Source organism: Ambystoma mexicanum, chromosome 1q (genome assembly GCF_040938575.1).
Source record: "Ambystoma mexicanum isolate Mex_15411 chromosome 1q, UKY_AmexF1_1, whole genome shotgun sequence".
Lineage (NCBI taxonomy): Eukaryota > Metazoa > Chordata > Amphibia > Caudata > Ambystomatidae > Ambystoma > Ambystoma mexicanum.
This window is the reverse complement of record NC_090922.1, coordinates 5879991-5952079: the sequence shown is the minus strand read 5'-3', so window position 1 is coordinate 5952079 and position 72089 is coordinate 5879991.

Sequence of the window (72089 nt, the reverse complement as noted above, 5' to 3'; positions counted from 1 at the left end):
TTCCTATGGCCTGAGATGTCATATACAACTCCTTCCCATTCCAATCCTGAGACCCTTCCTTTAGCATGAGATGTGATATCTCAATGCTTATACCAAACCTGAGAGCCTACAATCCTGAGACCCTTCCTTTAGCATGAAATGTGATATCTCAATGCTTATACCAAATCTGAGACCCTTCCTATAGCATGAGATGTGATATCCAAGTCCATCCCATTCCAATCCTTAGACCCTTCCTACAGCATGCGATGTGATATCTCAATGATTCTAATACCAAACCAGAGACTCTTACTATAACATGAGATGGGATATCCAACTCCTTCCCATTCCAATCCTGAGCCGCTTCCGATAGCAGAGATGTGATATCTCAATGCTTATACCAAACCTGAGACCCTTCCTATAACATGAGATGTGATATCCAACTCCTTCCCGTTCCAAACCTGAGACACTAACTATAGCATATGTGATATCCAAATCCTTCCCATTCCAAACATGAGACCCTTCCTATAGCAAGAAAGTAATATCCAACTCCTACCCATTCCAATCCTGAGACCCTTCCTATAGCAAGAGATGTGATATCCAAATCCTTCCCATTCCAATCCTGAGACCCTTCCTATAACATGAGATGTGATATCCAACTCCTTCCCATTCCAACCTGAGACACTTCCTATAGCATGAGAAGGGATATCCAACTCCTTCCCAATCCAATCCTGAGACCCTTCCGATAGCAGAGATGTGATATCTCAATGCTTATACCAAACCTGAGACCCTTCCTATGGCATGAGATGTGATATCCAACTCCTTGCCATTCAAATCCTGAGACCCTTCCTATAGCATGAGAAGGGATATCCAACTCCTTCCCAATCCAATCCTGAGACCCTTCCGATAGCAGAGACGTGATATCTCAATGCTTCTACCAAACCTGAGACCCTTCCTTTAGCATGAGATGTAATATCCAAATCCTTCACATTCCAATCCTGAGACCCTTCCTATAGCATGAGATGTGATATCTCAATGCTTCTAATACCAAACCTGAGACCCTTCCTATAACATGAGATGGGATATCCAACTCCTTCCCATTCCAATCCTGAGACCCTTCCGATAGCAGAGATGTGATATCTCAATGCTTATACCAAACCTGAGAACCTTCCTATGGCCTGAGATGTCATATACAACTCCTTCCCATTCCAATCCTGAGACCCTTCCTTTAGCATGAGATGTGATATCTCAATGCTTATACCAAATCTGAGACCCTTCCTACAGCATGAGATGTGATATCCAAGTCCATCCCATTCCAAACCTGAGACACTAACTATAGAATATGTGATATCCAACTCCTTCCCATTCCAAACATGAGACCCTTCCTATAGCAAGAAAGTAATATCCAACTCCTACCCATTCCAATCCTGAGACCCTTCCTATAGCAAGAGATGTGATATCCAAATTCTTCCCATTCCAATCCTGAGACCCTTCCTATAACATGAGATGTGATATCCAACTCCTTCCCATTCCAACCTGAGACACTTCCTATAGCATGAGAAGGGATATCCAACTCCTTCCCAATCCAATCCTGAGACCCTTCCGATAGCAGAGATGTGATATCTCAATGCTTATACCAAACCTGAGACCCTTCCTATGGCATGAGATGTGATATCCAACTCCTTGCCATTCAAATCCTGAGACCCTTCCTATAGCATGAGATGTGATATCTCTATGCTTCTAATACCAAACCTGAGACCCTTCCTATAACATGAGATGGGATATCCAACTCCTTCCCATTCCAATCCTGAGACCCTTCCGATAGCAGAAATGTGATATCTCAATGCTTATACCAAACCTGAGAACCTTCCTATGGCCTGAGATGTGATATCCAAATTCTTCCCATTCCAATCCTGAGACCCTTCCTATAACATGAGATGTGATATCCAACTCCTTCCCATTCCAACCTGAGACACTTCCTATAGCATGAGAAGGGATATCCAACTCCTTCCCAATCCAATCCTGAGACCCTTCCGATAGCAGAGATGTGATATCTCAATGCTTATACCAAACCTGAGACCCTTCCTATGGCATGAGATGTGATATCCAACTCCTTGCCATTCAAATCCTGAGACCCTTCCTATAGCATGAGATGTGATATCTCTATGCTTCTAATACCAAACCTGAGACCCTTCCTATAACATGAGATGGGATATCCAACTCCTTCCCATTCCAATCCTGAGACCCTTCCGATAGCAGAGATGTGATATCTCAATGCTTATACCAAACCTGAGAACCTTCCTATGGCCTGAGATGTCATATACAACTCCTTCCCATTCCAATCCTGAGACCCTTCCTTTAGCATGAGATGTGATATCTCAATGCTTATACCAAATCTGAGACCCTTCCTATAGCATGAGATGTGATATCCAATTCCTTCCCATTCCAATCCTGAGACCCTTCCTATAGCATGAGATGTGATATCTCAATGCTTATACCAAACCTGAGAGTCTACCTATAGCATGAGATGTGATATCCAAGTCCATCCCATTCCAATCCTTAGACCCTTCCTACAGCATGCGATGTGATATCTCAATGATTCTAATACCAAACCAGAGACTCTTCCTATAACATGAGATGGGATATCCAACTCCTTCCCATTCCAATGCTGAGCCGCTTCTGATAGCAGAGATGTGATATCTCAATGCTTATACCAAACCTGAGACCCTTCCTTTAACATGAGATGGGATATCCAACTCCTTCCCATTCCAATCCTGAGACCCTTCCTATAGCATGAGATGTGATATCTCAATGCTTCTAATACCAAACCTGAGACCCTTCCTATAACATGAGATGGGAATATCCAACTCCTTCCCATTCCAATCCTGAGACCCTTCCGATAGCAGAGATGTGATATCTCAATGCTTATACCAAACCTGAGACCCTTCCTATGGCATGAGATGTGATATCCAACTCCTTGCCATTCAAATCCTGAGACCCTTCCTATAGCATGAGAAGGGATATCCAACTCCTTCCCAATCCAATCCTGAGACCCCTCCGATATCAGAGACGTGATATCTCAATGCTTCTACCAATCCTGAGACCCTTCCTTTAGCATGAGATGTGATATCCAAATCCTTCAAATTCCAATCCTGAGACCCTTCCTATAGCATGAGATGTGATATCTCAATGCTTCTAATACCAAACCTGAGATCCTTCCTATAACATGAGATGTGATATCCAATTCCTTCCCATTCCAAACCTGAGACCCTTCCTATTGGATGAGATGTGATATCCAACTCCTTCCCATTCCAACCCTGAGACCCTTCCTATAGCATGAGATGTGATGTCTCAATGCTTCTAATACCAAACCTGAGATCCTTCCTATAACATGAGATGTGATATCCAACTCCTTCCATTCCAATCCTGAGACCCGTCCTATAGCATGAGATGTGATATCTCAATGCTTATACCAAACCTGAGACCCTTCCTATAGCATGAGATGTGATATCCAACTACTTCCCATTCCAATCCTGAGACCCTTCCTATAGCATGAGATGTGATATCTCAATGCTTCTAATACCAAACCTGAGATCCTTCCTCTAACATGAAATGTGATATCCAACTCCTTCCCTTTCCAAACCTAAGAGCCTATCTATAGCATGAGATGTGATATCCAAGTCCTTCCCGTTCCAATCCTTAGACCCTTCCTACAGCATGCAATATGATATCTCAATGATTCTAATAACAAACCTGAGACCTGTCCTATAGCATGAGATATGATATCCAAGTCCTTCCCATTCCAATCCTGAGACCCTTCCTATAACATGAAATGTGATATCCAACTCCTTCCCATTCCAACCTGAGACCCTTCCTATAGCATGAGATGGGATATCCAACTTCTTCCAAATCCAATACTGATACCCTTCCGATAGCATGAGATGTGATATCCCAATGCTTCTACCAAACCTGAGACCCATACTATGGCATGAGATGTGATATCAAACTCCTTCCCATTCCAATCCTGAGACCCTTCCTATAGCTTGAGGTGTGATATCCAACTCCTTCCCATTCCAATTCTGAGACCCTTCTTATACCATGAGACTTGATATCTCAATGCTTCTAATACCAAACCTGAGACCCGTCCTATAAAATGAGATGTGATATCCAAATCCTTCCCCTTCCAAACCTTAGACCCTTCCTTTATCATGAGATGTGGTATCCAACTCCTTCCCATTCCAATCCTGAGACCCTTCCGATATCATGAGATTTGTTATCTCAATGCTTCTAATATCAAACTTGAGACCCTCCCTATAGCATGAGATGTGACATCCAAGTCCTTCCCATTCCAATCCTGAGACCCTTCCTATAGCATGAGATGTGATATCTCTATGCTTCTAATACCAAACCTGAGACCCTTCCTATAACATGAGATGGGATATCCAACTCCTTCTCATTCCAATCCTGAGACCCTTCCGATAGCAGAGATGTGATATCTCAATGCTTATACCAAACATGAGACCCTTCCTATGGCCTGAGATGTCATATACAACTCCTTCCCATTCCAATCCTGAGACCCTTCCTTTAGCATGAGATGTGATATCTCAATGCTTATACCAAATCTGAGACCCTTCCTATAGCATGAGATGTGATATCCAAATCCTTCCCATTCCAATCCTGAGACCCTTCCTATAGCATGAGATGTGATATCTCAATGCTTATATCAAACCTCTCAATGCTTATATCAAACCTGAGAGCCTACCTATAGCATGAGATGTGATATCCAAGTCCATCCCATTCCAATCCTTAGACCCTTCCTACAGCATGCGATGTGATATCTCAATGATTCTAATACCAAACCAGAGACTCTTACTATAACATGAGATGGGATATCCAACTCCTTCCCATTCCAATCCTGAGCCGCTTCCGATAGCAGAGATGTGATATCTCAATGCTTATACCAAACATGAGACCCTTCCTATAACATGAGATGTGATATCCAACTCCTTCCCGTTCCAAACCTGAGACACTAACTATAGCATATGTGATATCCAACTCCTTCCCATTCCAAACATGAGACCCTTCCTATAGCAAGAAAGTAATATCCAAATCCTTCCCATTCCAATCCTGAGACCCTTCCTATAACATGAGATGTGATATCCAACTCCTTCCCATTCAAATCCTGAGACCCTTCCTATAGCATGAGAAGGGATATCCAACTCCTTCCCAATCCAATCCTGAGACCCTTCCGATAGCAGAGATCTGATATCTCAATGCTTCTACCAAACCTGAGACCCTTCCTTTAGCATGAGATGTGATATCCAAATCCTTCACATTCCAATCCTGAGACCCTTCCTATAGCATGAGATGTGATATCTCAATGCTTCTAATACCAAACCTGAGATCCTTCCTATAACATGAGATGTGATATCCAATTCCTTCCCATTCCAAACCTGAGACCCTTCCTATTGGATGAGATGCGATATCCAACTCCTTCCCATTCCAACCCTGAGACCCTTCCTATAGCATGAGATGTGATGTCTCAATGCTTCTAATACCAAACCTGAGATCCTTCCTATAACATGAGATGTGATATCCAACTCCTTCCATTCCAATCCTGAGACCCGTCCTATAGCATGAGATGTGATATCTCAATGCTTATACCAAACCTGAGACCCTTCCTATAGCATGAGATGTGATATCCAACTACTTCCCATTCCAATCCTGAGACCCTTCCTATAGCATGAGATGTGATATCTCAATGCTTCTAATACCAAACCTGAGATCCTTCCTCTAACATGAAATGTGATATCCAACTCCTTCCCTTTCCAAACCTTAGACCCTTCCTACAGCATGCAATATGATATCTCAATGATTCTAATAACAAACCTGAGACCCGTCCTATAGCATGAGATATGATATCCAAGTCCTTCCCATTCCAATCCTGAGACCCTTCCTATAACATGAAATGTGTTATCCACCTCCTTCCCATTCCAACCTGAGACCCTTCCTATAGCATGAGATGGGATATCCAACTTCTTCCAAATCCAATACTGATACCCTTCCGATAGCATGAGATGTGATGTCCCAATGCTTCTACCAAACCTGAGACCCATACTATGGCATGAGATGTGATATCAAACTCCTTCCCATTCCAATCCTGAGACCCTTCCTATAGCTTGAGGTGTGATATCCAACTCCTTCCCATTCCAATTCTGAGACCCTTCTTATACCATGAGACTTGATATCTCAATGCTTCTAATACCAAACCTGAGACCCGTCCTATAACATGAGATGTGATATCCAAATCCTTCCCCTTCCAAACCTTAGACCCTTCCTTTATCATGAGATGTGGTATCCAACTCCTTCCCATTCCAATCCTGAGACCCTTCCGATATCATGAGATTTGTTATCTCAATGCTTCTAATATCAAACTTGAGACCCTCCCTATAGCATGAGATGTGACATCCAAGTCCTTCCCATTCCAATCCTGAGACCCTTCCTATAGCATGAGATGTGATATCTCTATACTTCTAATACCAAACCTGAGACCCTTCCTATAACATGAGATGGGATATCCAACTCCTTCCCATTCCAATCCTGAGACCCTTCCGATAGCAGAGATGTGATATCTCAATGCTTATACCAAACCTGAGACCCTTCCTATGGCCTGAGATGTCATATACAACTCCTTCCCATTCCAATCCTGAGACCCTTCCTTTAGCATGAGATGTGATATCTCAATGCTTATACCAAATCTGAGACCCTTCCTATAGCATGAGATGTGATATCCAAATCCTTCCCATTCCAATCCTGAGACCCTTCCTATAGCATGAGATGTGATATCTCAATGCTTATATCAAACCTCTCAATGCTTATATCAAACCTGAGAGCCTACCTATAGCATGAGATGTGATATCCAAGTCCATCCCATTCCAATCCTTAGACCCTTCCTACAGCATGCGATGTGATATCTCAATGATTCTAATACCAAACCAGAGACTCTTACTATAACATGAGATGGGATATCCAACTCCTTCCCATCCCAATCCTGAGCCGCTTCCGATAGCAGAGATGTGATATCTCAATGCTTATACCAAACATGAGACCCTCACTATAACATGAGATGTGATATCCAACTCCTTCCCGTTCCAAACCTGAGACACTAACTATAGCATATGTGATATCCAACTCCTTCCCATTCCAAACATGAGACCCTTCCTATAGCAAGAAAGTAATATCCAAATCCTTCCCATTCCAATCCTGAGACCCTTCCTATAACATGAGATGTGATATCCAACTCCTTCCCATTCAAATCCTGAGACCCTTCCTATAGCATGAGAAGGGATATCCAACTCCTTCCCAATCCAATCCTGAGACCCTTCCGATAGCAGAGATCTGATATCTCAATGCTTCTACCAAACCTGAGACCCTTCCTTTAGCATGAGATGTGATATCCAAATCCTTCACATTCCAATCCTGAGACCCTTCCTATAGCATGAGATGTGATATCTCAATGCTTCTAATACCAAACCTGAGATCCTTCCTATAACATGAGATGTGATATCCAATTCCTTCCCATTCCAAACCTGAGACCCTTCCTATTGGATGAGATGCGATATCCAACTCCTTCCTATTCCAACCCTGAGACCCTTCCTATAGCATGAGATGTGATGTCTCAATGCTTCTAATACCAAACCTGAGATCCTTCCTATAACATGAGATGTGATATCCAACTCCTTCCATTCCAATCCTGAGACCCGTCCTATAGCATGAGATGTGATATCTCAATGCTTATACCAAACCTGAGACCCTTCCTATAGCATGAGATGTGATATCCAACTACTTCCCATTCCAATCCTGAGACCCTTCCTATAGCATGAGATGTGATATCTCAATGCTTCTAATACCAAACCTGAGATCCTTCCTCTAACATGAAATGTGATATCCAACTCCTTCCCTTTCCAAACCTTAGACCCTTCCTACAGCATGCAATATGATATCTCAATGATTCTAATAACAAACCTGAGACCCGTCCTATAGCATGAGATATGATATCCAAGTCCTTCCCATTCCAATCCTGAGACCCTTCCTATAACATGAAATGTGATATCCAACTCCTTCCCATTCCAACCTGAGACCCTTCCTATAGCATGAGATGGGATATCCAACTTCTTCCAAATCCAATACTGATACCCTTCCGATAGCATGAGATGTGATGTCCCAATGCTTCTACCAAACCTGAGACCCATACTATGGCATGAGATGTGATATCAAACTCCTTCCCATTCCAATCCTGAGACCCTTCCTATAGCTTGAGGTGTGATATCCAACTCCTTCCCATTCCAATTCTGAGACCCTTCTTATACCATGAGACTTGATATCTCAATGCTTCTAATACCAAACCTGAGACCCGTCCTATAACATGAGATGTGATATCCAAATCCTTCCCCTTCCAAACCTTAGACCCTTCCTTTATCATGAGATGTGGTATCCAACTCCTTCCCATTCCAATCCTGAGACCCTTCCGATATCATGAGATTTGTTATCTCAATGCTTCTAATATCAAACTTGAGACCCTCCCTATAGCATGAGATGTGACATCCAAGTCCTTCCCATTCCAATCCTGAGACCCTTCCTATAGCATGAGATGTGATATCTCTATACTTCTAATACCAAACCTGAGACCCTTCCTATAACATGAGATGGGATATCCAACTCCTTCCCATTCCAATCCTGAGACCCTTCCGATAGCAGAGATGTGATATCTCAATGCTTATACCAAACCTGAGACCCTTCCTATGGCCTGAGATGTCATATACAACTCCTTCCCATTCCAATCCTGAGACCCTTCCTTTAGCATGAGATGTGATATCTCAATGCTTATACCAAATCTGAGACCCTTCCTATAGCATGAGATGTGATATCCAAATCCTTCCCATTCCAATCCTGAGACCCTTCCTATAGCATGAGATGTGATATCTCAATGCTTATACCAAACCTGAGAACCTTCCTATGGCCTGAGATGTCATATACAACTCCTTCCCATTCCAATCCTGAGACCCTTCCTTTAGCATGAGATGCGATATCTCAATGCTTATACCAAATCTGAGACCCTTCCTATAGCATGAGATGTGATATCCAAGTCCATCCCATTCCAAACCTGAGACACTAACTATAGCATATGTGATACCCAACTCCTTCCCATTCCAAACATGAGACCCTTCCTATAGCAAGAAAGTAATATCCAACTCCTACCCATTCCAATCCTGAGACCCTTCCTATAGCAAGAGATGTGATATCCAAATCCTTCCCATTCAAATCCTGAGACCCTTCCTATAACATGAGATGTGATATCCAACTCCTTCCCATTCCAACCTGAGACACTTCCTATAGCATGAGAAGGGATATCCAACTCCTTCCCAATCCAATCCTGAGACCCTTCCGATAGCAGAGATGTGATATCTCAATGCTTATACCAAACCTGAGACCCTTCCTATGGCATGAGATGTGATATCCAACTCCTTGCCATTCAAATCCTGAGACCCTTCCTATAGCATGAGATGTGATATCTCTATGCTTCTAATACCAAACCTGAGACCCTTCCTATAACATGAGATGGGATATCCAACTCCTTCCCATTCCAATCCTGAGACCCTTCCGATAGCAGAGATGTGATATCTCAATGCTTATACCAAACCTGAGAACCTTCCTATGGCCTGAGATGTCATATACAACTCCTTCCCATTCCAATCCTGAGACCCTTCCTATAGCATGAGATGTGATATCTCAATGCTTATACCAAACCTGAGAGTCTACCTATAGCATGAGATGTGATATCCAAGTCCATCCCATTCCAATCCTTAGACCCTTCCTACAGCATGCGATGTGACATCTCAATGATTCTAATACCAAACCAGAGACTCTTCCTATAACATGAGATGGGATATCCAACTCCTTCCCATTCCAATGCTGAGCCGCTTCTGATAGCAGAGATGTGATATCTCAATGCTTATACCAAACCTGAGACCCTTCCTTTAACATGAGATGGGATATCCAACTCCTTCCCATTCCAATCCTGAGACCCTTCCTATAGCATGAGATGTGATATCTCAATGCTTCTAATACCAAACCTGAGACCCTTCCTATAACATGAGATGGGAATATCCAACTCCTTCCCATTCCAATCCTGAGACCCTTCCGATAGCAGAGATGTGATATCTCAATGCTTATACCAAACCTGAGACCCTTCCTATGGCATGAGATGTGATATCCAACTCCTTGCCATTCAAATCCTGAGACCCTTCCTATAGCATGAGAAGGGATATCCAACTCCTTCCCAATCCAATCCTGAGACCCCTCCGATAGCAGAGACGTGATATCTCAATGCTTCTACCAATCCTGAGACCCTTCCTTTAGCATGAGATGTGATATCCAAATCCTTCACATTCCAATCCTGAGACCCTTCCTATAGCATGAGATGTGATATCTCAATGCTTCTAATACCAAACCTGAGATCCTTCCTATAACATGAGATGTGATATCCAATTCCTTCCCATTCCAAACCTGAGACCCTTCCTATTGGATGAGATGTGATATCCAACTCCTTCCCATTCCAACCCTGAGACCCTTCCTATAGCATGAGATGTGATGTCTCAATGCTTCTAATACCAAACCTGAGATCCTTCCTATAACATGAGATGTGATATCCAACTCCTTCCATTCCAATCCTGAGACCCGTCCTATAGCATGAGATGTGATATCTCAATGCTTATACCAAACCTGAGACCCTTCCTATAGCATGAGATGTGATATCCAACTACTTCCCATTCCAATCCTGAGACCCTTCCTATAGCATGAGATGTGATATCTCAATGCTTCTAATACCAAACCTGAGATCCTTCCTCTAACATGAAATGTGATATCCAACTCCTTCCCTTTCCAAACCTAAGAGCCTATCTATAGCATGAGATGTGATATCCAAGTCCTTCCCGTTCCAATCCTTAGACCCTTCCTACAGCATGCAATATGATATCTCAATGATTCTAATAACAAACCTGAGACCTGTCCTATAGCATGAGATATGATATCCAAGTCCTTCCCATTCCAATCCTGAGACCCTTCCTATAACATGAAATGTGATATCCAACTCCTTCCCATTCCAACCTGAGACCCTTCCTATAGCATGAGATGGGATATCCAACTTCTTCCAAATCCAATACTGATACCCTTCCGATAGCATGAGATGTGATATCCCAATGCTTCTACCAAACCTGAGACCCATACTATGGCATGAGATGTGATATCAAACTCCTTCCCATTCCAATCCTGAGACCCTTCCTATAGCTTGAGGTGTGATATCCAACTCCTTCCCATTCCAATTCTGAGACCCTTCTTATACCATGAGACTTGATATCTCAATGCTTCTAATACCAAACCTGAGACCCTTCCTATAAAATGAGATGTGATATCCAAATCCTTCCCCTTCCAAACCTTAGACCCTTCCTTTATCATGAGATGTGGTATCCAACTCCTTCCCTTTCCAATCCTGAGACCCTTCCGATATCATGAGATTTGTTATCTCAATGCTTCTAATATCAAACTTGAGACCCTCCCTATAGCATGAGATGTGACATCCAAGTCCTTCCCATTCCAATCCTGAGACCCTTCCTATAGCATGAGATGTGATATCTCTATGCTTCTAATACCAAACCTGAGACCCTTCCTATAACATGAGATGGGATATCCAACTCCTTCCCATTCCAATCCTGAGACCCTTCCGATAGCAGAGATGTGATATCTCAATGCTTATACCAAACATGAGACCCTTCCTATGGCCTGAGATGTCATATACAACTCCTTGCCATTCCAATCCTGAGACCCTTCCTTTAGCATGAGATGTGATATCTCAATGCTTATACCAAATCTGAGACCCTTCCTATAGCATGAGATGTGATATCCAAATCCTTCCCATTCCAATCCTGAGACCCTTCCTCTAGCATGAGATGTGATATCTCAATGCTTATATCAAACCTCTCAATGCTTATATCAAACCTGAGAGCCTACCTATAGCATGAGATGTGATATCCAAGTCCATCCCATTCCAATCCTTAGACCCTTCCTACAGCATGCGATGTGATATCTCAATGATTCTAATACCAAACCAGAGACTCTTACTATAACATGAGATGGGATATCCAACTCCTTCCCATTCCAATCCTGAGCCGCTTCCGATAGCAGAGATGTGATATCTCAATGCTTATACCAAACCTGAGACCCTTCCTTTAACATGAGATGTGACATCCAAGTCCTTCCCATTCCAATCCTGAGACCCTTCCTATAGCATGAGATGTGATATCTCTATACTTCTAATACCAAACCTGAGACCCTTCCTATAACATGAGATGGGATATCCAACTCCTTCCCATTCCAATCCTGAGACCCTTCCGATAGCAGAGATGTGATATCTCAATGCTTATACCAAACCTGAGACCCTTCCTATGGCCTGAGATGTCATATACAACTCCTTCCCATTCCAATCCTGAGACCCTTCCTTTAGCATGAGATGTGATATCTCAATGCTTATACCAAATCTGAGACCCTTCCTATAGCATGAGATGTGATATCCAAATCCTTCCCATTCCAATCCTGAGACCCTTCCTATAGCATGAGATGTGATATCTCAATGCTTATACCAAACCTGAGAACCTTCCTATGGCCTGAGATGTCATATACAACTCCTTCCCATTCCAATCCTGAGACCCTTCCTTTAGCATGAGATGCGATATCTCAATGCTTATACCAAATCTGAGACCCTTCCTATAGCATGAGATGTGATATCCAAGTCCATCCCATTCCAAACCTGAGACACTAACTATAGCATATGTGATACCCAACTCCTTCCCATTCCAAACATGAGACCCTTCCTATAGCAAGAAAGTAATATCCAACTCCTACCCATTCCAATCCTGAGACCCTTCCTATAGCAAGAGATGTGATATCCAAATCCTTCCCATTCAAATCCTGAGACCCTTCCTATAACATGAGATGTGATATCCAACTCCTTCCCATTCCAACCTGAGACACTTCCTATAGCATGAGAAGGGATATCCAACTCCTTCCCAATCCAATCCTGAGACCCTTCCGATAGCAGAGATGTGATATCTCAATGCTTATACCAAACCTGAGACCCTTCCTATGGCATGAGATGTGATATCCAACTCCTTGCCATTCAAATCCTGAGACCCTTCCTATAGCATGAGATGTGATATCTCTATGCTTCTAATACCAAACCTGAGACCCTTCCTATAACATGAGATGGGATATCCAACTCCTTCCCATTCCAATCCTGAGACCCTTCCGATAGCAGAGATGTGATATCTCAATGCTTATACCAAACCTGAGAACCTTCCTATGGCCTGAGATGTCATATACAACTCCTTCCCATTCCAATCCTGAGACCCTTCCTATAGCATGAGATGTGATATCTCAATGCTTATACCAAACCTGAGAGTCTACCTATAGCATGAGATGTGATATCCAAGTCCATCCCATTCCAATCCTTAGACCCTTCCTACAGCATGCGATGTGACATCTCAATGATTCTAATACCAAACCAGAGACTCTTCCTATAACATGAGATGGGATATCCAACTCCTTCCCATTCCAATGCTGAGCCGCTTCTGATAGCAGAGATGTGATATCTCAATGCTTATACCAAACCTGAGACCCTTCCTTTAACATGAGATGGGATATCCAACTCCTTCCCATTCCAATCCTGAGACCCTTCCTATAGCATGAGATGTGATATCTCAATGCTTCTAATACCAAACCTGAGACCCTTCCTATAACATGAGATGGGAATATCCAACTCCTTCCCATTCCAATCCTGAGACCCTTCCGATAGCAGAGATGTGATATCTCAATGCTTATACCAAACCTGAGACCCTTCCTATGGCATGAGATGTGATATCCAACTCCTTGCCATTCAAATCCTGAGACCCTTCCTATAGCATGAGAAGGGATATCCAACTCCTTCCCAATCCAATCCTGAGACCCCTCCGATAGCAGAGACGTGATATCTCAATGCTTCTACCAATCCTGAGACCCTTCCTTTAGCATGAGATGTGATATCCAAATCCTTCACATTCCAATCCTGAGACCCTTCCTATAGCATGAGATGTGATATCTCAATGCTTCTAATACCAAACCTGAGATCCTTCCTATAACATGAGATGTGATATCCAATTCCTTCCCATTCCAAACCTGAGACCCTTCCTATTGGATGAGATGTGATATCCAACTCCTTCCCATTCCAACCCTGAGACCCTTCCTATAGCATGAGATGTGATGTCTCAATGCTTCTAATACCAAACCTGAGATCCTTCCTATAACATGAGATGTGATATCCAACTCCTTCCATTCCAATCCTGAGACCCGTCCTATAGCATGAGATGTGATATCTCAATGCTTATACCAAACCTGAGACCCTTCCTATAGCATGAGATGTGATATCCAACTACTTCCCATTCCAATCCTGAGACCCTTCCTATAGCATGAGATGTGATATCTCAATGCTTCTAATACCAAACCTGAGATCCTTCCTCTAACATGAAATGTGATATCCAACTCCTTCCCTTTCCAAACCTAAGAGCCTATCTATAGCATGAGATGTGATATCCAAGTCCTTCCCGTTCCAATCCTTAGACCCTTCCTACAGCATGCAATATGATATCTCAATGATTCTAATAACAAACCTGAGACCTGTCCTATAGCATGAGATATGATATCCAAGTCCTTCCCATTCCAATCCTGAGACCCTTCCTATAACATGAAATGTGATATCCAACTCCTTCCCATTCCAACCTGAGACCCTTCCTATAGCATGAGATGGGATATCCAACTTCTTCCAAATCCAATACTGATACCCTTCCGATAGCATGAGATGTGATATCCCAATGCTTCTACCAAACCTGAGACCCATACTATGGCATGAGATGTGATATCAAACTCCTTCCCATTCCAATCCTGAGACCCTTCCTATAGCTTGAGGTGTGATATCCAACTCCTTCCCATTCCAATTCTGAGACCCTTCTTATACCATGAGACTTGATATCTCAATGCTTCTAATACCAAACCTGAGACCCTTCCTATAAAATGAGATGTGATATCCAAATCCTTCCCCTTCCAAACCTTAGACCCTTCCTTTATCATGAGATGTGGTATCCAACTCCTTCCCTTTCCAATCCTGAGACCCTTCCGATATCATGAGATTTGTTATCTCAATGCTTCTAATATCAAACTTGAGACCCTCCCTATAGCATGAGATGTGACATCCAAGTCCTTCCCATTCCAATCCTGAGACCCTTCCTATAGCATGAGATGTGATATCTCTATGCTTCTAATACCAAACCTGAGACCCTTCCTATAACATGAGATGGGATATCCAACTCCTTCCCATTCCAATCCTGAGACCCTTCCGATAGCAGAGATGTGATATCTCAATGCTTATACCAAACATGAGACCCTTCCTATGGCCTGAGATGTCATATACAACTCCTTGCCATTCCAATCCTGAGACCCTTCCTTTAGCATGAGATGTGATATCTCAATGCTTATACCAAATCTGAGACCCTTCCTATAGCATGAGATGTGATATCCAAATCCTTCCCATTCCAATCCTGAGACCCTTCCTCTAGCATGAGATGTGATATCTCAATGCTTATATCAAACCTCTCAATGCTTATATCAAACCTGAGAGCCTACCTATAGCATGAGATGTGATATCCAAGTCCATCCCATTCCAATCCTTAGACCCTTCCTACAGCATGCGATGTGATATCTCAATGATTCTAATACCAAACCAGAGACTCTTACTATAACATGAGATGGGATATCCAACTCCTTCCCATTCCAATCCTGAGCCGCTTCCGATAGCAGAGATGTGATATCTCAATGCTTATACCAAACATGAGACCCTTCCTATAACATGAGATGTGATATCCAACTCCTTCCCGTTCCAAACCTGAGACACTAACTATAGCATATGTGATATCCAACTCCTTCCCATTCCAAACATGAGACCCTTCCTATAGCAAGAAAGTAATATCCAAATCCTTCCCATTCCAATCCTGAGACCCTTCCTATAACATGAGATGTGATATCCAACTCCTTCCCATTCAAATCCTGAGACCCTTCCTATAGCATGAGAAGGGATATCCAACTCCTTCCCAATCCAATCCTGAGACCCTTCCGATAGCAGAGATCTGATATCTCAATGCTTCTACCAAACCTGAGACCCTTCCTTTAGCATGAGATGTGATATCCAAATCCTTCACATTCCAATCCTGAGACCCTTCCTATAGCATGAGATGTGATATCTCAATGCTTCTAATACCAAACCTGAGATCCTTCCTATAACATGAGATGTGATATCCAATTCCTTCCCATTCCAAACCTGAGACCCTTCCTATTGGATGAGATGCGATATCCAACTCCTTCCCATTCCAACCCTGAGACCCTTCCTATAGCATGAGATGTGATGTCTCAATGCTTCTAATACCAAACCTGAGATCCTTCCTATAACATGAGATGTGATATCCAACTCCTTCCATTCCAATCCTGAGACCCGTCCTATAGCATGAGATGTGATATCTCAATGCTTATACCAAACCTGAGACCCTTCCTATAGCATGAGATGTGATATCCAACTACTTCCCATTCCAATCCTGAGACCCTTCCTATAGCATGAGATGTGATATCTCAATGCTTCTAATACCAAACCTGAGATCCTTCCTCTAACATGAAATGTGATATCCAACTCCTTCCCTTTCCAAACCTTAGACCCTTCCTACAGCATGCAATATGATATCTCAATGATTCTAATAACAAACCTGAGACCCGTCCTATAGCATGAGATATGATATCCAAGTCCTTCCCATTCCAATCCTGAGACCCTTCCTATAACATGAAATGTGATATCCAACTCCTTCCCATTCCAACCTGAGACCCTTCTTATAGCATGAGATGGGATATCCAACTTCTTCCAAATCCAATACTGATACCCTTCCGATAGCATGAGATGTGATGTCCCAATGCTTCTACCAAACCTGAGACCCATACTATGGCATGAGATGTGATATCAAACTCCTTCCCATTCCAATCCTGAGACCCTTCCTATAGCTTGAGGTGTGATATCCAATTCCTTCCCATTCCAATTCTGAGACCCTTCTTATACCATGAGACTTGATATCTCAATGCTTCTAATACCAAACCTGAGACCCGTCCTATAACATGAGATGTGATATCCAAATCCTTCCCCTTCCAAACCTTAGACCCTTCCTTTATCATGAGATGTGGTATCCAACTCCTTCCCATTCCAATCCTGAGACCCTTCCGATATCATGAGATTTGTTATCTCAATGCTTCTAATATCAAACTTGAGACCCTCCCTATAGCATGAGATGTGACATCCAAGTCCTTCCCATTCCAATCCTGAGACCCTTCCTATAGCATGAGATGTGATATCTCTATACTTCTAATACCAAACCTGAGACCCTTCCTATAACATGAGATGGGATATCCAACTCCTTCCCATTCCAATCCTGAGACCCTTCCGATAGCAGAGATGTGATATCTCAATGCTTATACCAAACCTGAGACCCTTCCTATGGCCTGAGATGTCATATACAACTCCTTCCCATTCCAATCCTGAGACCCTTCCTTTAGCATGAGATGTGATATCTCAATGCTTATACCAAATCTGAGACCCTTCCTATAGCATGAGATGTGATATCCAAATCCTTCCCATTCCAATCCTGAGACCCTTCCTATAGCATGAGATGTGATATCTCAATGCTTATACCAAACCTGAGAGCCTACAATCCTGAGACCCTTCCTTTAGCATGAAATGTGATATCTCAATGCTTATACCAAATCTGAGACCCTTCCTATAGCATGAGATGTGATATCCAAGTCCATCCCATTCCAATCCTTAGACCCTTCCTACAGCATGCGATGTGATATCTCAATGATTCTAATACCAAACCAGAGACTCTTACTATAACATGAGATGGGATATCCAACTCCTTCCCATTCCAATCCTGAGCCGCTTCCGATAGCAGAGATGTGATATCTCAATGCTTATACCAAACCTGAGACCCTTCCTATAACATGAGATGTGATATCCAACTCCTTCCCGTTCCAAACCTGAGACACTAACTATAGCATATGTGATATCCAAATCCTTCCCATTCCAAACATGAGACCCTTCCTATAGCAAGAAAGTAATATCCAACTCCTACCCATTCCAATCCTGAGACCCTTCCTATAGCAAGAGATGTGATATCCAAATCCTTCCCATTCCAATCCTGAGACCCTTCCTATAACATGAGATGTGATATCCAACTCCTTCCCATTCCAACCTGAGACACTTCCTATAGCATGAGAAGGGATATCCAACTCCTTCCCAATCCAATCCTGAGACCCTTCCGATAGCAGAGATGTGATATCTCAATGCTTATACCAGACCTGAGACCCTTCCTATGGCATGAGATGTGATATCCAACTCCTTGCCATTCAAATCCTGAGACCCTTCCTATAGCATGAGAAGGGATATCCAACTCCTTCCCAATCCAATCCTGAGACCCTTCCGACAGCAGAGACGTGATATCTCAATGCTTCTACCAAACCTGAGACCCTTCCTTTAGCATGAGATGTAATATCCAAATCCTTCACATTCCAATCCTGAGACCCTTCCTATAGCATGAGATGTGATATCTCAATGCTTCTAATACCAAACCTGAGACCCTTCCTATAACATGAGATGGGATATCCAACTCCTTCCCATTCCAATCCTGAGACCCTTCCAATAGCAGAGATGTGATATCTCAATGCTTATACCAAACCTGAGAACCTTCCTATGGCCTGAGATGTCATATACAACTCCTTCCCATTCCAATCCTGAGACCCTTCCTTTAGCATGAGATGTGATATCTCAATGCTTATACCACATCTGAGACCCTTCCTATAGCATGAGATGTGATATCCAAGTCCATCCCATTCCAAACCTGAGACACTAACTATAGCATATGTGATATCCAACTCCTTCCCATTCCAAACATGAGACCCTTCCTATAGCAAGAAAGTAATATCCAACTCCTACCCATTCCAATCCTGAGACCCTTCCTATAGCAAGAGATGTGATATCCAAATCCTTCCCATTCCAATCCTGAGACCCTTCCTATAACATGAGATGTGATATCCAACTCCTTCCCATTCCAACCTGAGACACTTCCTATAGCATGAGAAGGGATATCCAACTCCTTCCCAATCCAATCCTGAGACCCTTCCGATAGCAGAGATGTGATATCTCAATGCTTATACCAAACCTGAGACCCTTCCTATGGCATGAGATGTGATATCCAACTCCTTGCCATTCAAATCCTGAGACCCTTCCTATAGCATGAGATGTGATATCTCTATGCTTCTAATACCAAACCTGAGACCCTTCCTATAACATGAGATGGGATATCCAACTCCTTCCCATTCCAATCCTGAGACCCTTCCGATAGCAGAGATGTGATATCTCAATGCTTATACCAAACCTGAGAACCTTCCTATGGCCTGAGATGTCATATACAACTCCTTCCCATTCCAATCCTGAGACCCTTCCTTTAGCATGAGATGTGATATCTCAATGCTTATACCAAATCTGAGACCCTTCCTATAGCATGAGATGTGATATCCAATTCCTTCCCATTCCAATCCTGAGACCCTTCCTATAGCATGAGATGTGATATCTCAATGCTTATACCAAACCTGAGAGTCTACCTATAGCATGAGATGTGATATCCAAGTCCATCCCATTCCAATCCTTAGACCCTTCCTACAGCATGCGATGTGATATCTCAATGATTCTAATACCAAACCAGAGACTCTTCCTATAACATGAGATGGGATATCCAACTCCTTCCCATTCCAATGCTGAGCCGCTTCTGATAGCAGAGATGTGATATCTCAATGCTTATACCAAACCTGAGACCCTTCCTATAACATGAGATGTGATATCCAACTCCTTCCCGTTCCAAACCTGAGACACTAACTATAGCATATGTGATATCCAACTCCTTCCCATTCCAAACATGAGACCCTTCCTATAGCAAGAAAGTAATATCCAACTCCTACCCATTCCAATCCTGAGACCCTTCCTATAGCAAGAGATGTGATATCCAAATCCTTCCCATTCCAATCCTGAGACCCTTCCTATAACATGAGATGTGATATCCAACTCCTTCCCATTCCAACCTGAGACACTTCCTATAGCATGAGAAGGGATATCCAACTCCTTCCCAATCCAATCCTGAGACCCTTCCGATAGCAGAGATGTGATATCTCAATGCTTATACCAAACCTGAGACCCTTCCTATGGCATGAGATGTGATATCCAACTCCTTGCCATTCAAATCTTGAGACCCTTCCTATAGCATGAGATGTGATATCTCTATGCTTCTAATACCAAACCTGAGACCCTTCCTATAACATGAGATGGGATATCCAACTCCTTCCCATTCCAATCCTGAGACCCTTCCGATAGCAGAGATGTGATATCTCAATGCTTATACCAAACCTGAGAACCTTCCTATGGCCTGAGATGTCATATACAACTCCTTCCCATTCCAATCCTGAGACCCTTCCTTTAGCATGAGATGTGATATCTCAATGCTTATACCAAATCTGAGACCCTTCCTATAGCATGAGATGTGATATCCAATTCCTTCCCATTCCAATCCTGAGACCCTTCCTATAGCATGAGATGTGATATCTCAATGCTTATACCAAACCACCTGAGAGCCTACCTATAGCATGAGATGTGATATCCAAGTCCATCCCATTCCAATCCTTAGACCCTTCCTACAGCATGCGATGTGATATCTCAATGATTCTAATACCAAACCAGAGACTCTTCCTATAACATGAGATGGGATATCCAACTCCTTCCCATTCCAATCCTGAGCCGCATCCGATAGCAGAGATGTGATATCTCAATGCTTATACCAAACCTGAGACCCTTCCTATAACATGAGATGTGATATCCAACTCCTTCCCGTTGCAAACCTGAGACACTAACTATAGCATATGTGATATCCAACTCCTTCCCATTCCAAACATGAGACCCCTCCTATAGCAAGATAGTAATATCCAACTCCTACCCATTCCAATCCTGAGACCCTTCCTATAGCAAGAGATGTGATATCCAAATCCTTCCCATTCCAATCCTGAGACCCTTCCTATAACATGAATGAGATGTGATATCCAACTCCTTCCCATTCCAACCTGAGACACTTCCTATAGCATGAGAAGGGATATCCAACTCCTTCCCAATCCAAACCTGAGACCCTTCCGATAGCAGAGATGTGATATCTCAATGCTTATACCAAACCTGAGACCCTTCCTATGGCATGAGATGTGATATCCAACTCCTTCCCAATCCAATCCTGAGACCCTTCCGATAGCAGAGGCGTGATATCTCAATGCTTCTACCAAAACTGAGACCCTTCCTTTAGCATGAGATGTGATATCCAAATCCTTCACATTCCAATCCTGAGACCCTTCCTATAGCATGAGATGTGATATATCAATGCTTCTAATACCAAACCTGAGATCCTTCCTATAACATGAGATGTGATATCCAATTCCTTCCCATTCCAAACCTGAGGCCCTTCCTATTGGATGAGATGTGATATCCAACTCCTTCCCATTCCAACCCTGAGACCCTTCCTATAGCATGAGATGTGATGTCTCAATGCTTCTAATACCAAACCTGAGATCCTTCCTATAACATGAGATGTGATATCCAACTCCTTCCATTCCAATCCTGAGACCCGTCCTATAGCATGAGATGTGATATCTCAATGCTTATACCAAACCTGAGACCCTTCCTATAGCATGAGATGTGATATCCAATTGCTTCCCATTCCAATCCTGAGACCCTTCCTATAGCATGAGATGTGATATCTCAATGCTTCTAATACCAAACCTGAGATCCTTCCTCTAACATGAAATGTGATATCCAACTCCTTCCCTTTCCAAACCTAAGAGCCTATCTATAGCATGAGATGTGATATCCAAGTCCTTCCCATTCCAACCCTTAGACCCTTCCAACAGCATGCAATATGATATCTCAATGATTCTAATAACAAACCTGAGACCCGTCCTATAACATGAGATGGGATATCCAACTCCTTCCCATTCCAATCCTGAGACACTTCCGATAGCAGAGATGTGATATCTCAATGCTTATACCAAACCTGAGAACCTTCCTATGGCCTGAGATGTCATATACAACTCCTTCCCATTCCAATCCTGAGACCCTTCCTTTAGCATGAGATGTGATATCTCAATGCTTATACCAAATCTGAGACCCTTCCTATAGCATAATGTGATATCCAATTCCTTCCCATTCCAATCCTGAGACCCTTCCTATAGCATGAGATGTGATATCTCAATGCTTATAACAAACCTGAGAGCCTACCTATAGCATGAGATGTGATATCCAAGTCCATCCCATTCCAATCCTTAGACCCTTCCTACAGCATGCGATGTGATATCTCAATGATTCTAATACCAAACCAGAGACTCTTCCTATAACATTAGATGGGATATCCAACTCCTTCCCATTCCAATCCTGAGCCGCTTCCGATAGCAGAGATGTGATATCTCAATGCTTATACCAAACCTGAGACCCTTCCTATAACATGAGATGTGATATCCAACTCCTTCCCGTTCCAAACCTGAGACACTAACTATAGCATATGTGATATCCAACTCCTTCCCATTCCAAACATGAGACCCTTCCAATAGCAAGAAAGTAATATCCAACTCCTACCCATTCCAATCCTGAGACCCTTCCTATAGCAAGGGATGTGATATCCAAATCCTTCCCATTCCAATCCTGAGACCCTTCCTATAACATGAGATGTGATATCCAACTCCTTCCCATTCCAACCTGAGACACTTCCTATAGCATGAGAAGGGATATCCAACTCCTTGCCATTCAAATCCTGAGACTCTTCCTATAGCATGAGAAGGGATATCCAACTCCTTCCCAATCCAATCCTGAGACCCTTCCGATAGCAGAGACGTGATATCTCAATGCTTCTACCAAACCTGAGACCCTTCCTTTAGCATGAGATGTGATATCCAAATCCTTCACATTCCAATCCTGAGACCCTTCCTATAGCATGAGATGTGATATCTCAATGCTTCTAATACCAAACCTGAGATCCTTCCTATAACATGAGATGTGATATCCAATTCCTTCCCATTCCAAACCTGAGACCCTTCCTATTGGATGGGATGTGATATCCAACTCCTTCCCATTCCAACCCTGAGACCCTTCCTATAGCATGAGATGTGATGTCTCAATGCTTCTAATACCAAACCTGAGATCCTTCCTTATAACATGAGATGTGATATCCAACTCCTTCCATTCCAATCCTGAGACCCGTCCTATAGCATGAGATGTGATATCTCAATGCTTATACCAAACCTGAGACCCTTCCTATAGCATGAGATGTGATATCCAACTGCTTCCCATTCCAATCCTGAGACCCTTCCTATAGCATGAGATGTGATATCTCAATGCTTCTAATACCAAACCTGAGATCCTTCCTCTAACATGAAATGTGATATCCAATTCCTTCCCTTTCCAAACCTAAGAGCCTATCTATAGCATGAGATGTGATATCCAAGTCCTTCACATTCCAACCCTTAGACCCTTACTACAGCATGCAATATGATATCTCAATGATTCTAATAACAAACCTGAGACCCGTCCTATAACATGAGATGGGATATCCAACTCCTTCCCATTCCAATCCTGAGACACTTCCGATAGCAGAGATGTGATATCTCAATGCTTATACCAAACCTGAGACCCTTCCTATAACATGAGATGTGATATCCAAATCCTTCCCGTTCCAAACCTGAGACCCTTCCTTTAGCATGAGATGTGATATCCAACTCCTTCCCATTCCAATCCTGAGACCCTTCCTTTAGCATGAGATGTGATATCCAACTCCTTCCCATTCCAATCCTGAGACCCTTCCTTTAGCATGAGATGTGATATCCAACTCCTTCCCATTCCAATCCTGAGACTCTTCTGATAGCATGAGATGTGATATCTCAATGCTTCTAATACCAAACCTGAGATCCTTCCGATAGCATGAGATGTGATATCTCAATGCTTCTAATACCAAACCTGAGATCCTTCCTATAACATGAGATGTGATATCCAAATCCTTCCCCTTCCAAACCTGAGACCCTCCCTTTAGCATGAGATGTGATATCCAACTCCTTCCCATTCCAATCCTGAGACCCTTCCGATATCATGAGATGCGATATCTCAAAGATTCTAATATCAAACTTGAGACCCTCCCTATAGCGTGAGATGTGATATCCAAGTCCTTCCCATTCCAATCCTGAGACCCTTCCTATAGCATGAGATGTGATATCTCAATGCTTCTAATACCAAACCTGAGACCCTTCCTATAACATGAGATGGGAATATCCAACTCCTTCCCATTCCAATCCTGAGACCCTTCCGATAGCAGAGATGTGATATCTCAATGCTTATACCAAACCTGAGATCCTTCCTATAACATGAGATGTCCTGAGACACTTCCTATAGCATGAGATGTGATATCTCACTGCTTATACCAAACCTGAGACCCTTCCCATAGCATGAGATGTGATATCCAAGTCCTTCCCATTCCAATCCTGAGACACTTCCTATAGCATGAGATGTGATATCTCAATGCTTCTAATACCAAACCTGAGACTCTTCCTATAACATGAGATGGGGAATCCAACTCCTTCCCATTCCAATCCTGAGACCCTTTTGATAGCAGAGATGTGATATCTCAATGTTTATACCAAACCTGAGACCCTTCCTACGGCATGAGTTGTCATATTCAACTCCTTCCCATTCCAATCCTGAGACCCTTCCTATAGCATGAGATGTGATATCCAACTCCTTCCCATTCCAATCCTGAGACCCTTCCTATAGCATGAGATGTGATGTCTCAATGCTTCTAATACCAAACCTGATATCCTTCCTATAACATGAGATGTGATATCCAACTCCTTCCATTCCAATCCTGAGACCCTTCCTATAGCATGAGATGTGATATCTCAATGGTTCTACCAAACCTGAGACCCTTCCTATAGCATGAGATGTGATATCCAACTCCTTCCCATTCCAATCCTGAGACCCTTCCTATAGCCTGAGATGTGATATCTCAATGCCCCTAATACCAAACCTGAGATCCTTCCTCTAACATGAAATGTGATATCCAACTCCTTCACTTTCCAAACCTGAGAGCCTATCTATAGCATGAGATGTGAGATCTAAGTCCTTCCCATTCCAATCCTTAGACCCTTCCTACATCATGCAATATGATATCTCAATGATTCTAATAAAAAACCTGAGACCCGTCCTATAACATGAGATGGGATATTCAACTCCTTCCCATTCCAATCCTGAGACACTTCCGATAGCAGAGATGTGATATCTCAATGTTTATACCAAACCTGAGACCCTTCCTATAACATGAGATGTGATATCCAACTCCTTCCCGTTCCAAACCTGAGACCCTTCCTTTAGCATGAGATGTTATATCCAGCTCCTTCCCATTCCAATCCTGAGACACTTCCGATAGCATGAGATGTGATATCTCAATGCTTCTAATATCAAAACCGAGACCCTCCCTATAGCATGATATGTGATATCTAAGTCCTTCCCATTCCAATCCTGAGAGCCTTCCTATAGCATGAGATGTGATACCTCAATGCTTCTACCAAACCTGAGACCCTTCCTTTAGCATGAGATGTGATATCCAACTCCTTCCCATTCCAATCCTGAGACCCTTCCTATAGCATGAGATGTGATATCTCAATACTTCTAATACCAAACCTGAGATCCTTCCGATAACATGAGATGTGATATCTCAATACTTCTAATACCAAACCTGAGATCCATCCTATAACATGAGATGTGATATCCAAATCCTTCCCCTTCCAAACCTGAGACCCTCCCTTTAGCATGAGATGTGATATCCAACTCCTTCCCATTCCAATCCTGAGACCGTTCTGATAGCATAAGATATATCTCAATGCTTCTATACCAAACCTGAGATCCTTCCGATAGCATGAGATGTGATATCTCAATACTTCTAATACCAAACCTGAGATCCTTCCTATAACATGAGATGTGATATCCAAATCCTTATCTTCCAAACCTGAGACCCTTCCTTTACCATGAGATGTGATATCCAACTCCTTCCCATTCCAATCCTGAGACTCTTCTGATAGCATAAGATATGATATCTCAATGCTTCTATACCAAACCTGAGATCCTTCTGATAGCATGAGATGTGATATCTCAATACTTCTAATACCAAACCTGAGATCCTACCTCTAACATGAAATGTGATATCCAACTCTTTCCCCTTGCAAACCTGAGAGCCTTCCTATAGCATGAGATGTGATATCCAAGTCCTTCCCATTCCAATCCTGAGACCCGTCCTATAACATGAGATGTGATATCCAACTCCTTCCCATTCCAACCTGAGACCCTTCCTATAGCATGAGATGGGATATCCAACTCCTTCCAAATCCAATCCTGATAACCTTCCGATAGCATGAGATGTGATATCCCAATGCTTCTACCAAACCTGAGACCCATACTATGGCATGAGATGTGATATCAAACTCCTTCCCATTCTAATCCTGAGACCCTTCCTATAGCTTGAGATGTGATATCCAACTCCTTCCCATTCCAATTCTGAGACCCTTCCTATACCATGAGACTTGATATCTCAATGCTTCTAATACCAAACCTGAGACCCGTCCTATAACATGAGATGTGATATCCAAATCCTTCCCCTTCCAAACCTTAGACCCTTCCTTATCATGAGATGTGATATCCAACTCCTTCCCATTCCAATCTTGAGACCCTTCCGATATCATGAAATGTGATATCTCAATGCTTCTAATATCAAACTTGAGACCCTCCTTATAGCATGAGATGTGATATCCAAGTCCTTCCCATTCCAATCCTGAGACCCTTCCTATAGCATGAGATGTGATATCTCAATGCTTCTAATACCAAACCTGAGATCCTTCCTATAACATGAGATGGGAATATCCAATGTGATATCCAACTCCTTCCCATTCCAATCCTGAGACCCTTCCTATAGCATGAGATGTGATATCCAACTCCTTCCCATTCCAATCCTGAGATCCTGAGACCCTTCCTATAGCCTGAGATGTGATATCTCAATGTTTATACCAAACCTGAGACCCTTCCTATAACATGAGATGTGATATCCAACTCCTTCCCGTTCCAAACCTGAGACCCTTCCTTTAGCATGAGATGTGATATCCAGCTCCTTCCCATTCCAATCCTGAGACAATTCCGATAGCATGAGATGTGATATCTCAATGCTTCTAATATCTAAACTGAGACCCTCCCTATAGCATGATATGTGATATCTAAGTCCTTCCCATTCCAATCCTGAGACCCTTCCTATAGCATGAGATGTGATATCTCAATGCTTATCCTTGATTCCTGTAGTAAATTGATTTCCTTTGCAGGCCGACTCCTGTCACGAATGCCTTGTCTGCATGCATTCTCTCCTGGCCATTCTCTCACCGTGGCTATTTGCCTACCCCCTTCCTCTCTCAGTGGATGGACTTCTCCGTCCTAGCCTCCTACCACTCAACTCCGCCTACTTGGAGAATTCAACATGAACCTGTATGCTTCCTGACCTGGACTTTTACGAGATCTGCAACACTTCATGTCGCTGGCCCTACACACTGCAGGGAATACTCAGGATTTTCTGATCTCAGACCTCCCCCTCTGTAACCCTCTCAACAATCCTCTCCCGTGGTGATCAAGTTCTCATCTTCAAAGAAGGCTAACTGCCAGCTGTTCCTCCTCAGAGGAGTTCTCCCTTTCTGTCCCTGCTCCCTGCACCGTTTCGCGTTGCAAACACTCGCTTCCCTGCTCTCTTGTTTAGACGCTTTTCCTTCTCAGAGGCCTTCTTGCTTTTTGGCTTACTGCACAAAAACCCAGACTCATTTAAAAGTGGAAAAGGTCGCTTTAATGTGACAGGCCAAAGCTTACAATCATAACGCATAACTGGCTCCATGGCCTAACAAACTAAATGGCTATTTAAACAATCAATTAAAATAACTTAAACATTTCCCATTTTCCCCCAACAATTAAATAATTAAATAACCCATTTCCTCCCAAATGATCCCTTGGATCCTACCGAATCCTTGCCCCTTTTCCAGGTGTCCCGCTTTTTCCCCAGGGGCCATGCCCCTCCAGGCTCAATACCTGATCCACCGGGGTGACCTGCTTGTGCAAGCAGCGCCACCCCCTCCTTTCCCGTGTCATTCCCCCATTGTGCTTCCCCCCCCCACATCAAAAGGGGCCATGCCCCCGGCCACCCGAACACTCTTGACCCCTTTAACTCCCCTCTACACCAAACTCCTCTTACCTGGGACCTGCAGCCAGCCTGACCTGCCACATCAGCAACAATATTACACATAACTTCCCCGATGCCCTGACCTGTCACGCCAAGCTACCAACCCCGCCCTCTTAACCGACCCCCAAACCATAAACCCCCCCCCCCTCTTCCTCATCCTCCCCTGCCAAAACGACCCCCCCATTACAAATAACTTCCTTAAACAAAATGAAGGGGTGGGAGGGAGGGACAATCGACAAGTCCTAACCGTCGCCTGCCTCCCGAACCTTCCCTGAGCCCTTAAATACCCCGGGACCAGGCGCTCTACCCCCCCACGGCCACTCGCTGGCCGTGTGCAGCGCCAAAATACTCCCCGGGGGGAAACGCTGCGCGTTCCCCCCGGGGCCCCCCTTTTGGCTTACTGCACAAAAACCCAGACTCATTTAAAAGTGGAAAAGGTCGCTTTAATGTGACAGGCCAAAGCTTACAATCATAACGCATAACTGGCTCCATGGCCTAACAAACTAAATGGCTATTTAAACAATCAATTAAAATAACTTAAACATTTCCCATTTTCCCCCAACAATTAAATAATTAAATAACCCATTTCCTCCCAAATGATCCCTTGGATCCTACCGAATCCTTGCCCCTTTTCCAGGTGTCCCCCTTTTTCCCCAGGGGCCATGCCCCTCCAGGCTCAATACCTGATCCACCGGGGTGACCTGCTTGTGCAAGCAGCGCCACCCCCTCCTTTCCCGTGTCATTCCCCCATTGTGCTTCCCCCCCCCACATCAAAAGGGGCCATGCCCCCGGCACCAGAAAAACCCTCCCCTGAGGAGTTCTTTCTGCCCCAAACCCCCCCCCCTCTTTCTACCTCAAACTTTTTACCCAATCTCCCAGCCATGAACTCAAATCCGCCAGGTAGTAGCTATTTCCGTATATGGACAAGTGTACCCCATCCCCTCTAAAAACCAGAAACCCCTCATATGTTATCTCCTTATGGTCCATGACCCTCACTTTCAATGACGCACAAAATTTTTCCATTTCTCTATTTATCCCCTTCCTAGCCCGCTCTATCGCTCCCTCATTCCTTGCACCCCTCCAAACTCTTCTCGGCAACAACTTCGTCCACACCACCACTGCTTGCGGCCAGATATCCCTAACCCAACCTAAGTCCCTCTTCATCTTTCTCAGCAGAGCCACCCCCGTATCCCTAACCAGGTCATTCTCCCCAGCATGCAGCATCACCACCTGAGGAACCCCATATCGCTCTCTCATTCCTGCCAGTATGGGCAGCAGCTGATCCCATCTCAGGCCCCCCAAACCATGCCACCTCACCACCACTTCTTTATAACTGCACCCCAGCTGTCTACCAAACACCCTTTTCTCCGCCTCTTTGCCAGCCCACTTCACAATTGAATGTCCCACAATCCAAACTTGCGCCAACTCCCCCTTTCTTTGCACAGCATCTGAAACAAAAATTACACAAATTACTGACAAGTCAACTTATTACACAAAACAAAACAACTCGCCCCCCAAGTCCTCCACCAACTGTCTTCAGTAATCCCTCTTCCCAAAATCCCTGACGTAACCCTTGTATTTTCCCGATCTCCAACGCCCCAAGCTTTTCAACCGTTCTTCAGAAAAACCCAACCTGCTGCCCTCAGATGCTGCGCCCATCCTAAAAGAATGAGTCCCAAACTCCTCCCCCTGTTCCCCTACCCTGCCCAGCGCCTTACGCAATACTCCCAAAACCTGCGCTGCTGAAACCGGGGATCCATCCGCATGCTGGAAAACCAGACCAGAGCTAAACCCGCAGCGCTCCCTCCATACTTTGCCCACTTTAATTGGGCATAGACCCTCGCTCCCTCGACCCAGCCGGACCCAGGAGCCCCTTCCCTTCTGATCCGTCTTTGACTTTTTAATCTTGATGTCTAGCCCTTCTTCTGTGATCTGCACATCATCCCACTGCAGCCCCCCTAGCCCCCCTTTTCCCCCTACCAGCTCAGAAACCCTAAATGCCCCAAAAAATAACCATGTAAAGCAAGCTGCAAACAATTCCACTTCCCATACCGACCAGCAAACTCCCCCCAAAACCTCAATCAAACTCTGCAGTAATTCAGCCGATATCGGCCTCCTCCTATCTTTGTCCCTCTTACTCTCCCTTGCCCATCCTTCCAACATCCTACTTGCCATCTCCCCCCCACTTGGTTGAAAACCCCAAAACCATTTTCCGTAAAAGGAAATCCCTGCTAGTTTTCCTGTTATTGTTGCCCTTGACCAGCCCCTGTCAATGCACCTAAGTATGAAATTAATCACATCATCCCTCCTCCGCTCTTCCGCATCCCATCTACCCCTCCAACTACTAGCTCCTCCTCTAATAAACTCCTCCCAGGCCCTCCTGTATGACTTCCTGGATGCCGCGGCCAATGAACCCTCCACCAGTGCCAGCGCTCTCATCCTCCTATCTTCCACAGCTCCTTCGGAATCTGCCGCCCCTCCCGATCTGCCTCCGGAGCCAATCCACGGAATCTCTGCCATTGAAAACGAGATAATGCATCAGCGATGCCATTATCCTTCCCTGGCACATGTGTTGCTTTAAACACCACATTCCATTCCATGCAACGCAAGACAAATTCTCTCATCAATCTTGCCACCCTCTGATCCCTCGCTGACTGCCTGTTCACCACATGGACCACGCACTCATTGTCTACATTGAAATTCACCTTCTTATTTCGCAGCTCCTTCCCCCACAACTCCAATGCAACTAGTAATGGAAAAAACTCCAGGAACGCTATGCTCCTCCCTTCCTTCAACCATCTCTCCGGCCATTTTTCGGCACACCATTTTCCTCCCCAAAACACTCCAAATCCACCAGCCCCCGCTGCATCCGAGAGAATCTGAACTTCCCAAGTCACTGGATCTCCCTGCAACCACATAGACGTTCCATTGAAACTCTCCAGAAAACGCAACCAAATCCTGCAATCCTCCCGCACTGCCCCCGATATTCTTATCCTGTGATGTGGGCACTTCGCTCCCGCCATGGACCTTGCCATATTTCTGCAAAACGTCCTCCCCGGGGCCACCACCTTACATGCAAAGTTCAGATGCCCCACCAGTCTCTGCATCTCTACCAGCATCATTTTCTTGGCCCCTACTGTTTTCTCCAACAGTGCCACCAATTTGCTCACCTTGTCGTGCGGCAAGCGTGAGGTCATGGCCACTGAATCCAACTCAATTCCCAGGAATGTTAACACCACTGCCGGCCCTTCCGTCTTGTCTTCGGCTAATGGTACCCCCAACTCCTCCATCAAGTCTTGAAACAACTTTAGCATTCTTCTGCAATCCTCCTCCCTCTTTGCCCCGCTAATAAACAGAAAGTCATCCAGATAGTGCAACACACTCTCCCACCCTGAGCTGAATGAGAAAACCCACTGTAAAAAAGAGCTAAATCGCTCAAACAGCGCGCAGGAGATTGCACAACCCATAGGCAATGCTTTGTCTATGTAAATATGGTTCTCAAACTGCAACCCCAACAACCAAAAATCCTCTGGGTGCACTGGCAATAATCTAAATGCCGCTTTTATGTCACACTTAGCCATGAAGGCCCCTCGCCCTTCTTTCCTTATTAGCTCCACCGCCTGGTCTACACTCGCGTACACTACCCCACACTCTTCCGGGGCAATAAAGTCATTAACTGACATACCCTCCGGCCAAGACAAGTGATGAATCAGTCTGAACTCCCCCGGGGCTTTCTTGGGTACCACCCCCAGTGGAGATATTACTAGGTCACCCGGTACTTCATCAAACGGACCCACCATCCTGCCCGCTTCCAATTCCTTGCTCAATTTTTTCCTTACCACTTCCATGTTCTCTCTTGCTGACTTCAGATTTTCCGCCCATCTCCGCACCCTTGGACCCTGGTAACCTAATCTAAACCCCTGCCCAAAACCCTCACTCAAAATCTTAGCACCTTCCCTATCCGGGTAGAATTGCAACCACTCCTCCAGCGCCTCCACTTTAATTGGAGTAAAAGCTTTTCCCCCCAACCCCTCTACCTGCCCCTCTCCCCCTTCCCCTGTCTCCTTGTTGGAAACACTGCGTGAGAGGGTGTTTCCCCCCGCACTTGCTGCACTCATGCTTAAACCTACACATCGTTCTTGCGCAGTTCTCCTTATTGTACCCCCAGCATGCTGCTGAGGATTGGCCCCTGCCTCCTCCCCCCGCCCCTTCATGGGCGGGGCGACCAAGAAAGGGCCGGAAAGGCACTGGCAGCCCACTCGCTGTGTGCAATGTCGGGGCTGGCCTCGTTGGGGCCATCCATTGTAGCCACAGATCCATATCTATCTCCCCCCAGACCGCCTGACTGTCCTCCGCCATTCTTGCTCTAAATTCTTCGTCATACCTTACCCAAGCAAAGCCCCCAAAGCTCGTGAAAGCCTTCCTTACTACATCCATGTATTTCAACAGAGCCACGCAACGCTCCGGGAATTTTTCGCAATACACGCTGGCATAAATGATAAACGCCGACGTCCAATTCTCAATGGTCACCGTGACCCTCGGGCGTGAAGCCAACTCTCTCTCTTCCTCCTTAGACCCCTCTTTCGCTCTCACCTCCCTATGCAGCAACTTGAAGACATCCACAAATTCTCCTCCCTGTATCTTCTCCCTGGTCGCTGCCATCAAATGTGCCCCCAATGGTTTTGTTATCCCCATGTATGGCAATTTCTTCTCCTTTCCCTTTACCTCCCCCTCTTTATCTTTTCCCGCTTGCACCTCGAGCCCCAATGGCTCCACCACTTTGTCCGTTTGGACCTCCACTGAGCAAATGTTCTTTCCAACCCCTTCGGCTCCAAAAGCCTGCACCCCTACTTCCTTCATCACACCTTGTAGACCACCCCGGTCATCCCCCAACCCCCTATTTGTGACCCCTCTCTGCCATGCAGATGACCATTCCCTTTCCCTCTCACCTCTTTCCACGCCTGCCATCTGCGGCCTGGCCTCCACACCGGTGCTCCTCCTCTCCATTCTTAGAGGGCTCCTGCTGCGGGGACAAAACATGTCATCACAATCGCCCAGCCAATAATTTCCTCGACCCGCTTCGCCCCGACCCCCTTGTACTTCCCTTTCCCCGTCCCACCTTGAACTTCTTCTCTCCTTGGCCCTTTCCATTTCCGTCCTGTAATCCTCACGTTCCCATTGCCCCCCGTATTCCTCCCAACCAACTTCATCACCCCTTAAATACCATTGAGGATGCGGGCTCCTGCCCGAGATGATTTGCTGATCTTCCTCCGAGCCCGGGGCGTCCGCCCCGCCACCCCTCTGACGTCTTCTCGGCGGGGCTGTGGGAACCTCTGCCTGGTCCTCTTCTCTTGGGCGAGGCGTTCCGACCTCCACCCTGACGTCCTCGTTGCTAGGGGCTGTGCTGTGCCCTCTAGGCTCTCCTTGCACTAACCGAGGAGGGGCCGTACCGAAACCCTCACCCTCCACCTGCACAGCGGGGGCTGCGCAGCGCCCTCCGCCCCCACTCCTCCTATCCGGGGGGGCCGTTCCGCGCCCCACCCTGCCCTCCTCAATTGACGGGGACCTCTCCCTCCTTCTCCCACCTGCGCTCTTCTGCAGGTATTTTCCCCCTCTTCCTCTCTGCCCTGCCACACCCACCTGCCCTCCACCCCTGCCCCCACTGTTGTTCCCTCGGTCTCTACCCTCTCTAGAACTCCCCTCTACCCTGGAGCTATCATACCCTTCCTCCCTTTCTGGCTGACCCCCTGAACTCATTAAACCCCCATCTGCCCTCCTGTCTCTCTCCCTCCTCATCTTCCTGCCCCTAGATTCCCAAATCTCCCCTTTTCCTGCCGTAGGGGTGCAAGCCACCACCGCCGCCAATGCACCGTCTGCCGCCGCTCTGCGCTGCGGCCGGCCCCCACCGCTCCCTTCCTCTCCCGTAACTTCCCCTACCGCAGTTTCCACTTGGGCTTTAGTGGCCCTGCTAATGATTTCCAGGGCCTTCTTCAAGGCCCCGGCATCCACCAGCCCCTTCTTGCTCGCCCCCCGGCCTGTCATTGTGCACACTAAAATGTGTGTGCCCAGCAGAATCACCCTTTCAAAGATTTTCCCTAAATACCCAGAAATATGCCCCCTAAAATTGCACTAATTACTCTATGCCCCCGAGCCGGGACCTACCTGTGGACTAGCACCCTTGGCCCTGAGAACCCTCACAACCCTCACCCTAACTTAACCGCCCCCCAGAACCACAAAACACACCTAGTGTGCTACCCTGTAAATTAACCTCCCTAATACTGCCAATTCATAAAAGGAAAAAATTTTCCCAAAATAAACTTCCCAAATTAGCTTTTTTTTTTTTTTTTTACTATCAGCTTCCTTAATGATAAATTGCAAAATATAAAATTAATATAATTTTTTTTTTTTTTTTAAACCTAAATAACTAAAATTTCCTCTTCAACCCCCCCCCCCCTCTCTACCCTGGACACGAAACCCACGAGAGCCCTCCCCACCACTGTAGCCAAGCACTTAGTGCTCCCTGACCGGCAGAGAACACTGCCCCCTGGCGGTGACACACCAACACCGCACTCCCTCTACACGCGAGGGACACGGCCCCTTTAAGAACCTTGCCCAACCCTCTTACTGTACGAGCGCTGCTACGACACCAACGCTCGTCAAAAAAGGCGACGAAAGTTCCCCCGCGGAGCCGCGGCAAAGCCGCTGGATCTCCGCCCCCACCCCCAGGCCCCAAACGCACAGCGGGCCCGAGCACGGGAGACACTTCCCACACAAAACCAGCCACACACCGCGGAGCCCCCACGCCCCCCGCTCACGGGATACCCTCGGCGTGAAAAAGGAAACCTGAAGACCCGGTAAGACGCGAGGGGTGTCTTATATACGGCACCCCTCCTACACACGCTAAACAAACGAAATGAAATTATTATTATTATTAATTTTTTTTTTTTTTTTTTTAAGACCTACCCGCCCTCCTCCTCTACTATTCCCCCACCTCACCTGCACTACACTCGTCACCTAGGCCCCGGAACCACAGGGAAGGCTCGGGAGCAGGCAACAGGACCTGACAATCATCAAGTCCTAACTGTCGCCTGCCTCCCGAACCTTCCCTGAGCCCTTAAATACCCCCCCCAGGAGACGCTCTGCCCCACGGCCACTCGCTGGCCATGTGCATCGCCAAAAATCTCCCCGGGGGGAAACGCTTCGCGTTCCCCCCGGGGCCCCCCTTTTCGAGCTGTTTCTGCTCGTTTTTAGCACGTTTCAATACGTCTAGCGGGTTACAGCTATATGTTGAATAATGGGGTTATAAAGCATTCTGAACACTATCTTGTGGAGCTCATTGGAAGGCTGTAGGAAGAGGAGAGAAGGCAGGGAACACGCATCTAAACCAGAGAGCTGGGAAGCGAGTACATGCAACGCGGAACGGTGCAGGGAGCAGGGACAGAAAGGATGAACGCCTATGAGGAGGAGCAGCTGGTAGTCAGCCTGCTCTGGAGAGGAGAATGTGATCACCAGGGGAGTGCAGCCTGTGAAGTAGAAGGGACGATGAACACAGGGCGACTGCATTAACAGATGGCAAATACACGTTCCAAAACAGTCAGGAAAGCTGATAATGCCTTGAAGATTTCAGCCGTATACATTCAGCCTGTGAACAGCAGTAGACGTTGACCCCCCCTTGTATGGGAGAACAGTGGTTAAAAACTTCAGGATTCGACAACAAACGCACGGACAGTACATACATGGGAACCCATCAGAATTAGCATTTACAAAAACGCGAGGAAAGTACATGTTCTAGCTGTTTTTGCTAGTTTACAGCACGTTTCAATACGTCTAGCGGGTTACGGCTATATGTTGAATAATGGGTGTTATAGAGCATTCTGAGCACTGTGTATCTTTTGGAGCTCATTTTTTGATTTGAAGGCAGCGGGAAGAGGAGAGAAGGCAGGGAACACGCGTCTAAACCAGAGAGCTGGGAAGCGAGTACTTGCAACGCGAAAAGGGCAGAAAGGAAGAAGGCCTCTGAGAAGGAAAAGCGTCTAAGCCAGAGAGCAGGAAAGCGAGTGTTTGCATCGCGAAACTGTGCAGGGAGCAGGGACAGAAAGGGAGAACTCCTCTGAGGAGGAATAGCTGGCAGTTAGCCTTCTTTGGAGATGAGAACTTGATCACCACGGGAGAGGATTGTTGAGAGGGTTACAGAGGGGGAGGTCTGAGATCAGAAAATCCTGAGTATTCCCTGCAGTGTGTAGGGCCAGCGACATGAAGAGTTGCAGATCTCGTAAAATTCCAGGTCAGGAAGCATACAGGTTCATGTTGAATTCTCCAAGTAGGCGGAGTTGAGTGGTAGGAGGCTAGGATGGAGAAGTCCATCCACTGAGAGAGGAAGGGGGTAGGCAAATAGCCACGGTGAGCGAATGGCCAGGAGAGAATGCATGCAGACAAGGCATTCGTGACAGGAGTCGGCCTGCAAAGGAAATCAATTTACTACAGGAATCAAGGATAAGCATTGAGATAGCACATCTCATGCTATAGGGTCTCAGGATTGGAATGGGAAGGATTTAGATATCACATATGCTATAGGGAGGGTCTCAGTTTTGATATTAGAAGCATTAAGATATCACATCTCATGCTATCGGAAGTGTCTCAGGATTGGAATGGGAAGGAGCTGGATATCACATCTCATGCTAAAGGAAGGGTCTCAGGTTTGGAACGGGAAGGAGTTGGATATCACATCTCATGTTATAGGAAGGGTCTCAGGTTTGGTATAAACATTGAGATATCACATCTCTGCTATCGGAAGTGTCTCAGGATTGGAATGGGAAGGAGTTGGATATCCCATCTCATGTTATAGGACGGGTCTCAGGTTTTTTATTAAAATCATTGAGATATCATATTGCATGCTGTAGGAAGGGTCTAAGGATTGGAATGGAAGGAGTTGGATATCACATCTCATGTTAAAGGAAGGATCTCAGGTTTGGTATTAGAAGCATTGAGACATCACATCTCATGCTATAGGAAGGGTCTCAGGATTGGAATGGGATGGAGTTGGATATCACATCTCATGCTATAGGAAGGGTCTCAGGATTGGAATGGGAAGGAGTTGGATATCACATCTCATGTTATAGGAAGGGTCTCAGGTTTGGTATAAACATTGAGATATCACATCTCTGCTATCGGAAGTGTCTCAGGATTGGAATGGGAAGGAGTTGGATATCCCATCTCATGTTATAGGACGGGTCTCAGGTTTTTTATTAAAATCATTGAGATATCATATTGCATGCTGTAGGAAGGGTCTAAGGATTGGAATGGGAAGGAGTTGGATATTCCCATCTCATGTTATAGGAAGGGTCTCAGGTTTGGTATTAGAAGCATTGAGATATCACATCTCATGCTATAGGAAGGGTCTCAGGATTGGAATGGGAAGGACTTGGATATCACATCTCATGCTATAGGGAGGGTCTCAAGTTTGATAGAAGCATTGAGATATCACATTTCATGATATCGGAAGGGTCTCAAGATTGGAATGGGAAGGAGTTGGATATCACATCTCATGATAAAGGAAGGGTCTAAGGTTTGGAAGGGGAAGGATTTGGATATCACATCTCATGTTATAGGACGGGTCTCAGGTTTGGTATTAGAAGCATTGATATATCAAGTCTCATGGTATAGGAAGGGTCTCAGAATTGGAATGGGAAGGAGTTGGATATCACATTTCAAGCTATAGGAAGGGTCTCAGGATTAGAATGGGAAGGAGTTTGATATCACATCTCATGCCATAATATGGGTCTCAGGTTTGGTAGAAGCATTGGGTTATCACATCTCATGCTATCAGAAGGGTATCGGGATTGGATTTGGAAGGAGTTGGATATCCCATCTCATGCTATAGGAAGGGTCTCAGGTTGGAATGGGAAGGAGTTGGATATCACATCTCATGTTATAGGAAGGGTCTCAGGATTGGAATGGGAAGGACTTGGATATCACATCTCATGCTATAGGAAGGCTCTCAGGTTTGCAAGGGGAAAGAGTTGGATATCACATTTCATGTTAGAGGTAGGATCTCAGGTTTGGTATTAGAAGCATTGAGATATCACATCTCATGCTATCAGAAGGATCTCAGGTTTGGTATAGAAGCATTGAGATATCATATCTTATGCTATCAGAAGAGTCTCAGGATTGGAATGGGAAGGAGTTGGATATCACATCTCATGGTAAAGGGAGGGTCTCAGGTTTGGAAGATAAGGATTTGGATATCACATCTCATGTTATAGGAAGGATCTCAGGTTTGGTATTAGAAGTATTGAGATATCACATCTCATGCTATCGGAAGGATCTCAGGTTTGGTATAGAAGCATTGAGATATCATATCTTATGCTATCAGAAGGGTCTCAGGATTGGAATGGGAAGGAGTTGGATATCACATCTCATGCTAAAGGGAGGGTCTCAGGTTTGGAAGGGGAAGGATTTGGATATCACATCTCATGTTATAGGATGGATCTCAGGTTTGGTATTAGAAGTATTTAGATATCACATCTCATGCTATAGGAAGGGTCTCAGGATTGGAATGGGAAGGAGTTGGATATCACATCTCATGCTAAAGGAAGGGTCTCAGGTTTGGTAGAAGCATTGAGATATCACATCTCATGCTATAGGAAGGGTCTCAGGATTGGAATGGGAAGGACTTAGATATCACATATCATGCTATAGGGAGGGTCTCAGTTTTGATATTAGAAGCATTGAGATATCACATCTCATGCTATCGGGAGTGTCTCAGGATTGGAATAGGAAGGAGCTGGATATCACATCTCATGCTAAAGGAAGGGTCTCAGGTTTGGAACGGGAAGGAGTTGGATATCACATCTCATGTTATAGGAAGGGTCTCAGGTTTGGTATAAACATTGAGATATCACATCTCTGCTATCGGAAGTGTCTCAGGATTGGAATGGGAAGGAGTTGGATATCCCATCTCATGTTATAGGACGGGTCTCAGGTTTTTTATTAGAATCATTGAGATATCATATTGCATGCTGTAGGAAGGGTCTAAGGATTGGAATGCGAAGGACTTGGATATCACATCTCATGCTATAGATAGGCTCTCAGGTTTGGAAAGTGAAGGAGTTGGATATCACATTTCATGTTAGAGGAAGGATCTCAGGTTTGGTATTAGAGGCATTGAGATATCACATCTCAGGCTATAGGAAGGGTCTCAGGATTGGAATGGGAAGGAGTTGGATATCACATCTCATGCTATAGGAAGGGTCTCAGGTTTGGTATAAGCATTGAGATATCACATCTCATGCTATAGGAAGGGTCTCAGGATTGGAATGGAAGGAGTTGGATATCACATCTCATGTTATAGGAAGGATCTCAGGTTTGGTATTAGAAGCATTGAGACATCACATCTCATGCTATAGGAAGGGTCTCAGGATTGGAATGGGAAGGAGTTGGATATCAAATCTCATGCTATAGGAAGGGTCTCAGGATTGGAATGGGAAGGAGTTGAATATGACATCTCATGCCGTAGGAAGGGTCTCAGGTTTGGTATAAACATTGAGATATCACATCTCTGCTATCAAAAGGGTCTCAGGATTGGAATTGGAAGGAGTTGGATATCCCATCTCATGTTATAGGAAGAGTCTCAGGTTTGGTATTAGAAGCATTGAGATATCACATCTCATGCTATAGGAAGTGTCTCAGGATTGGAATAGGAAGGACTTGGATATCACATCTCATGCTATAGGTAGGGTCTCAAGTTTGACATTAGAAGCATTGAGATATCACATCTCATGCTATAGGAAGGGTCTCAGGATTGGAATGGGAAGGAGTTGGATATCACATCTCATGTTATAGGAAGGATCTCAGGTGTGGTATAAGCATTGAGATATCACATCTCTGCTATCGGAAGGGTCTCAAGATTGGAATGGGAAGGAGTTGGATATTCCCATCTCATGTTATAGGAAGGGTCTCAGGTTTGGTATTAGAAGCATTGAGATATCACATCTCATGCTATAGGAAGGGTCTCAGGATTGGAATGGGAAGGACTTGGATATCACATCTCATGCTATAGGGAGGGTCTCAAGTTTGATATTAGAAGCTTTGAGATATCACATCTCATGATATCGGAAGGGTCTCAGGATTGGAATGGGAAGGAGTTGGATATCACATCTCATGATAAAGGAAGGGTCTAAGGTTTGGAAGGGGAAGGATTTGGATATCACATCTCATGTTATATTACGGGTCTCAGGTTTGGTATTAGAAGCATTGAGATATCAAGTCTCATAGTATAGGAAGGGTCTCAGAATTGGAATGGGAAGGAGTTGGATATCCCATCTCATGTTATAGGAAGAGTCTCTGGTTTGGTATTAGAATCATTGAGATATCACATCGCATGCTGTAGGAAGGGTCTAAGGATTGGAATGGGATGGACTTGGATATCACATCTCATGCTATAGGTAGGCTCTCAGGTTTGGTATAAGCATTGAGATATCACATCTCATGCTATAGGAAGGGTCTCAGAATTGGAATGGGAAGGAGTTGGATATCACATCTCAAGCTATAGGAAGGGTCTCAGTATTGGAATGGGAAGGACTTGGATATCACATCTCATGCTATAGGAAGGCTCTCAGGTTTGGAAGGGGAAAGAGTTGGATATCTCATTTCATGTTAGAGGTAGGATCTCAGGTTTGGTATTAGAGGCATTGAGATATCACATCTCATGCTATCAGAAGGGTCTCAGGAATGGAATGGGAAGGATTTGGATATCACATCTCATGTTATAGGAAGGATCTCAGGTTTGGTATTAGAAGCATTGAGATATCACATCTCATGCTATCAGAAGGATCTCAGGTTTGGTATTAGAGGCATTGAGATATCACATCTCATGCTAAAGGGAGGGTCTCAGGTTTGGAAGGGGAAGGATTTGGATATCACATCTCATGTTATAGGAAGGATCTCAGGTTTGGTATTAGAAGCATTGAGATATCACATCTCATGCTATAGGAAGGGTCTCAGGATTGGAATAGGAAGGAGTTGGATATCACATTTCATGCTAAAGGGAGGGTCTCAGGTTTGGAAGGGGAAGGATTTGGATATCACATCTCATGTTATCGGAAGGATCTCACGTTTGGTATTAGAAGTATTGAGATATCATATCTCATGCTATAGGAAGGGTCTCAGGATTGGAATGGGAAGGAGTTGGATATCACATCTCATGCTATAGGGAGGGTCTCAGGATTGGAATGGGAAGGACTTAGATATCACATATCATGCTATAGGGAGGGTCTCAGTTTTGATATTAGAAGCATTGAGATATCACATCTCATGCTATCGGAAGTGTCTCAGGATTGGAATGGGAAGGAGCTGGATATCACATCTCATGCTAAAGGAAGGGTCTCAGGTTTGGAACGGGAAGGATTTGGATATCACATCTCATGTTATAGGAAGGGTCTCAGGTTTGGTATAAGCATTGAGATATCACATCTCTGCTATCGGAAGTGTCTCAGGATTGGAATGGGAAGGAGTTGGATATCCCATCTCATGTTATAGGACGGGTCTCAGGTTTGTTATTAGAATCATTGAGATATCATATTGCATGCTGTAGGAAGGGTCTAAGGGTTGGAATGTGAAGGACTTGGATATCACATCTCATGCTATAGATAGGCTCTTAGGTTTGGAAAGGGAAGGAGTTGGATATCACATTTCATGTTAGAGGAAGGATCTCAGGTTTGGTATTAGAAGCATTGAGATATCACATCTCATGCTATAGGAAGGGTCTCAGGATTGGAATGGGAAGCAGTTGGATATCACATCTCATGCTATAGGAAGGGTCTCAGGTTTGGTATAAGCATTGAGATATCACATCTCATGCTATAGGACGGGTCTCAGGATTGGAATGGAAGGAGTTGGATATCACATCTCATGTTATAGGAAGGATCTCAGGTTTGGTATTAGACGCATTGAGACATCACATCTCATGCTATAGGAAGGGTCTCAGGGTTGGAATGGGAAGGAGTTGGATATCACATCTCATCCAATAGGAAGGGTCTCAGGTTTGGAATGGGAAGGAATTGGATATCACATCTCATGTTATAGGAAGGATCTCAGGTTTGGTATTAGAAGCATTGAGATATCTCATCTCATGCTATAGGAAGGGTCTCAGGATTGGAATGTGAAGGATTTGGATATCACATCTCATGCTAAAGGAAGGGTCTCAGGTTTGGTAGAAGCATTGAGATATCACGTCGCTGCTATCGGAAGGGTCTCAGGTTTGGATGGGAAGGAGTTGGATATCCCTTCTCATGCTATAGGAAGGGACTCAGGATTTGAATGGCAAGGAGTTGGATATCACATCTCATGCCATAGGAAGGGTCTCAGGTTTGGTATAAGCATTGAGATATCACATCTCTGCTATCGGAAGGGTCTCAGGATTGGATTGGGAAGGAGTTGGATATCCCTTCTCATGCTATAGGAAGTGTCTCAGGTTGGAATGGGAAGGAGTGGGATATCACATCTCATGTTATAGGAAGGGTCTCAGGATTGGAATGGGAAGGATTTGGATATCACATCTCTTGCTATAGGAAGGGTCTCAGGATTGGAATGGGTAGGAGTTGGATATTACTTTCTTGCTATAGGAAGGGTCTCATGTTTGGAATGGGAAGGAGTTGGATATCACATATGCTATAGTTAGTGTCTCAGGTTTGGAACGGGAAGGAGTTGGATATCACATCTCATGTTATAGGAAGGGTCTCAGGTTTGGTATAAGCATTGAGATATCACATCTCTGCTATCGGAAGCGGCTCAGGATTGGAATGGGAAGGAGTTGGATATCCCATCTCATGTTATAGGAAGAGTCTCTGGTTTGGTATTAGAATCATTGAGATATCACATCGCATGCTGTAGGAAGGGTCTAAGGATTGGAATGGGATGGACTTGGATATCACATCTCATGTTATAGGTAGGCTCTCAGGTTTGGTATAAGCATTGAGATATCACATCTCATGCTATAGGAAGGGTCTCAGGATTGGAATGGGAAGGAATTGGATATCACATCTCATGCTATAGGAAGGGTCTCAGATTTGGTATAAGCATTGAGATATCACATCTCATGCTAAAGGAAGGGTCTCAGGATTGGAATGGGAAGGAGTTGTATATGACATCTCAGGCCATGACATCTCAGGCCATAGGAAGGTTCTCAGGTTTGGTATAAGCATTGAGATATCATATTGCATGCTGTAGGAAGGGTCTAAGGATTGGAATGGGAAGGACCTGGATATCACATCTCATGCTATAGAACGGCTCTCAGGTTTGGAAAGGGAAGGAGTTGGATATCACATCTCATGTTATAGTATGGATCTCAGGTTTGGTATTAGAAGTATTGAGATATCACATCTCATGCTATAGGAAGGGTCTCAGGACTGGAATGGGAAGGAGTTGGATATCACATCTCATGCTAAAGGAAGGGTCTCAGGTTTGGTAGAAGCATTGAGATATCACATCTCATGCTATAGGAAGGGTCTCAGGATTGGAATGGGAAGGACTTAGATATCACATATCATGCTATAGGGAGGGTCTCAGTTTTGATATTAGAAGCATTGAGATATCACATCTCATGCTATCGGAAGTGTCTCAGGATTGGAATGGGAAGGAGCTGGATATCACATCTCATGCTAAAGGAAGGGTCTCAGGTTTGGAACGGGAAGGAGTTGGATATCACATCTCATGTTATAGGAAGGGTCTCAGGTTTGGTATAAACATTGAGATATCACATCTCTGCTATCGGAAGTGTCTCAGGATTGGAATGGGAAGGAGTTGGATATCCCATCTCATGTTATAGGACGGGTCTCAGGTTTGTTATTGGAATCATTGAGATATCATATTGCATGCTGTAGGAAGGGTCTAAGGGTTGGAATGTGAAGGACTTGGATATCACATCTCATGCTATAGATAGCCTCTTAGGTTTGGAAAGGGAAGGAGTTGGATCTCACATTTCATGTTAGAGGAAGGATCTCAGGTTTGGTATTAGAAGCATTGAGATATCACATCTCATGCTATAGGAAGGGTCTCAGGATTGGAATGGGAAGGAGTTGGATATCACATCTCATGCTATAGGAAGGGTCTCAGGTTTGGTATAAGCATTGATATATCACATCTCATGCTATAGGAAGGGTCTCAGGATTGGAATGGGAAGGAGTTGGATATCACATCTCATGCTATAGGGAGGGTCTCAGGATTGGAATGGGAAGGACTTAGATATCACATATCATGCTATAGGGAGGGTCTCAGTTTTGATATTAGAAGCATTGAGATATCACATCTCATGCTATCGGAAGTGTCTCAGGATTGGAATGGGAAGGAGCTGGATATCACATCTCATGCTAAAGGAAGGGTCTCAGGTTTGGAACGGGAAGGATTTGGATATCACATCTCATGTTATAGGAAGGGTCTCAGGTTTGGTATAAGCATTGAGATATCACATCTCTGCTATCGGAAGTGTCTCAGGATTGGAATGGGAAGGAGTTGGATATCCCATCTCATGTTATAGGACGGGTCTCAGGTTTGTTATTAGAATCACTGAGATATCATATTGCATGCTGTAGGAAGGGTCTAAGGGTTGGAATGTGAAGGACTTGGATATCACATCTCATGCTATAGATAGGCTCTTAGGTTTGGAAAGGGAAGGAGTTGGATATCACATTTCATGTTAGAGGAAGGATCTCAGGTTTGGTATTAGAAGCATTGAGATATCACATCTCATGCTATAGGAAGGGTCTCAGGATTGGAATGGGAAGCAGTTGGATATCACATCTCATGCTATAGGAAGGGTCTCAGGTTTGGTATAAGCATTGAGATATCACATCTCATGCTATAGGACGGGTCTCAGGATTGGAATGGAAGGAGTTGGATATCACATCTCATGTTATAGGAAGGATCTCAGGTTTGGTATTAGACGCATTGAGACATCACATCTCATGCTATAGGAAGGGTTCCAGGGTTGGAATGGGAAGGAGTTGGATATCACATCTCATCCAATAGGAAGGGTCTCAGGTTTGGAATGGGAAGGAATTGGATATCACATCTCATGTTATAGGAAGGATCTCAGGTTTGGTATTAGAAGCATTGAGATATCACATCTCATGCTATAGGAAGGGTCTCAGGATTGGAATGTGAAGGATTTGGATATCACATCTCATGCTAAAGGAAGGGTCTCAGGTTTGGTAGAAGCATTGAGATATCACGTCGCTGCTATCGGAAGGGTCTCAGGATTGGATTGGGAAGGAGTTGGATATCCCTTCTCATGCTATAGGAAGGGTCTCAGGATTTGAATGGCAAGGAGTTGGATATCACATCTCATGCCATAGCAAGGGTCTCAGGTTTGGTATAAGCATTGAGATATCACATCTCTGCTATCGGAAGGGTCTCAGGATTGGATTGGGAAGGAGTTGGATATCACATCTCCTGCTATGGGAAGGGTCTCAGGTTTGGTATAAGCAGTGAGATATCACATCTCATGCTATAGGAAGTGTCTCAGGATTGGAATGGGAAGGAGTTGGATATCACATCTCATGTTATAGGAAGGATCTCAGGTTTGGTATAAGCATTGAGATATCACATCTCTGCTATCGGAAGGGTCTCAAGATTGGAATGGGAAGGAGTTGGATATTCCCATCTCATGTTATAGGAAGGGTCTCAGGTTTGGTATTAGAAGCATTGAGATATCACATCTCATGCTATAGGAAGGGTCTCAGGATTGGAATGGGAAGGACTTGGATATCACATCTCATGCTATAGGGAGGGTCTCAAGTTTGATATTAGAAGCTTTGAGATATCACATCTCATGATATCGGAAGGGTCTCAGGATTGGAATGGGAAGGAGTTGGATATCACATCTCATGATAAAGGAAGGGTCTAAGGTTTGGAAGGGGAAGGATTTGGATATCACATCTCATGTTATATTACGGGTCTCAGGTTTGGTATTAGAAGCATTGAGATATCAAGTCTCATAGTATAGGAAGGGTCTCAGAATTGGAATGGGAAGGAGTTGGATATCCCATCTCATGTTATAGGAAGAGTCTCTGGTTTGGTATTAGAATCATTGAGATATCACATCGCATGCTGTAGGAAGGGTCTAAGGATTGGAATGGGATGGACTTGGATATCACATCTCATGCTATAGGTAGGCTCTCAGGTTTGGTATAAGCATTGAGATATCACATCTCATGCTATAGGAAGGGTCTCAGAATTGGAATGGGAAGGAGTTGGATATCACATCTCAAGCTATAGGAAGGGTCTCAGTATTGGAATGGGAAGGACTTGGATATCACTTCTCATGCTATAGGAAGGCTCTCAGGTTTGGAAGGGGAAAGAGTTGGATATCTCATTTCATGTTAGAGGTAGGATCTCAGGTTTGGTATTAGAGGCATTGAGATATCACATCTCATGCTATCAGAAGGGTCTCAGGAATGGAATGGGAAGGATTTGGATATCACATCTCATGTTATAGGAAGGATCTCAGGTTTGGTATTAGAAGCATTGAGATATCACATCTCATGCTATCAGAAGGATCTCAGGTTTGGTATTAGAGGCATTGAGATATCACATCTCATGCTAAAGGGAGGGTCTCAGGTTTGGAAGGGGAAGGATTTGGATATCACATCTCATGTTATAGGAAGGATCTCAGGTTTGGTATTAGAAGCATTGAGATATCACATCTCATGCTATAGGAAGGGTCTCAGGATTGGAATAGGAAGGAGTTGGATATCACATTTCATGCTAAAGGGAGGGTCTCAGGTTTGGAAGGGGAAGGATTTGGATATCACATCTCATGTTATCGGAAGGATCTCACGTTTGGTATTAGAAGTATTGAGATATCATATCTCATGCTATAGGAAGGGTCTCAGGATTGGAATGGGAAGGAGTTGGATATCACATCTCATGCTATAGGGAGGGTCTCAGGATTGGAATGGGAAGGACTTAGATATCACATATCATGCTATAGGGAGGGTCTCAGTTTTGATATTAGAAGCATTGAGATATCACATCTCATGCTATCGGAAGTGTCTCAGGATTGGAATGGGAAGGAGCTGGATATCACATCTCATGCTAAAGGAAGGGTCTCAGGTTTGGAACGGGAAGGATTTGGATATCACATCTCATGTTATAGGAAGGGTCTCAGGTTTGGTATAAGCATTGAGATATCACATCTCTGCTATCGGAAGTGTCTCAGGATTGGAATGGGAGGAGTTGGATATCCCATCTCATGTTATAGGACGGGTCTCAGGTTTGTTATTAGAATCATTGAGATATCATATTGCATGCTGTAGGAAGGGTCTAAGGGTTGGAATGTGAAGGACTTGGATATCACATCTCATGCTATAGATAGGCTCTTAGGTTTGGAAAGGGAAGGAGTTGGATATCACATTTCATGTTAGAGGAAGGATCTCAGGTTTGGTATTAGAAGCATTGAGATATCACATCTCATGCTATAGGAAGGGTCTCAGGATTGGAATGGGAAGCAGTTGGATATCACATCTCATGCTATAGGAAGGGTCTCAGGTTTGGTATAAGCATTGAGATATCACATCTCATGCTATAGGACGGGTCTCAGGATTGGAATGGAAGGAGTTGGATATCACATCTCATGTTATAGGAAGGATCTCAGGTTTGGTATTAGACGCATTGAGACATCACATCTCATGCTATAGGAAGGGTCTCAGGGTTGGAATGGGAAGGAGTTGGATATCACATCTCATCCAATAGGAAGGGTCTCAGGTTTGGAATGGGAAGGAATTGGATATCACATCTCATGTTATAGGAAGGATCTCAGGTTTGGTATTAGAAGCATTGAGATATCACATCTCATGCTATAGGAAGGGTCTCAGGATTGGAATGTGAAGGATTTGGATATCACATCTCATGCTAAAGGAAGGGTCTCAGGTTTGGTAGAAGCATTGAGATATCACGTCGCTGCTATCGGAAGGGTCTCAGGTTTGGATGGGAAGGAGTTGGATATCCCTTCTCATGCTATAGGAAGGGACTCAGGATTTGAATGGCAAGGAGTTGGATATCACATCTCATGCCATAGGAAGGGTCTCAGGTTTGGTATAAGCATTGAGATATCACATCTCTGCTATCGGAAGGGTCTCAGGATTGGATTGGGAAGGAGTTGGATATCCCTTCTCATGCTATAGGAAGTGTCTCAGGTTGGAATGGGAAGGAGTGGGATATCACATCTCATGTTATAGGAAGGGTCTCAGGATTGGAATGGGAAGGATTTGGATATCACATCTCTTGCTATAGGAAGGGTCTCAGGATTGGAATGGGTAGGAGTTGGATATTACTTTCTTGCTATAGGAAGGGTCTCATGTTTGGAATGGGAAGGAGTTGGATATCACATATGCTATAGTTAGTGTCTCAGGTTTGGAACGGGAAGGAGTTGGATATCACATCTCATGTTATAGGAAGGGTCTCAGGTTTGGTATAAGCATTGAGATATCACATCTCTGCTATCGGAAGCGGCTCAGGATTGGAATGGGAAGGAGTTGGATATCCCATCTCATGTTATAGGAAGAGTCTCTGGTTTGGTATTAGAATCATTGAGATATCACATCGCATGCTGTAGGAAGGGTCTAAGGATTGGAATGGGATGGACTTGGATATCACATCTCATGTTATAGGTAGGCTCTCAGGTTTGGTATAAGCATTGAGATATCACATCTCATGCTATAGGAAGGGTCTCAGGATTGGAATGGGAAGGAATTGGATATCACATCTCATGCTATAGGAAGGGTCTCAGATTTGGTATAAGCATTGAGATATCACATCTCATGCTAAAGGAAGGGTCTCAGGATTGGAATGGGAAGGAGTTGTATATGACATCTCAGGCCATGACATCTCAGGCCATAGGAAGGTTCTCAGGTTTGGTATAAGCATTGAGATATCATATTGCATGCTGTAGGAAGGGTCTAAGGATTGGAATGGGAAGGACCTGGATATCACATCTCATGCTATAGAACGGCTCTCAGGTTTGGAAAGGGAAGGAGTTGGATATCACATCTCATGTTATAGTATGGATCTCAGGTTTGGTATTAGAAGTATTGAGATATCACATCTCATGCTATAGGAAGGGTCTCAGGATTGGAATGGGAAGGAGTTGGATATCACATCTCATGCTAAAGGAAGGGTCTCAGGTTTGGTAGAAGCATTGAGATATCACATCTCATGCTATAGGAAGGGTCTCAGGATTGGAATGGGAAGGACTTAGATATCACATATCATGCTATAGGGAGGGTCTCAGTTTTGATATTAGAAGCATTGAGATATCACATCTCATGCTATCGGAAGTGTCTCAGGATTGGAATGGGAAGGAGCTGGATATCACATCTCATGCTAAAGGAAGGGTCTCAGGTTTGGAACGGGAAGGAGTTGGATATCACATCTCATGTTATAGGAAGGGTCTCAGGTTTGGTATAAACATTGAGATATCACATCTCTGCTATCGGAAGTGTCTCAGGATTGGAATGGGAAGGAGTTGGATATCCCATCTCATGTTATAGGACGGGTCTCAGGTTTGTTATTGGAATCATTGAGATATCATATTGCATGCTGTAGGAAGGGTCTAAGGGTTGGAATGTGAAGGACTTGGATATCACATCTCATGCTATAGATAGCCTCTTAGGTTTGGAAAGGGAAGGAGTTGGATCTCACATTTCATGTTAGAGGAAGGATCTCAGGTTTGGTATTAGAAGCATTGAGATATCACATCTCATGCTATAGGAAGGGTCTCAGGATTGGAATGGGAAGGAGTTGGATATCACATCTCATGCTATAGGAAGGGTCTCAGGTTTGGTATAAGCATTGATATATCACATCTCATGCTATAGGAAGGGTCTCAGGATTGGAATGGAAGGAGTTGGATATCACATCTCATGTTATAGGAAGGATCTCAGGTTTGGTATTAGAAGCATTGAGACATCACATCTCATGCTATAGGAAGGGTCTCAGGATTGGAATGGGAAGGAGTTGGATATCAAATCTCATGCTATAGGAAGGGTCTCAGGATTGGAATGGGAAGGAGTTGAATATGACATCTCATGCCGTAGGAAGGGTCTCAGGTTTGGTATAAACATTGAGATATCACATCTCTGCTATCAAAAGGGTCTCAGGATTGGAATGGGAAGGAGTTGGATATCCCATCTCATGTTATAGGAAGAGTCTCAAGTTTGGTATTAGAAGCATTGAGATATCACATCTCATGCTATAGGAAGTGTCTTAGGATTGGAATGGGAAGGACTTGGATATCACATCTCATGCTATAGGTAGGGTCTCAAGTTTGACATTAGAAGCATTGAGATATCACATCTCATGCTATAGGAAGGGTCTGAGGATTGGAATGGGAAGGAGTTGGATATCACATCTCCTGCTATGGGAAGGGTCTCAGGTTTGGTATAAGCAGTGAGATATCACATCTCATGCTATAGGAAGTGTCTCAGGATTGGAATGGGAAGGAGTTGGATATCACATCTCATGTTATAGGAAGGATCTCAGGTTTGGTATAAGCATTGAGATATCACATCTCTGCTATCGGAAGTGTCTCAGGATTGGAATGGGAAGGAGTTGGATATCCCATCTCATGTTATAGGACGGGTCTCAGGTTTGTTATTGGAATCATTGAGATATCATATTGCATGCTGTAGGAAGGGTCTAAGGGTTGGAATGTGAAGGACTTGGATATCACATCTCATGCTATAGATAGGCTCTTAGGTTTGGAAAGGGAAGGAGTTGGATCTCACATTTCATGTTAGAGGAAGGATCTCAGTTTTGGTATTAGAAGCATTGAGATATCACATCTCATGCTATAGGAAGGGTCTCAGGATTGGAATGGGAAGGAGTTGGATATCAAATCTCATGCTATAGGAAGGGTCTCAGGATTGGAATGGGAAGGAGTTGAATATGACATCTCATGCCGTAGGAAGGGTCTCAGGTTTGGTATAAACATTGAGATATCACATCTCTGCTATCAAAAGGGTCTCAGGATTGGAATGGGAAGGAGTTGGATATCCCATCTCATGTTATAGGAAGAGTCTCAAGTTTGGTATTAGAAGCATTGAGATATCACATCTCATGCTACAGGAAGTGTCTTAGGATTGGAATGGGAAGGACTTGGATATCACATCTCATGCTATAGGTAGGGTCTCAAGTTTGACATTAGAAGCATTGAGATATCACATCTCATGCTATAGGAAGGGTCTGAGGATTGGAATGGGAAGGAGTTGGATATCACATCTCCTGCTATGGGAAGGGTCTCAGGTTTGGTATAAGCAGTGAGATATCACATCTCATGCTATAGGAAGTGTCTCAGGATTGGAATGGGAAGGAGTTGGATATCACATCTCATGTTATAGGAAGGATCTCAGGTTTGGTATAAGCATTGAGATATCACATCTCTGCTATCGGAAGTGTCTCAGGATTGGAATGGGAAGGAGTTGGATATCCCATCTCATGTTATAGGACGGGTCTCAGGTTTGTTATTGGAATCATTGAGATATCATATTGCATGCTGTAGGAAGGGTCTAAGGGTTGGAATGTGAAGGACTTGGATATCACATCTCATGCTATAGATAGGCTCTTAGGTTTGGAAAGGGAAGGAGTTGGATCTCACATTTCATGTTAGAGGAAGGATCTCAGGTTTGGTATTAGAAGCATTGAGATATCACATCTCATGCTATAGGAAGGGTCTCAGGATTGGAATGGGAAGGAGTTGGATATCACATCTCATGCTATAGGAAGGGTCTCAGGTTTGGTATAAGCATTGATATATCACATCTCATGCTATAGGAAGGGTCTCAGGATTGGAATGGAAGGAGTTGGATATCACATCTCATGTTATAGGAAGGATCTCAGGTTTGGTATTAGAAGCATTGAGACATCACATCTCATGCTATAGGAAGGGTCTCAGGATTGGAATGGGAAGGAGTTGGATATCAAATCTCATGCTATAGGAAGGGTCTCAGGATTGGAATGGGAAGGAGTTGAATATGACATCTCATGCCGTAGGAAGGGTCTCAGGTTTGGTATAAACATTAAGATATCACATCTCTGCTATCAAAAGGGTCTCAGGATTGGAATGGGAAGGAGTTGGATATCCCATCTCATGTTATAGGAAGAGTCTCAAGTTTGGTATTAGAAGCATTGAGATATCACATCTCATGCTATAGGAAGTGTCTTAGGATTGGAATGGGAAGGACTTGGATATCACATCTCATGCTATAGGTAGGGTCTCAAGTTTGACATTAGAAGCATTGAGATATCACATCTCATGCTATAGGAAGGGTCTGAGGATTGGAATGGGAAGGAGTTGGATATCACATCTCCTGCTATGGGAAGGGTCTCAGGTTTGGTATAAGCAGTGAGATATCACATCTCATGCTATAGGAAGTGTCTCAGGATTGGAATGGGAAGGAGTTGGATATCACATCTCATGTTATAGGAAGGATCTCAGGTTTGGTATAAGCATTGAGATATCACATCTCTGCTATCGGAAGGGTCTCAAGATTGGAATGGGAAGGATTTGGATATTCCCATCTCATGTTATAGGAAGGGTCTCAGGTTTGGTATTAGAAGCATTGAGATATCACATCTCATGCTATAGGAAGGGTCTCAGGATTGGAATGGGAAGGACTTGGATATCACATCTCATGCTATAGGGAGGGTCTCAAGTTTGATATTAGAAGCTTTGAGATATCACATCTCATGATATCGGAAGGGTCTCAGGATTGGAATGGGAAGGAGTTGGATATCACATCTCATGATAAAGGAAGGGTCTAATGTTTGGAAGGGGAAGGATTTGGATATCACATCACATGTTATATTACGGGTCTCAGGTTTGGTATTAGAAGCATTGAGATATCAAGTCTCATAGTATAGGAAGGGTCTCAGAATTGGAATGGGAAGGAGTTGGATATCCCATCTCATGTTATAGGAAGAGTCTCTGGTTTGGTATTAGAATCATTGAGATATCACATCGCATGCTGTAGGAAGGGTCTAAGGATTGGAATGGGATGGACTTGGATATCACATCTCATGTTATAGGTAGGCTCTCAGGTTTGGTATAAGCATTGAGATATCACATCTCATGCTATAGGAAGGGTCTCAGAAATGGAATGGGAAGGAGTTGGATATCACATCTCAAGCTATAGGAAGGGTCTCAGTATTGGAATGGGAAGGACTTGGATATCACATCTCATGCTATAGGAAGGCTCTCTGGTTTGGAAGGGGAAAGAGTTGGATATCTCATTTCATGTTAGAGGTAGGATCTCAGGTTTGGTATTAGAGGCATTGAGATATCACATCTCATGCTATCAGAAGGGTCTCAGGAATAAAATGGGAAGGAGTTAGATATCACATCTCATGCTAAAGGGAGGGTCTCAGGTTTGGAAGGGGAAGGATTTGGATATCACATCTCATGTTATAGGAAGGATCTCAGGTTTGGTATTAGAAGCATTGAGATATCACATCTCATGCTATCGGAAGGATCTCAGGTTTGGTATTAGAAGCATTGAGATATCACATCTCATGCTATCAGAAGAGTCTCAGGATTGGAATAGGAAGGAGTTGGATATCACATTTCATGCTAAAGGGAGGGTCTCAGGTTTGGAAGGGGAAGGATTTGGATATCACATCTCATGTTATCGGAAGGATCTCACGTTTGGTATTAGAAGTATTGAGATATCATATCTCATGCTATAGGAAGGGTCTCAGGATTGGAATGGGAAGGAGTTGGATATCACATCTCATGCTATAGGGAGGGTCTCAGGATTGGAATGGGAAGGACTTAGATATCACATATCATGCTATAGGGAGGGTCTCAGTTTTGATATTAGAAGCATTGAGATATCACATCTCATGCTATCGGAAGTGTCTCAGGATTGGAATGGGAAGGAGTTGGATATCACATCTCATGTTATAGGAAGGATCTCAGGTTTGGTATAAGCATTGAGATATCACATCTCTGCTATCGGAAGGGTCTCAAGATTGGAATGGGAAGGAGTTGGATATTCCCATCTCATGTTATAGGAAGGGTCTCAGGTTTGGTATTAGAAGCATTGAGATATCACATCTCATGCTATAGGAAGGGTCTCAGGATTGGAATGGGAAGGACTTGGATATCACATCTCATGCTATAGGGAGGGTCTTAAGTTTGATATTAGAAGCTTTGAGATATCACATCTCATGATATCGGAAGGGTCTCAGGATTGGAATGGGAAGGAGTTGGATATCACATCTCATGATAAAGGAAGGGTCTAATGTTTGGAAGGGGAAGGATTTGGATATCACATCACATGTTATATTACGGGTCTCAGGTTTGGTATTAGAAGCATTGAGATATCAAGTCTCATAGTATAGGAAGGGTCTCAGAATTGGAATGGGAAGGAGTTGGATATCCCATCTCATGTTATAGGAAGAGTCTCTGGTTTGGTATTAGAATCATTGAGATATCACATCGCATGCTGTAGGAAGGGTCTAAGGATTGGAATGGGATGGACTTGGATATCACATCTCATGTTATAGGTAGGCTCTCAGGTTTGGTATAAGCATTGAGATATCACATCTCATGCTATAGGAAGGGTCTCAGAAATGGAATGGGAAGGAGTTGGATATCACATCTCAAGCTATAGGAAGGGTCTCAGTATTGGAATGGGAAGGACTTGGATATCACATCTCATGCTATAGGAAGGCTCTCTGGTTTGGAAGGGGAAAGAGTTGGATATCTCATTTCATGTTAGAGGTAGGATCTCAGGTTTGGTATTAGAGGCATTGAGATATCACATCTCATGCTATCAGAAGGGTCTCAGGAATAAAATGGGAAGGAGTTAGATATCACATCTCATGCTAAAGGGAGGGTCTCAGGTTTGGAAGGGGAAGGATTTGGATATCACATCTCATGTTATAGAAAGGATCTCAGGTTTGGTATTAGAAGCATTGAGATATCACATCTCATGCTATCGGAAGGATCTCAGGTTTGGTATTAGAAGCATTGAGATATCACATCTCATGCTATCAGAAGGGTATCAGGATTGGAATGGGAAGGAGTTGGATATCACATCTCATGCTAAAGGGAGGGTCTCAGGTTTGGAATGGGAAGGATTTGGATATCACATCTCATGTTATAGGAAGGACCTTAGGTTTGGTATTAGAAGCATTGAGATATCACATCTCATGCTATCGGAAGGATCTCAGGTTTGGTATTAGAAGCATTGAGATATCACATCTCATGCTATCAGAAGAGTCTCAGGATTGGAATAGGAAGGAGTTGGATATCACATTTCATGCTAAAGGGAGGGTCTCAGGTTTGGAAGGGGAAGGATTTGGATATCACATCTCATGTTATCGGAAGGATCTCACGTTTGGTATTAGAAGTATTGAGATATCATATCTCATGCTATAGGAAGGGTCTCAGGATTGGAATGGGAAGGAGTTGGATATCACATCTCATGCTATAGGGAGGGTCTCAGGATTGGAATGGGAAGGACTTAGATATCACATATCATGCTATAGGGAGGGTCTCAGTTTTGATATTAGAAGCATTGAGATATCACATCTCATGCTATCGGAAGTGTCTCAGGATTGGAATGGGAAGGAGCTGGATATCACATCTCATGCTAAAGGAAGGGTCTCAGGTTTGGAACGGGAAGGATTTGGATATCACATCTCATGTTATAGGAAGGATCTCAGGTTTGCTATAAACATTGAGATATCACATCTCTGCTATCGGAAGGGTCTCAAGATTGGAATGGGAAGGAGTTGGATATTCCCATCTCATGTTATAGGAAGGGTCTCAGGTTTGGTATTAGAAGCATTGAGATATCACATCTCATGCTATAGGAAGGGTCTCAGGATTGGAATGGGAAGGACTTGGATATCACATCTCATGCTATAGGGAGGGTCTTAAGTTTGATATTAGAAGCTTTGAGATATCACATCTCATGATATCGGAAGGGTCTCAGGATTGGAATGGGAAGGAGTTGGATATCACATCTCATGATAAAGGAAGGGTCTAATGTTTGGAAGGGGAAGGATTTGGATATCACATCACATGTTATATTACGGGTCTCAGGTTTGGTATTAGAAGCATTGAGATATCAAGTCTCATAGTATAGGAAGGGTCTCAGAATTGGAATGGGAAGGAGTTGGATATCCCATCTCATGTTATCGGAAGAGTCTCTGGTTTGGTATTAGAATCATTGAGATATCACATCGCATGCTGTAGGAAGGGTCTAAGGATTGGAATGGGATGGACTTGGATATCACATCTCATGTTATAGGTAGGCTCTCAGGTTTGGTATAAGCATTGAGATATCACATCTCATGCTATAGGAAGGGTCTCAGAAATGGAATGGGAAGGAGTTGGATATCACATCTCAAGCTATAGGAAGGGTCTCAGTATTGGAATGGGAAGGACTTGGATATCACATCTCATGCTATAGGAAGGCTCTCTGGTTTGGAAGGGGAAAGAGTTGGATATCTCATTTCATGTTAGAGGTAGGATCTCAGGTTTGGTATTAGAGGCATTGAGATATCACATCTCATGCTATCAGAAGGGTCTCAGGAATAAAATGGGAAGGAGTTAGATATCACATCTCATGCTAAAGGGAGGGTCTCAGGTTTGGAAGGGGAAGGATTTGGATATCACATCTCATGTTATAGAAAGGATCTCAGGTTTGGTATTAGAAGCATTGAGATATCACATCTCATGCTATCGGAAGGATCTCAGGTTTGGTATTAGAAGCATTGAGATATCACATCTCATGCTATCAGAAGGGTATCAGGATTGGAATGGGAAGGAGTTGGATATCACATCTCATGCTAAAGGGAGGGTCTCAGGTTTGGAATGGGAAGGATTTGGATATCACATCTCATGTTATAGGAAGGACCTTAGGGTTGGTATTAGAAGCATTGAGATATCACATCTCATGCTATCGGAAGGATCTCAGGTTTGGTATTAGAAGCATTGAGATATCACATCTCATGCTATCAGAAGAGTCTCAGGATTGGAATAGGAAGGAGTTGGATATCACATTTCATGCTAAAGGGAGGGTCTCAGGTTTGGAAGGGGAAGGATTTGGATATCACATCTCATGTTATCGGAAGGATCTCACGTTTGGTATTAGAAGTATTGAGATATCATATCTCATGCTATAGGAAGGGTCTCAGGATTGGAATGGGAAGGAGTTGGATATCACATCTCATGCTATAGGGAGGGTCTCAGGATTGGAATGGGAAGGACTTAGATATCACATATCATGCTATAGGGAGGGTCTCAGTTTTGATATTAGAAGCATTGAGATATCACATCTCATGCTATCGGAAGTGTCTCAGGATTGGAATGGGAAGGAGCTGGATATCACATCTCATGCTAAAGGAAGGGTCTCAGGTTTGGAACGGGAAGGATTTGGATATCACATCTCATGTTATAGGAAGGGTCTCAGGTTTGGTATAAGCATTGAGATATCACATCTCTGCTATCGGAAGTGTCTCAGAATTGGAATGGGAAGGAGTTGGATATCCCATCTCATGTTATAGGACGGGTCTCAGGTTTGTTATTAGAATCATTGAGATATCATATTGCATGCTGTAGGAAGGGTCTAAGGGTTGGAATGTGAAGGACTTGGATATCACATCTCATGCTATAGATAGGCTCTTAGGTTTGGAAAGGGAAGGAGTTGGATATCACATTTCATGTTAGAGGAAGGATCTCAGGTTTGGTATTAGAAGCATTGAGATATCACATCTCATGCTATAGGAAGGGTCTCAGGATTGGAATGGGAAGCAGTTGGATATCACATCTCATGCTATAGGAAGGGTCTCAGGTTTGGTATAAGCATTGAGATATCACATCTCATGCTATAGGACGGGTCTCAGGATTGGAATGGAAGGAGTTGGATATCACATCTCATGTTATAGGAAGGATCTCAGGTTTGGTATTAGACGCATTGAGACATCACATCTCATGCTATAGGAAGGGTTCCAGGGTTGGAATGGGAAGGAGTTGGATATCACATCTCATCCAATAGGAAGGGTCTTAGGTTTGGAATGGGAAGGAATTGGATATCACATCTCATGTTATAGGAAGGATCTCAGGTTTGGTATTAGAAGCATTGAGATATCACATCTCATGCTATAGGAAGGGTCTCAGGATTGGAATGTGAAGGATTTGGATATCACATCTCATGCTAAAGGAAGGGTCTCAGGTTTGGTAGAAGCATTGAGATATCACGTCGCTGCTATCGGAAGGGTCTCAGGATTGGATTGGGAAGGAGTTGGATATCCCTTCTCATGCTATAGGAAGGGTCTCAGGATTTGAATGGCAAGGAGTTGGATATCACATCTCATGCCATAGGAAGGGTCTCAGGTTTGGTATAAGCATTGAGATATCACATCTCTGCTATCGGAAGGGTCTCAGGATTGGATTGGGAAGGAGTTGGATATCCCTTCTCATGCTTTAGGAAGTGTCTCAGGTTGGAATGGGAAGGAGTTGGATATCACATCTCCTGCTATGGGAAGGGTCTCAGGTTTGGTATAAGCAGTGAGATATCACATCTCATGCTATAGGAAGTGTCTCAGGATTGGAATGGGAAGGAGTTGGATATCACATCTCATGTTATAGGAAGGATCTCAGGTTTGGTATAAGCATTGAGATATCACATCTCCGCTATCGGAAGGATCTCAAGATTGGAATGGGAAGGAGTTGGATATTCCCATCTCATGTTATAGGAAGGGTCTCAGGTTTGGTATTAGAAGCATTGAGATATCACATCTCATGCTATAGGAAGGGTCTCAGGATTGGAATGGGAAGGACTTGGATATCACATCTCATGCTATAGGGAGGGTCTCAAGTTTGATATTAGAAGCTTTGAGATATCACATCTCATGATATCGGAAGGGTCTCAGGATTGGAATGGGAAGGAGTTGGATATCACATCTCATGATAAAGGAAGGGTCTAAGGTTTGGAAGGGGAAGGATTTGGATATCACATCTCATGTTATATTACGGGTCTCAGGTTTGGTATTAGAAGCATTGGGATATCAAGTCTCATAGTATAGGAAGGGTCTCAGAATTGGAATGGGAAGGAGTTGGATATCCCATCTCATGTTATAGGAAGAGTCTCTGGTTTGGTATTAGAATCATTGAGATATCACATCGCATGCTGTAGGAAGGGTCTAAGGATTGGAATGGGATGGACTTGGATATCACATCTCATGCTATAGGTAGGCTCTCAGGTTTGGTATAAGCATTGAGATATCACATCTCATGCTATAGGAAGGGTCTCAGAATTGGAATGGGAAGGAGTTGGATATCACATCTCAAGCTATAGGAAGGGTCTCAGTATTGGAATGGGAAGGACTTGGATATCACATCTCATGCTATAGGAAGGCTCTCAGGTTTGGAAGGGGAAAGAGTTGGATATCTCATTTCATGTTAGAGGTAGGATCTCAGGTTTGGTATTAGAGGCATTGAGATATCACATCTCATGCTATCAGAAGGGTCTCAGGAATGGAAGAGGAAGGATTTGGATATCACATCTCATGTTATAGGAAGGATCTCAGGTTTGGTATTAGAAGCATTGAGATATCACATCTCATGCTATCGGAAGGATCTCAGGTTTGGTATTAGAGGCATTGAGATATCACATCTCATGCTAAAGGGAGGGTCTCAGGTTTGGAAGGGGAAGGATTTGGATATCACATCTCATGTTATAGGAAGGATCTCAGGTTTGGTATTAGAAGCATTGAGATATCACATCTCATGCTATCGGAAGGATCTCAGGTTTGGTATTAGAAGCATTGAGATATCACATCTCATGCTATCAGAAGAGTCACAGGATTGGAATAGGAAGGAGTTGGATATCACATTTCATGCTAAAGGGAGGGTCTCAGGTTTGGAAGGGGAAGGATTTGGATATCACATCTCATGTTATCGGAAGGATCTCACGTTTGGTATTAGAAGTATTGAGATATCATATCTCATGCTATAGGAAGGGTCTCAGGATTGGAATGGGAAGGAGTTGGATATCACATCTCATGCTATAGGGAGGGTCTCAGGATTGGAATGGGAAGGACTTAGATATCACATATCATGCTATAGGGAGGGTCTCAGTTTTGATATTAGAAGCATTGAGATATCACATCTCATGCTATCGGAAGTGTCTCAGGATTGGAATGGGAAGGAGCTGGATATCACATCTCATGCTAAAGGAAGGGTCTCAGGTTTGGAACGGGAAGGATTTGGATATCACATCTCATGTTATAGGAAGGGTCTCAGGTTTGGTATAAGCATTGAGATATCACATCTCTGCTATCGGAAGTGTCTCAGGATTGGAATGGGAAGGAGTTGGATATCCCATCTCATGTTATAGGACGGGTCTCAGGTTTGGTATTAGAAGCATTGAGATATCACATCTCATGCTATAGGAAGGGTCTCAGGATTGGAATGGGAAGCAGTTGGATATCACATCTCATGCTATAGGAAGGGTCTCAGGTTTGGTATAAGCATTGAGATATCACATCTCATGCTATAGGACGGGTCTCAGGATTGGAATGGAAGGAGTTGGATATCACATCTCATGTTATAGGAAGGATCTCAGGTTTGGTATTAGACGCATTGAGACATCACATCTCATGCTATAGGAAGGGTCTCAGGGTTGGAATGGGAAGGAGTTGGATATCACATCTCATCCAATAGGAAGGGTCTCAGGTTTGGAATGGGAAGGAATTGGATATCACATCTCATGTTATAGGAAGGATCTCAGGTTTGGTATTAGAAGCATTGAGATATCACATCTCATGCTATAGGAAGGGTCTCAGGATTGGAATGTGAAGGATTTGGATATCACATCTCATGCTAAAGGAAGGGTCTCAGGTTTGGTAGAAGCATTGAGATATCACGTCGCTGCTATCGGAAGGGTCTCAGGTTTGGATGGGAAGGAGTTGGATATCCCTTCTCATGCTATATGAAGGGACTCAGGATTTGAATGGCAAGGAGTTGGATATCACATCTCATGCCATAGGAAGGGTCTCAGGTTTGGTATAAGCATTGAGATATCACATCTCTGCTATCGGAAGGGTCTCAGGATTGGATTGGGAAGGAGTTGGATATCCCTTCTCATGCTATAGGAAGTGTCTCAGGTTGGAATGGGAAGGAGTTGGATATCACATCTCATGTTATAGGAAGGGTCTCAGGATTGGAATGGAAAGGATTTGGATATCACATCTCTTGCTATAGGAAGGGTCTCAGGATTGGAATGGGTAGGAGTTGGATATTACTTTCTTGCTATAGGAAGGGTCTCATGTTTGGAATGGGAAGGAGTTGGATATCACATATGCTATAGTTAGTGTCTCAGGTTTGGAACTGGAAGGAGTTGGATATCACATCTCATGTTATAGGAAGGGTCTCAGGTTTGGTATAAGCATTGAGATATCACATCTCTGCTATCGGAAGCGGCTCAGGATTGGAATGGGAAGGAGTTGGATATCCCATCTCATGTTATAGGAAGAGTCTCTGGTTTGGTATTAGAATCATTGAGATATCACATCGCATGCTGTAGGAAGGGTCTAAGGATTGGAATGGGATGGACTTGGATATCACATCTCATGTTATAGGTAGGCTCTCAGGTTTGGTATAAGCATTGAGATATCACATCTCATGCTATAGGAAGGGTCTCAGGATTGGAATGGGAAGGAATTGGATATCACATCTCATGCTGTAGGAAGGGTCTCAGATTTGGTATAAGCATTGAGATATCACATCTCATGCTAAAGGAAGGGTCTCAGGATTGGAATGGGAAGGAGTTGTATATGACATCTCAGGCCATGACATCTCAGGCCATAGGAAGGTTCTCAGGTTTGGTATAAGCATTGAGATATCATATTGCATGCTGTAGGAAGGGTCTAAGGATTGGAATGGGAAGGACCTGGATATCACATCTCATGCTATAGAACGGCTCTCAGGTTTGGAAAGGGAAGGAGTTGGATATCACATCTCATGTTATAGTATGGATCTCAGGTTTGGTATTAGAAGTATTGAGATATCACATCTCATGCTATAGGAAGGGTCTCAGGATTGGAATGGGAAGGAGTTGGATATCACATCTCATGCTAAAGGAAGGGTCTCAGGTTTGGTAGAAGCATTGAGATATCACATCTCATGCTATAGGAAGGGTCTCAGGATTGGAATGGGAAGGACTTAGATGTCACATATCATGCTATAGGGAGGGTCTCAGTTTTGATATTAGAAGCATTGAGATATCACATCTCATGCTATCGGAAGTGTCTCAGGATTGGAATGGGAAGGAGCTGGATATCACATCTCATGCTAAAGGAAGGGTCTCAGGTTTGGAACGGGAAGGAGTTGGATATCACATCTCATGTTATAGGAAGGGTCTCAGGTTTGGTATAAACATTGAGATATCACATCTCTGCTATCGGAAGTGTCTCAGGATTGGAATGGGAAGGAGTTGGATATCCCATCTCATGTTATAGGACGGGTCTCAGGTTTGTTATTGGAATCATTGAGATATCATATTGCATGCTGTAGGAAGGGTCTAAGGGTTGGAATGTGAAGGACTTGGATATCACATCTCATGCTATAGATAGGCTCTTAGGTTTGGAAAGGGAAGGAGTTGGATCTCACATTTCATGTTAGAGGAAGGATCTCAGGTTTGGTATTAGAAGCATTGAGATATCACATCTCATGCTATAGGAAGGGTCTCAGGATTGGAATGGGAAGGAGTTGGATATCACATCTAATGCTATAGGAAGGGTCTCAGGTTTGGTATAAGCATTGATATATCACATCTCATGCTATAGGAAGGGTCTCAGGATTGGAATGGAAGGAGTTGGATATCACATCTCATGTTATAGGAAGGATCTCAGGTTTGGTATTAGAAGCATTGAGACATCACATCTCATGCTATAGGAAGGGTCTCAGGATTGGAATGGGAAGGAGTTGGATATCAAATCTCATGCTATAGGAAGGGTCTCAGGATTGGAATGGGAAGGAGTTGAATATGACATCTCATGCCGTAGGAAGGGTCTCAGGTTTGGTATAAACATTGAGATATCACATCTCTGCTATCAAAAGGGTCTCAGGATTGGAATGGGAAGGAGTTGGATATCCCATCTCATGTTATAGGAAGAGTCTCAAGTTTGGTATTAGAAGCATTGAGATATCACATCTCATGCTATAGGAAGTGTCTTAGGATTGGAATGGGAAGGACTTGGATATCACATCTCATGCTATAGGTAGGGTCTCAAGTTTGACATTAGAAGCATTGAGATATCACATCTCATGCTATAGGAAGGGTCTGAGGATTGGAATGGGAAGGAGTTGGATATCACATCTCCTGCTATGGGAAGGGTCTCAGGTTTGGTATAAGCAGTGAGATATCACATCTCATGCTATAGGAAGTGTCTCAGGATTGGAATGGGAAGGAGTTGGATATCACATCTCATGTTATAGGAAGGATCTCAGGTTTGGTATAAGCATTGAGATATCACATCTCTGCTATCGGAAGTGTCTCAGGATTGGAATGGGAAGGAGTTGGATATCCCATCTCATGTTATAGGACGGGTCTCAGGTTTGTTATTGGAATCATTGAGATATCATATTGCATGCTGTAGGAAGGGTCTAAGGGTTGGAATGTGAAGGACTTGGATATCACATCTCATGCTATAGATAGGCTCTTAGGTTTGGAAAGGGAAGGAGTTGGATCTCACATTTCATGTTAGAGGAAGGATCTCAGGTTTGGTATTAGAAGCATTGAGATATCACATCTCATGCTATAGGAAGGGTCTCAGGATTGGAATGGGAAGGAGTTGGATATCACATCTCATGCTATAGGAAGGGTCTCAGGTTTGGTATAAGCATTGATATATCACATCTCATGCTATAGGAAGGGTCTCAGGATTGGAATGGAAGGAGTTGGATATCACATCTCATGTTATAGGAAGGATCTCAGGTTTGGTATTAGAAGCATTGAGACATCACATCTCATGCTATAGGAAGGGTCTCAGGATTGGAATGGGAAGGAGTTGGATATCTCATGCTATAGGAAGGGTCTCAGGATTGGAATGGGAAGGAGTTGAATATGACATCTCATGCCGTAGGAAGGGTCTCAGGTTTGGTATAAACATTGAGATATCACATCTCTGCTATCAAAAGGGTCTCAGGATTGGAATGGGAAGGAGTTGGATATCCCATCTCATGTTATAGGAAGAGTCTCAAGTTTGGTATTAGAAGCATTGAGATATCACATCTCATGCTATAGGAAGTGTCTTAGGATTGGAATGGGAAGGACTTGGATATCACATCTCATGCTATAGGTAGGGTCTCAAGTTTGACATTAGAAGCATTGAGATATCACATCTCATGCTATAGGAAGGGTCTGAGGATTGGAATGGGAAGGAGTTGGATATCACATCTCCTGCTATGGGAAGGGTCTCAGGTTTGGTATAAGCAGTGAGATATCACATCTCATGCTATAGGAAGTGTCTCAGGATTGGAATGGGAAGGAGTTGGATATCACATCTCATGTTATAGGAAGGATCTCAGGTTTTGTATAAGCATTGAGATATCACATCTCTGCTATCGGAAGGGTCTCAAGATTGGAATGGGAAGGAGTTGGATATTCCCATCTCATGTTATAGGAAGGGTCTCAGGTTTGGTATTAGAAGCATTGAGATATCACATCTCATGCTATAGGAAGGGTCTCAGGATTGGAATGGGAAGGACTTGGATATCACATCTCATGCTATAGGGAGGGTCTCAAGTTTGATATTAGAAGCTTTGAGATATCACATCTCATGATATCGGAAGGGTCTCAGGATTGGAATGGGAAGGAGTTGGATATCACATCTCATGATAAAGGAAGGGTCTAATGTTTGGAAGGGGAAGGATTTGGATATCACATCACATGTTATATTACGGGTCTCAGGTTTGGTATTAGAAGCATTGAGATATCAAGTCTCATAGTATAGGAAGGGTCTCAGAATTGGAATGGGAAGGAGTTGGATATCCCATCTCATGTTATAGGAAGAGTCTCTGGTTTGGTATTAGAATCATTGAGATATCACATCGCATGCTGTAGGAAGGGTCTAAGGATTGGAATGGGATGGACTTGGATATCACATCTCATGTTATAGGTAGGCTCTCAGGTTTGGTATAAGCATTGAGATATCACATCTCATGCTATAGGAAGGGTCTCAGAAATGGAATGGGAAGGAGTTGGATATCACATCTCAAGCTATAGGAAGGGTCTCTGTATTGGAATGGGAAGGACTTGGATATCACATCTCATGCTATAGGAAGGCTCTCTGGTTTGGAAGGGGAAAGAGTTGGATATCTCATTTCATGTTAGAGGTAGGATCTCAGGTTTGGTATTAGAGGCATTGAGATATCAGATCTCATGCTATCAGAAGGGTCTCAGGAATAAAATGGGAAGGAGTTAGATATCACATCTCATGCTAAAGGGAGGGTCTCAGGTTTGGAAGGGGAAGGATTTGGATATCACATCTCATGTTATAGGAAGGATCTCAGGTTTGGTATTAGAAGCATTGAGATATCACATCTCATGCTATCGGAAGGATCTCAGGTTTGGTATTAGAAGCATTGAGATATCACATCTCATGCTATCAGAAGAGTCTCAGGATTGGAATAGGAAGGAGTTGGATATCACATTTCATGCTAAAGGGAGGGTCTCAGGTTTGGAAGGGGAAGGATTTGGATATCACATCTCATGTTATCAGAAGGATCTCACGTTTGGTATTAGAAGTATTGAGATATCATATCTCATGCTATAGGAAGGGTCTCAGGATTGGAATGGGAAGGAGTTGGATATCACATCTCATGCTATAGGGAGGGTCTCAGGATTGGAATGGGAAGGACTTAGATATCACATATCATGCTATAGGGAGGGTCTCAGTTTTGATATTAGAAGCATTGAGATATCACATCTCATGCTATCGGAAGTGTCTCAGGATTGGAATGGGAAGGAGTTGGATATCACATCTCATGTTATAGGAAGGGTCTCAGGTTTGGTATAAGCATTGAGATATCACATCTCTGCTATCGGAAGGGTCTCAAGATTGGAATGGGAAGGAGTTGGATATTCCCATCTCATGTTATAGGAAGGGTCTCAGGTTTGGTATTAGAAGCATTGAGATATCACATCTCATGCTATAGGAAGGTTCTCAGGATTGGAATGGGAAGGACTTGGATATCACATCTCATGCTATAGGGAGGGTCTTAAGTTTGATATTAGAAGCTTTGAGATATCACATCTCATGATATCGGAAGGGTCTCAGGATTGGAATGGGAAGGAGTTGGATATCACATCTCATGATAAAGGAAGGGTCTAATGTTTGGAAGGGGAAGGATTTGGATATCACATCACATGTTATATTACGGGTCTCAGGTTTGGTATTAGAAGCATTGAGATATCAAGTCTCATAGTATAGGAAGGGTCTCAGAATTGGAATGGGAAGGAGTTGGATATCCCATCTCATGTTATAGGAAGAGTCTCTGGTTTGGTATTAGAATCATTGAGATATCACATCGCATGCTGTAGGAAGGGTCTAAGGATTGGAATGGGATGGACTTGGATATCACATCTCATGTTATAGGTAGGCTCTCAGGTTTGGTATAAGCATTGAGATATCACATCTCATGCTATAGGAAGGGTCTCAGAAATGGAATGGGAAGGAGTTGGATATCACATCTCAAGCTATAGGAAGGGTCTCAGTATTGGAATGGGAAGGACTTGGATATCACATCTCATGCTATAGGAAGGCTCTCTGGTTTGGAAGGGGAAAGAGTTGGATATCTCATTTCATGTTAGAGGTAGGATCTCAGGTTTGGTATTAGAGGCATTGAGATATCGCATCTCATGCTATCAGAAGGGTCTCAGGAATAAAATGGGAAGGAGTTAGATATCACATCTCATGCTAAAGGGAGGGTCTCAGGTTTGGAAGGGGAAGGATTTGGATATCACATCTCATGTTATAGGAAGGATCTCAGGTTTGGTATTAGAAGCATTGAGATATCACATCTCATGCTATCGGAAGGATCTCAGGTTTGGTATTAGAAGCATTGAGATATCACATCTCATGCTATCAGAAGAGTCTCAGGATTGGAATAGGAAGGAGTTGGATATCACATTTCATGCTAAAGGGAGGGTCTCAGGTTTGGAAGGGGAAGGATTTGGATATCACATCTCATGTTATCGGAAGGATCTCACGTTTGGTATTAGAAGTATTGAGATATCATATCTCATGCTATAGGAAGGGTCTCAGGATTGGAATGGGAAGGAGTTGGATATCACATCTCATGCTATAGGGAGGGTCTCAGGATTGGAATGGGAAGGACTTAGATATCACATATCATGCTATAGGGAGGGTCTCAGTTTTGATATTAGAAGCATTGAGATATCACATCTCATGCTATCGGAAGTGTCTCAGGATTGGAATGGGAAGGAGCTGGATATCACATCTCATGCTAAAGGAAGGGTCTCAGGTTTGGAACGGGAAGGATTTGGATATCACATCTCATGTTATAGGAAGGGTCTCAGGTTTGGTATAAGCATTGAGATATCACATCTCTGCTATCGGAAGTGTCTCAGGATTGGAATGGGAAGGAGTTGGATATCCCATCTCATGTTATAGGACGGGTCTCAGGTTTGTTATTAGAATCATTGAGATATCATATTGCATGCTGTAGGAAGGGTCTAAGTGTTGGAATGTGAAGGACTTGGATATCACATCTCATGCTATAGATAGGCTCTTAGGTTTGGAAAGGGAAGGAGTTGGATATCACATTTCATGTTAGAGGAAGGATCTCAGGTTTGGTATTAGAAGCATTGAGATATCACATCTCATGCTATAGGAAGGGTCTCAGGATTGGAATGGGAATCAGTTGGATATCACATCTCATGCTATAGGAAGGGTCTCAGGTTTGGTATAAGCCTTGAGATATCACATCTCATGCTATAGGACGGGTCTCAGGATTGGAATGGAAGGAGTTGGATATCACATCTCATGTTAAAGGAAGGATCTCAGGTTTGGTATTAGAAGCATTGAGACATCAAATCTCATGCTATAGGAAGGGTCTCAGGGTTGGAATGGGAAGGAGTTGGATATCACATCTCATCCAATAGGAAGGGTCTCAGGTTTGGAATGGGAAGGAATTGGATATCACATCTCATGTTATAGGAAGGATCTCAGGTTTGGTATTAGAAGCATTGAGATATCACATCTCATGCTATAGGAAGGGTCTCAGGATTGGAATGTGAAGGATTTGGATATCACATCTCATGCTAAAGGAAGGGTCTCAGGTTTGGTAGAAGCATTGAGATATCACGTCGCTGCTATCGGAAGGGTCTCAGGATTGGATTGGGAAGGAGTTGGATATCCCTTCTCATGCTATAGGAAGGGTCTCAGGATTTGAATGGCAAGGAGTTGGATATCACATCTCATGCCATAGGAAGGGTCTCAGGTTTGGTATAAGCATTGAGATATCACATCTCTGCTATCGGAAGGGTCTCAGGATTGGATTGGAAAGGAGTTGGATATCCCTTCTCATGCTATAGGAAGTGTCTCAGGTTGGAATGGGAAGGAGTTGGATATCACATCTCATGTTATAGGAAGGGTCTCAGGATTGGAATGGGAAGGATTTGGATATCACATCTCATGTTATAGGAAGGGTCTCAGGATTGGAATGGGTAGGAGTTGGATATTACTTTCTTGCTATAGGAAGGGTCTCATGTTTGGAATGGGAAGGAGTTGGATATCACATATGCTATAGTTAGTGTCTCAGGTTTGGAACGGGAAGGAGTTGGATATCACATCTCATGTTATAGGAAGGGTCTCAGGTTTGGTATAAGCATTGAGATATCACATCTCTGCTATCGGAAGCGGCTCAGGATTGGAATGGGAAGGAGTTGGATATCCCATCTCATGTTATAGGAAGAGTCTCTGGTTTGGTATTAGAATTATTGCGATATCACATCGCATGCTGTAGGAAGGGTCTAAGGATTGGAATGGGATAGACTTGGATATCACATCTCATGTTATAGGTAGGCTCTCAGGTTTGGTATAAGCATTGAGATATCACATCTCATGCTATAGGAAGGGTCTCAGGATTGGAATGGGAAGGAATTGGATATCACATCTCATGCTATAGGAAGGGTCTCAGATTTGGTATAAGCATTGAGATATCACATCTCATGCTAAAGGAAGGGTCTCAGGATTGGAATGGGAAGGAGTTGTATATGACATCTCAGGCCATAGGAAGGTTCTCAGGTTTGGTATAAGCATTGAGATATCACATCTCTGCTATCGGAAAGGTCTCAGGATTGGAATGGGAAGGAGTTGGATATCCCATCTCATGTTATAGGAAGGGTCTCAGGTTTGGTATTAGAAGCATAGAGATATCACATCACATGCTATAGGAAGGGTCTCAGGATTGGAATGGGAAGGACTTGGATGTCACATCTCATGCTATAGGGAGGGTCTCAAGTTTGATATTAGAAGCATTGAGATAACAAATCTCATGATATCGGAAGGGTCTCAGGATTGGAATGGGAAGGAGTTTGATATCACATCTCATGCCATAGTATGGGTCTCAGGTTTGGTAGAAGCATTGGGATATCACATCTCATGCTATCGGAAGGGTATCAGTATTGGATTTGGAAGAAGTTGGATATCCCATCTCATGCTATAGGAAGGGTCTCAGGTTGGAATGGGAAGGAGTTGGATATCACATTTCATGTTATAGGAAGGGTCTCAGGATTGGAATGGGAAGGACTTGGATATCACATCTCATGCTATAGAACGGCTCTCAGGTTTGGAAAGGGAAGGAGTTGGATATCACATCTCATGTTATAGGATGGATCTCAGGTTTGGTATTAGAAGTATTGAGATATCACATCTCATGTTATCGGAAGGATCTCAGGTTTGGTATTAGAAGTATTGAGATATCACATCTCATGCTATAGGAAGGGTCTCAGGATTGGAATGGGAAGGAGTTGGATATCACATCTCATGCTAAAGGAAGGGTCTCAGGTTTGGTAGAAGCATTGAGATATCACATCTCATGCTATAGGAAGGGTCTCAGGATTGGAATGGGAAGGACTTAGATATCACATATCATGCTATAGGGAGGGTCTCAGTTTTGATATTAGAAGCATTGAGATATCACATCTCATGCTATCGGAAGTGTCTCAGGATTGGAATGGGAAGGAGCTGGATATCCCATCTCATGCTAAAGGAAGGGTCTCAGGTTTGGAACGGGAAGGAGTTGGATATCACATCTCATGTTATAGGAAGGGTCTCAGGTTTGGTATAAACATTGAGATATCACATCTCTGCTATCGGAAGTGTCTCAGGATTGGAATGGGAAGGAGTTGGATATCCCATCTCATGTTATAGGACGGGTCTCAGGTTTGTTATTAGAATCATTGAGATATCATATTGCATGCTGTAGGAAGGGTCTAAGGGTTGGAATGTGAAGGACTTGGATATCACATCTCATGCTATAGATAGGCTCTTAGGTTTGGAAAGGGAAGGAGTTGGATCTAACATTTCATGTTAGAGGAAGGATCTCAGGTTTGGTATTAGAAGCATTGAGATATCACATCTCATGCTATAGGAAGGGTCTCAGGATTGGAATGGGAAGGAGTTGGATATCACATCTCATGCTATAGGAAGGGTCTCAGGTTTGGTATAAGCATTGAGATATCACATCTCATGCTATAGGAAGGGTCTCAGGATTGGAATGGAAGGAGTTGGATATCACATCTCATGTTATAGGAAGGATCTCAGGTTTGGTATTAGAAGCATTGAGACATCACATCTCATGCTATAGGAAGGGTCTCAGGATTGGAATGGGAAGGAGTTGTATATCAAATCTCATGCTATAGGAAGCGTCTCAGGATTGGAATGGGAAGGAGTTGAATATGACATCTCATGCCGTAGGAAGGGTCTCAGGTTTGGTATAAACATTGAGATATCACATCTCTGCTATCAAAAGGGTCTCAGGATTGGAATGGGAAGGAGTTGGATATCCCATCTCATGTTATAGGAAGAGTCTCAGGTTTGGTATTAGAAGCATTGAGATATCACATCTCATGCTATAGGAAGTGTCTCAGGATTGGAATGGGAAGGAGTTGGATATCACATCTCATGTTATAGGAAGGGTCTCAGGATTGGAATGGGAAGGATTTGGATATCACATCTCATGTTATAGGAAGGATCTCAGGTTTGGTATTAGAAGCATTGAGATATCACATCTCATGCTATCGGAAGTGTCTCAGGATTGGAATGGGAAGGAGCTGGATATCACATCTCATGCTAAAGGAAGGGTCTCAGGTTTGGAACGGGAAGGATTTGGATATCACATCTCATGTTATAGGAAGGGTCTCAGGTTTGGTATAAGCATTGAGATATCACATCTCTGCTATCGGAAGTGTCTCAGGATTGGAATGGGAAGGAGTTGGATATCCCATCTCATGTTATAGGACGGGT